Here is a 72,089-nt window from a genome sequence, read left to right on the forward strand (position 1 = left end):
AACAAGAGACTCTGGTCAAGTTCATTCTTGTCCTAGATTTGCGAAGACTTTTCCCCTGGCCCAGTGGTGCCAAGGAAATAACCGAGCTCCTCGTCACGCAATAGAATGTGGGACATTCTCGGCAGCACTGGGCTTCACACTTCGTCCAGCGATAACCAGAGTTCAATTCAAGGCTTGTTTTGATCACACATACGACTGGTGCCTCATGACCCTCAGGCAGTCTTGTCACTACATGACACAATCGGCAAACGCCGGAGAACCAAGAAGGCACATATAGCTAGGAGGAGCCCTTACTGTAGCTAATGCTCAAGAGATTCTCGCTCATAATCATGTTGATAGGCAGCTGGCTCACGAAATGCAACAGAGTGGTGGTAAGTCAAGGACACTGTAGCAGACACGCGGGACCATGGCAATTGTGGGAAGACAGTACATAATGGAAGACCCTGTTAAGAAGATGTAGAACCACCTGGCAAATCTGACTGTCGTTGTTCTAAATATATTTCTTTTTATTATTTTATCGTAATGGAATATTGAATGCGGGGGGGGGGGGGGGTATTAGAAGTGGTTTTGCTTACTGATCCGTTCCACTCACTAGAGAATTACATTATTTTTTTACATAATAAGCTTGGAAGCTTGGATCCTCTAGTTTGTAGCATAATGTAACTGTTCAGCCCCCATGTCCTTTTATCTCCGACAGCTAGTATAGCGTGACTGGTGAGCCACGAAATCTGAACATTCTAAAAATCAACACTGACAGTCTAAGCAAAAGAAAGCCATCCCACTACCTTGACAGAAATTTCATGATATAGATGTAACTACTCAGCTCTAAGATCCACATGTAACATAATTGTTGACAATCCGTCAGACTTGGAGCCTTGCTTCCATTTAGCTGTCTGGAGATAGCGTATAGTTTTGATAGCTTAGCTTGAAGAATCAAAGTTTCTGGGCACTGAAGATGGTGTTCACCACACATTTAAAAAACATCAACCATCAGAAGGACAGGTCTCATTCAAGACACACATGATTACTTTGAGGAGAAAGCCCTTGAAAAGCTTAGGGCATTCTACAGTAAGCCTTGGGATTAATTTAAAGCCTCTCAATTCAAACTATTATGTATAGGCCAACGTTCACATTTCATCCAGTGTCATAAACGCAATACAATAAGGCCATCAAAATTGAATTCAAGCTGGCAAGTCCAAAAGGCAGTGATTAGATTTCGGATTTACATTATCGAGTTTCAACACATGATCCAAGAGGGTTGTTGTGAACTGATGTTTTTATTGATTTTATTGGGTTGTAAAAGACTAGGTTTTCAATTCCTGACCGAGTAAGCTCACAAAGTATTATATGTTGTGGGCTTACCCGATATCTTACCGAATAGGGGTAGGTTCTCCACAACAGGTGTCATCCACAATGACATTTAGCCTGTAACCTGAACCGGGGCTACCAGGATTGTTGCCCCTGACCAAGTTCGACTGAACGTTCTGGTAAGTATCTGTTGCGTGGCGCGGTATATGATCTATTCTACAGTATCGGACATAATGTGTTGTTGCGTGGCGCGGTATATATGTTAAGTGGCGTCCCATACGTGCCCCACTTATCCGAACCTATTGTGGCTGATCACGTGACATGATTGACACCACAATACAAAAGGAATCGTGCCAGGACGTAGCATAGACTTGAACCCTTTAATAAACGAACTGATTCAACATTTAAGATCTATTCTACATGTGTTGCGTGGCGCACTATCCAGGTTAAGTGGCGTCCCATACATGCCCCACTTCTTCATAACCAAGACCCACACCTCTTGTGGCTGGACACCCATGAGAGGGTTGACACCTTATCATGAATCCTCATGAGCACAATACAAAAGGGATCAAGTCCAAGGACGTAGTGTAGAGGTAACACCTTGGACAAAAAGGAACTGATTCAAACAAAGAGATCTATCCTATACATAACGTCATTCACCAGTAAACGGAACACTGCGCTCAGTATTCGAGAGGCCGCTACAGTCAGCCTTGGCACCTTGTACACCAGAACGAAGAGAAGCTACAGTCGACAAGATATACGCGCCAACTCCGTGTGATTCACTCCACGCGAAGAAGAGACTCTTGTTGAGCTCATTTTTGACCTAGACTCGTGAAGATTTCCCCACTGGCATAGTGGTGCCGAAGAAATAGTCGACCTGCTCCTGTCAGAATGCGATCTGGGACAAAATGGGCAGCACTGGGCTTCACACTTCATCCAGCGATAACTAGAGCTCTAGACTTGTTTTAATCACACATATGACTAGTGTCTCATGACTGTTAGGCAGTCCTGTTGAAGCTGGATGTCAAGTTACAGGCTCCAACACCAACTGGCCCCCTTCCTGAGGGGACTGACACTTGGGTCTCTTTGGCATCACACAATCCGACAAAAGTCCTCTCACAGTCTGCCTACGCCAATAATCGAATTGCCCATCATCGAGGAAGCCTTTCGACTCCGATTTATCATGCTATCTACCAGTTTGCGATGGGGACAGAGTCAATAATGCATGAGGTGGTACTTTCACGCGAGCAGAACAAGTCGCTGCAGTAGCAAATGAGACACTCGGCAAACTCCAGAGAACCAAGAAGGCACATATGGCTAGGAGGAGCTCTTGCTGTAGCTAACGCTCGAGGGATTCTCGCTCAAAAGGATGTTGATACGCAGCTGGCTCAAGAAATGCAACAGAATGGTGGTCAGTTGAAGTGGACTGCGGCAGGCATTCAGCACTGTGGCAATTGTGCGAAGACAGGTAAGCACATGGGCCTTGGAACACCCTTTAAGTCTGATGCTAACCCTAGCGGTTAGGCGAGCTGGGGTCAGAAATCCTGGTAACCCTGACTTACATTATTGATAGAGTGAAACATTACAGCGAGTGAAACAAAAATCCCTTCACCTCCACCTTCTTCATTTGACCAACTGATTCTCAACCACCCAGCATGGCACAGTCGGATTATAAAGCTAGAATGCTTCTCACCTTTCAGATCCTCAAAACTAACCCGGAGTTAACGCTCCAATGTATCACAGTGATCTATAAAACCAACCTAACAACCCTATGGTATCGACAGAAGGGCATCCAAGCCCAAGCCGATATTATCCCTGAATCACAGAAGGGATTCGATTTACGGGAAGGGGTCGTTCCTCGCTTTATTGTTGACATAGATTCGTGAGGATTCCCCTCGTCTCTATGGTAAAAGAGGAATGGCTGATCAATTGCTTGCAGACCACGACGTTGCGCTTCAAACACCGCCAGGCGACACGCAGAGCTCAAGACGTGTTTTTTATTCAGAAGTATAACTGTCAGAGAGCCAAGTGTAAAGACCTAGCTATTATCCATACCTGGTTCACACTTGTGACGGACACAATTGCAAAGTATAGCTTCTGATGGGATGATGTTTGTAATGCTGAAGGGACTGGCTTTGCAATGGGCATTATTCGTAGTGTAATGGTCATCAGGCATATGAAAGGAAACACATGGTCCACATGGTATAGGACTGGGTGAAGATCAATATGGCTACTTACGGCTAGGCTTGGGCTTTTTGAAACACTCAAAAAGGGGATTCGTATATCCACCGTTGGCATTCCTCATCTTCATGAAAATTTCTATCCTTGATTACCATGGCTTACTTTATACACCCCACAACGTAGTTGCACTCGCGATAACGGGGGTATTTGCTGAAAGTAAATCAAATCGCTATTAAGAAGACTATCTTCTCATGGGTATAGTTGAAAGATACATCTCTTAGCCCACGCTCTCATCCGTGGTAAGTCTACGCGGGATAATATTCTTATTTTAGGCGCTTAAGTAAATCCATGCGCTGTTAATTACTTTTCGTCATGTATAGCACTTAACGTCCACCTACAGAGATTTGATATTGAGAGAGTGCTGCACTCGGCCAAACCTAAGCTGAATGTAAGCCCATCCTGCCCCAACCGTCCTCAACCATACTAACATACGTACAACTAATTAGAGGAATCAAAAGCAACTGCCCGTGCTACTAGAAAAAAGGCTTGCTTCAAAGATAGACACGATAATTCCATTACGAGTACATGATTGTCAGAAATCATAACATTATAGAGTGTGAGATAAACCCTGAGCAATAGCCCCGTGCCTCAAAAGTAAGCATATCTTTACTTTGGCCTACTGCCTACATCATGTTAAAAGATTTAGATACGACTATTACGGTGGACCTCGAACTTGCATTAACCTTTCCTTTCACTCGACAGTAAATGTGTTTCTTTCGACGCCCTTTTCCACATTCTTGGCAAAATTGGCTAGTCATACCTAGTCGCTCATCTAGCTGTATAAGCACCTCCCTTTCTTTTATTAGCTGATTCTTCTCAAGAAAAAAGGTAAAAACGGGACTCGCCAGAAAGATGCTTTCTATACCATATCCTAAGCCGCTCCTTGGAGTCTTATGACATTTTATTAGCCGTAGTGAATGGGATCTTAATGAAGGAGGTCAGCCCCCCCCTATCCGTTGAGTCTATGCCAGAAGACGAAAGATTTTCTGTCTAACAAGTTGATACACTCTAGGGTGTTTATGGCATGACCCCATGCAGCGGCGTGAACAGACGGCCTAATCGGTGCAATTCTTACGGCAGTTGAATGAAGCTTACTCTCTCCGAAGAAAAAGCTCCGGTTAGGCTCATCTTTGACCTACACTTGCAAGGTTTGCCTCTCCACCAGAGTGACGAGTGTGACTAAGTGGTTGGTCGTATATTATTAAACTGTGACACACGGCAAGTCAGCGGGCTCTCGATTTGGAACTAGGTCCGCCAACTTGGGGGGTACGAGGTGATTTGTTGATTTTCTGTGTGCAGAATGACTTTTGAAAAGTCGGATAACATGATGATATAAGTAAGAACAGATCTACCGCCCGATGACACGGCACAATACAATAGCCAGAAACGGAGTTTCTTTGTAAGACACGGCCCGCCAGTCGCCAATTATCCCGACAGATTATCAAGTCTGAATTTGGACTACTACGAATCTGTCAGTGTTCTTGTCTTTCCTGTTTTTAAAAACAAGCTTTATGGAGACCAAATCCCGGCCTAGGAGCCAGGGCGCGCCTATTCTTGCGTGCTACGATATCGCAGTGAACATAGCTGCTATACAGCGTTTTACATCCATTATATCTTGGGCCTAGTCATAACTTTCCCAATTGTTGATATCCACATCGCTCTGGCAATGTAGAGAAAGCTACTTCCATGACTAAAGATGGCTTAGTAGACCTCAGAGCTTTCTAGACATGTATATATAGAGATGGTACATCCCGCACTCGTCAACCTTTGTTCTCCATTCTTCAGAACCTCGGGTTTATACTTCTCATATCTTCCTGAACTCTACCTACGGCCTTGTGCTACAATTCAAGCCCATTATCTTGCCGTTTGACCTTCATTTCATTTTAATCTTTTCGTCCCAACAAGCCTATCAGCGCTCCAGACAAACGATCCCCCATGAATCATTACTCAGCAAAAATGCAACACTGGGCCGTTACCCTATTTCTCGCTTTCGCTGCCAGTGCTTTGGCAACTCCCATTGAAAACATTGGAAAGGGGCCCGAGGTTGATGGAAGTCCCGTTGATGGACTAGAAGGGTGGGACAATTGTGGAATCGTCGACAACTTATGCTGGTGCGCACTCCCAGACGGCCGGGTCGTTCTTGCCCAAATGGCAGCTTGCTCGTAAGGGCGCTGGTATATAGCAGCGCTGCTAGCCCTTGATGAAGCTTTGCTCCAATAGAGCTTACCTTGGCATGGAGGTATTCGGTATCCTGAGACCTAGCTAGCTACAACTCAGCAGCTTTATAGAAAGACCTCAAGTCAAAGTTGAACAACTTGGTCAACCTGAAATAGTCAATAATGCCGCACTAGTTGTTTACCAGGCTCCATTGATGCTGCCTTGATTTCCAATATTAGCTGTAGAGTAAATTACCATCGCCTTGGGCAAAAATACAGACCGGACATGCGAATATATGTATTTTTTAGGCATAACGTGCGTGATAAGCAGGCGGCGTACTTTTACCAACGTTCCGAAATAAATTAGCAATAGAAACACCATAATCTATCTGATCACTTAACATCAATGGCTATACTATTCACTGCTGATCTCGATCGGCTCCTGACTAGTCCTTGCTTTATGTTTGGTCTTTCCCCAAATACTAGACTAGCGAATCTTTGCTCCTGGTGACCTTCCGCGACCACCTCTCAAGGATTCAGCTGTTTCCTGCGCATCAATGTCTATCTGGTCAATTGATTTTAATGCTTCCCTACATCTAAAGGCCCTTCTTTCTGTATCCTAGTCCTTCTCCGACTCTGGCGCCGTCCTACTGTCTTATTCTCTTGTTCAAGTTGTCGAAACCTTACCTGGAGTAAGGCCATCTCATCCATAATTGCAGTTGTTGCCTTCTCAAAATGCTTCACGGCTTCAATTATTGACTCAGGGGAGTTGCTCTTATGATTTCTAATCCTTCCTTGCAGATACTCAGAATGCGATTGGGCCTCTAGCACTGTCTTTGGACTCCTTGCAGCCCAAGGGGTCAATGGTATCATGACCTCTACGGGAGGCGTCGGAGTCCATAGCTGCACGTCAAGCTTAGATATCACACTTTCTGGATCTAAAGGAATGATTCCAGCGCCTCTAAAACCCCCCTTGATATTGCTTTTCGTCATAGGTGCTTGGTGGGCAGCATACAAAGCCAGAAATAAATTAGTCTTGGAAACGTAGGTTATCGAGCACCTGATTAGATGCTCAATTTCTCGACCATAAGCCTTCTTCAGTGGCCCAAAGCACCCAAAATCAAGAGGCTGAAGTAGGTGAGAGGAATGAGCTGGCATACAAAGTGTGATGATGTGGTTCTCTTCACAATATTTCTCAAAATCGACTGAGTGGTGGCTTTGATGCCCATCAACGATAAGAAGCCGATCGCGACTGTTTGATCAGGCTCTTGTATGGTGATTGAAGTGCTTGAGCCACATAAGACCTGTATCATTGCCAGTCCACCCATTTTGAGTCGTGGCAATAGCCCAATCCCCTGGCAGGTTACTTTCTTGGTACCAGCTGGAGAGGTGATATTGGCCCGAAACCACAATGAATGGTGCGACTGCCCAGCCTTCAGCATTAATCGCCTGAATAACTGTGACCCATTCCTGGTTTCCAGGCTGCAATGATTTAGCCTTTCCACGCCTTTCTGCACCTGTGATGACAATTCCACTTGCAATGACACCCATCATAAAGCTAGTCTCATCAAAGTTGTAGACATCAGTGAGGCTGATACTGTATTTTGCAATTGTGTTCTCCACAAGCGTGAACCAACTGCGAATAATAGCTGGATCTTCGCATTTGGCCCTCTTGTAGTCATATCTACGATTAAAACGCGCCTTGAGGTCTGGCTGTCGCTTGACAAAGTTGGAAGCCCAGTGCTTGCTGACGCGTGACGCGTTGCGGTCGGCGAGCAGTCAGTTGGCCATTTCTTCAACACCACGTAGTTGCAGGGGGTACCCTCACGAATCCAAGTCAAGAATGAACTTGACAATGACCTGCTCTTCTAGATCGGATAGTCTGCATGAGTTGGGGATGGTATTGCGTCGACATTGAATCCCATTCTGTTGGCGACGAAGGGTATGATAATCCACCTAGTATAATCTAGCAGCAGGTCGGAGACCTAATTCCGGGTTAGTTTGAAGGGCCCGAAGAGCGAGAACAATATTAGCCTCATTTTTTGGTGGACGAATAGTCGATTAGATGCGAAGATGAGAGATTGGGAGATTTTTGGTGCGTTCGCATAGTTGGTGCATTCGCTTATCATTGACGTTAGCAGCTTGGTGGGCGGCATGAGAGGTAAGAAAGAGCTCGGTATTGGAAATGTAGGTTATAGAGCATCTGATCAAACGCTCTATTTGTTAACTGTATGCCTTTTTCAGCGGCCTAAAACACCCTACGTGAAGAGGCTGAAGTAGATGAGAGGCAGGAGTAGGCATACAGAGCTTGATAATCTTGTTCTCCTTGCAATATTGCTCGAATTCGACGGAGTGGTGACTTTCGTGACCATCAAGGATCGAGAGACGATAGCGACTGTTCGTTCGCTTAGCTGTAGCCCGATCAAAGTGCTTTAGCCACTAAAGACCTAGCTTGTTATTAGTCCATTCATTTTCGCTCAATGCAGTAACATAATCGCCAAGGAGGTCGCATTCTTGGTACCAACTGGCAAAGTGATTTTTGCCTGCACCAATGATAAACGCCGGGATCAACTGACTATCCGCATATATCCCCTTAATCAGTAATCCAATCGCGGGTTCCAGGCTGTACTTGCTTTGGTCTTCTTTACCTGTGGCAGCTTGTAACGACTGTTCCAGGCTCAACCAAGCCTATCATAAAGCTGGTCTCATCAAAGTTCCAGATATTATCTAATCGGATACCGTATCTCGCACAGGCACAACAAATAAGTGTGGAAAGCCAGAATTAGTGCAGCCTGGAAACTGGAAATGGGTTACAGTCATTCAAGTCATTCACGTAGATGGCTGAGCGATCCCGCCGTTTATCATCAGTGTAGGCTAATATCACCTTGCTACCTGGTCAAAGGGCTTGAACAGACGAATGAGATGCAAAGTGAACTACAGGGAAGAGAGACAATGAGAGTAGAAGAGGGAAATCAAGAAATTGATCAAATGGATATGGATGCATAGGTAGCGGCCGAATCATCAAGAAGTGGTGGTCGGGAAGGGCTGATGTGACCGGAGGTTAAGCATTGTAGTGTCTGCGGCAGGCCTGGCCATGATGCCAGAACATGTCAGGTAGTTAATGCAGGCATCTGGGAAAGAGTATAGTGGACAATTTGGGTTGATTAAATTGTTTGTTGCGTTTTTATGATGATTTCTAGAAAGAAGGTTGAGATTTTTGCTTCACTCGCAATACTCTTTCACTCGCTATACAAGTATGTTATTCACTATGAATGATGTAAGTTGTGGGCGAGCGCCATATCAGTAACCTAAGTCAGGGTTACCAAGACTGCTGATCCTGATCCAGTTCGCCCAAACGTTAGGGTTAGTGTCAGACATAGACGGTCATCTTCCAAGGCTCATGTGCTCAATCCAGAAATGGTACTGATGGATATATAAACCGGCTGAGATCCACTCTTCCGGCAAGAAATAGATAAACAAGAGAAAAGACTTCAAGAATCAACTTGTTCCGTGTTTTCCTCTTTAAAGGACATTCAGTACGTCCTGCTGATGTCCACTGTTACGCTGACTATACATGTACGTTGGTTGAATTGGAAATTAGTGATAGGCTGCGAAGCTTGACACGACTGAACGACCAACGTGACGAAATAGAGAGGCATTGCAGAATAGGCAGTCGGTTCATTCAGGCTGCCGGATCTGGTCAAAAAACTCCTGTAGTGATTAGGGAAGAACAGTGTGGCTAGACAAAAGGATACGCACGAAAAGAATCCGTATCGTGTTATTTTATAACTAAAGCTGAGATTAGAAGAAAACTAAAGAGCAAGTGGCACAATTTGCACAACATGTCCTTTGATGCAGTGATATTGCTAAACTAAATAACTATTCTAAAGATTCAACTATTGCAGCGCTTGGTGTGATGGGTTTTACTAAGATCAAGAGAATCTCAGATATGACCAAATACTGTTTACTTGATCGAAATCGTAAAGAAAATGAAAACAAATTGCGAACCTAGAAAGCATAATGCAGAGCCTTCTTTATGGATTTCGAACACTAAAAGTCTGTGGGCATGTGTAGGACAACACGAATGTTGTAATCAGAGAAGTGTTCCTCATGACTAAGACGAAGATCCTCTGAATGCCGGGGGCACTTGTGATGCATCACAAGGGCTTGCATTGTTGCAATGTTTCATGTCCACACCACGTTGGCCGTAAGCATTGGTGTCGTAACAAATGCAGCTGCCTGCGTAAGTGCAACAGCCCTGATACTCCCTGGCAACTATGCTACCATGGGTATTGGCCACATCGACAGCAGGCTCAGCCGCCGGCATTGCAATAGCAGTGCCAGCAAGAGCGAGAAGGAAGGTAACAGTCCAGGATTGCATTTTGTTGGTTTGGTTATTGGTAAAAATGAAGTTAAGACTTGTGAAGACAGGAAGATCGGAAAGAAGAATATGGTTGAAATGAAGTTTCAAAGGACTAAAGGTAATGATAAGTGTGTAGATGTGGAGAACTGATGTAGTTGTGAAGAACAAGTAAAACGACTGATTATCATGGCGAAAGGAAAGGTCTTATATACATATCTGAATAGATTCTTGAGCAAAGCTTAGTCGAGTATGTCAAGCCATCAGTACTTCTGCATCACGATACGTCTTCTGAGCATTGGACCACGGAGCACATAGAGGTTTGTTTGAGGGCTTCCAGAAACCTACGTCTTATTTGACTTCGGCTATAATATAGTACTTGCGCATGTAATAGATTACATGCTAGTATATCTATCTGTTCTTTCTCACACTTCACTTATAATTTGAAGCTAGGTATCTGTTTTCGGTATAAACGGCTACATCTTACACAGTGGTCTACTCACACTTCATACTGCACTTTTATCATATCCCTGTCGCTGGATGGATCAGTGGTAGTATGTTTCTCATGTCTCCATGTTTTCAGATATGTAAAGCCACTTGCGTAGCTAGGATCACCTGTATACTTTAGCCAATCTAATCCAATCTTATACTACTTGCACATTGACGTTCCAACAGTACATGGTAGCAGGACGTACTGAATGGTCTTAGAATGAGACGAAGAAGCAACGGGTGATTATTGATGTTGCCCAATGTGCTTCAAATTCTTGATTGAAGAATAGATCTCAACTGATTTATCTATTCATCACTCCAGTATCTAGACCAAAACATGGCCTTGGAAAAGGCCCTTTGAATCTGACACTAACGCCGACGTTTTGCTCAACTTGGTCGGAGTCAGCAATCCTGGTAAACCCGACTTGGCTTCCAAGCTCACACAGACCTATATCAATCAGAAGGGATGGACTTGGTGTAAATCTCGGCTTTAGAGAGAGGCAGGTTAGTGATGTATGCTGATTATCAAAGTTCCTTTTCGTTACCACTATAATTATGATGGACAAGGCTGAACATATTGAACTGTGCTACCATATAGCAGGCAGAGGTATATATATATCTATATATGTAAGGTCATGTGCCTTATAGGACTCATTCATAGACTCGGGGAATCCAATCAGCCGTCATTACTCCAGATATATATGCTCATCTCCTAACACTCAACATGTTGATCTACAGGTAACACTCTAGCCCATATCAATTACAGCACCGACCCGTGTTGGAGTAGTACCCTCGGTTAAATTTAGAAGCCTCTTATCTACGAATGCTCTATACCTACTTATAAGTCCATCAATACTAATCTCAAGACCAGCAATTACCATCTAGATGCCTCGGCATTGTCCCCTAGACCTATATGGGTCCCACTAAGCGCACACTACGGCGGTGGCTACATGTGCTCCACCCATGAGATGTATGCTCTCTTCCCCCTTGGTAATCTGCGATTATGTAGCCACAGATGCCTGTGGCCCTATTGCGCCCGCTAGTGTGCGCCTGGTGGGGGGCTGACCCAGACTGTAGGATAATGTAATTTACCAATGAGCGAAACAGACCATTGAGCGCAACACTGCACTCAGACTTTGACAATTCCATCTTGCAAACTACTCTACTGAAACCACCAATAATATCTTCAAATTCTAAAGAAGCCAATCCTGTTCTTGCTGTTGCTGGTATCAAATATAATCCAAAACTCAGTGTTTGAGAGACTGCCAAGATCTACACGGTCAGTCTTTGCACCTTATACACCAGAATCAAGGTAAGCCGCCCTCGACGGGATATACGCGCCAAATCCATGTGATTCACTCGACTCAAAAGAGAGACTCTAGTCAAGTTCATTCTTGGCCTAGATTTGTGAGGACCTTCCCCCCTGGCCCAGGGGTGCCAAGGAAATAACCGACCTCCTCGTCGAGCAATAGAATGTGGGATATGCTCGGTAGTAGTGGGCTTCACACTTCGTCCAGCGATAACCAAAGTTCAAGACTTGTTTTAATCATACATACGACTAGTGCCTCATGGCCTTCAGGCAGTCTTGTGAAAGCCTGATTTACAGGCTCTAATACCAACTGGCTGTCTTCCCAGGGGGACTGACACTTGGGTCTCGTTGACATCACACAACCCGACACAAGTCCTCTCACAGTCTGCCTATGTCACTACCCAAAAGATCCATCATCAAGGACGCTCTCCGAGCCAATTTATAGTTTTATCTACTAGTTTGCAATGGGGACACAGGCAATAATGGACAGGTTAGTGCTTTTACATGAGCAGGATAAGTCACTACAGTAGCAATTGAGACACTCAGCAAACCCCTGAGAGCCAAAAAGACATACATTTGGCAAGGAGGAGCACTTACTATAGATAATGCTTAACATATTCTAGCTCAAAGTGATGTTTATTAGCAGGTAGCTCAAGAAATGCATTAGAATGGTGGTCAGTCGAAGTGCACTGTAGCAGGCATGTAGCCCCGCGGCAATTGTAGGAAGACAGGCCATAATGGAAGACCCTGTTTGAAAGATGTAGAACCACCTGGCAAATCTGACTGGCATTATTCTAAATATATTTCTTTTTGTTATTTTATCACAATGTAACAATGGAGTGTGGGGGGGGGGGGGGCGGGTATTAGGAAGTTTTCTGCTTACTGGTCTGTTCCACTCACTAGCGAATAAGCTCGGAAGCTCGGTTCCTCTAGTTTGAATCATAATGGAACTGTCCTTCTATCTCCGACAGCTAGTAAAGCATCAATGGTGAACCATGAAACCTCAACATTGTACAAATCAACACTGACAGTGTAAGTAAAAGAAAGCCATCCCATTACCTTGACAAGAATATGAGGATATAGATGTAACTACTCAGATCCAAGATCTACATATAACATAATTGTTGACAAACCTTCAGACTTGGAGCCTCGCTTCCAACCAGCTGTATAGACAAGTTTATAGTTTTGACAGCTTTGCTTACCTTGAAGTATCTAAGTTTCTAGGCACTGCAAATGGTGTTCACCACACACTTGAAAGATATCAACCATCAGAACGGCAAGTCTCATTCAAGACACATATAATTACTCTTGGGAGAAAGGCCTCGAAAAGCTTAGGGCACGCACTTCACAGTAAGCCCCCCATTCTTCTAATGCCTCTGTATTTAAGCTATTATATATCAGCCAAGTGCCATAAACGCAATACAATAAAGCCGTTAGAAATCGATTCAAGCTGGCAAGTCCGAAAAGCAGTGATGAGATTTCGGATTTACGTTATCGAGTTTCAACACATGATGCTAGAGGGGAGTGTCATCCACAATGGCATTTGGCCCGTAACCTGAATCGGGGTTACCAGGATTGTTGCCGCTGACCAAGTTCGACTGAACGTTCTGGTAAGTTTCGGACATAATGTTGCAGGGTGCACTTGCACTATACATGTCAAGTGGTATCCCATACATGCCCCACTCTTTCAAAACCAAGACCCACGGCCCCTGTGCCTGAATAGCTAGAAAGGGTTGAAACCCTATCACGATTCCTCGTGAATCCACATGAGCACAATATGGAATGAGGTCTAAGGACGTAGAGCTGGACAAAATGGAACTGACTCGAGCAAAAAGATATATTCTACACATAACGTAATTTACCAGTAAGCGGAACACTGCGCTCAGATTTTCACAATGACATCGTTCAAAACATTGTGCTCATACCACCAATAATAATATATCTAAACTCTAAAGAAGCTAATCTCATTCTTGCTGTGGTCACTATCAAACAAAACCCAAAACTCAGTATTCGAGAGGCAGGCATTCAGCACTGTGGCAATTGTCGGAAGACAGGCTACAATGGACGAACTCGTTTAGAAGATCTAGAACCATATGGCAAAAGTAACTGTAGTTATTTTAAATGGATTTCTTCTGCTATTATATCACATTGGAATAGTGGATGCTAAGGGTATTGGGAAATGTCCCGATCACTGGTAAATTACAGTACTAGTTCTCCTAAATGAAGATCCATGACTTTCAGAGTCAAAGATATCACCCAAACACAGCATGCTCTTATCTAAGATTCTACTAAATAGGGAGTGGATTGCCCTCGGCATCTTCGATTTGAAAAGTCCTTCTCATGGAAAATCACCGTAACTAAGTAGAAGTAGTCATAGATCGCACAGGTGTAAGGCCACACGAATGCAGATGTCAATCTTCTCAGTTTACCGGAGAAAGCAGGAGATAAAAGTCAAGCCAAAGAATTCGCAACCAAGAACCCCTAGAAAATAGCTAGCTGAAGACCTGCCAAAATAGTGCGATAAGGCTGAAAGAAGGAAGGAATCGTCAATCCATGACACTATACTTGGCTCATGGAACAAGACTATTATAGATGTTGCGGAGATACTCGCCCTAGTGTTTATTGCCAACATAGCTCATCCAATCAGGGAATATCTCGAAGAACTCACATTTGCATCAAAATGATTTCCTATTACCGATAATAGGCTCTCGCAGGTGACACCATAGTACCAAACATTAATATATTTGTTTGGTTTTTCACCTGCCTATACATTGTCTACAATCTTCACAGCGGCTATACTTCTGCTATACTTCAATGTGCTATCATCCAAGTTCATTGGCTACATGGTTTAGCTGATAGTTTGGGGCATATTCAACTTTTCTAGGCACCTAATTCCTAGTCTTTTTAGGTCCATTTCTTTTTACACAAGTAGCGAGTCTAATGTACTCGGCTTTAGTCAATAAAGTAGCAAGCAACACCTGGTTGATCCTTGTCTTCCCAGTGCATTAGACTATCTGCCAACGTCCAGAGGTCTGAACAGAGTAAAACAACATGATATCTTGCTAGACCATCCTTATGATGCCCATTCAAGATCATAGATATCCCTATTGAGTTTGCCATTATTATATTCTCGTCGTGTGACAGTCGCAGGGCTAGGTTTACAACATGCCCTAGTTTGGTTGTGTGAATAGATATATGACGGCAGCCATGTGTGATTCGCGGATTATGCTCTCAACCTTGAGACAGCAAACTAGCTTGGAAATATCCCTTCTAGAATATCATATTCCTGTGTTGATGTTCTTGCTAGGCATTACTGCTTTATTGCAGCTGTACAGAATTCTTGTGGCACTTAAGTCGTTTACGAACGGAACAGAGTCAATAATGCATCAGAGTGCGTCATTGAATCCTGAGAACCCGACGCTTCGACAGGCACATGAGACTCTAAAAGCCGGCGTTGAGCCAAATGGACACGGCTAGGATATGGAGGCAAGGTAACTGTAGGTGAGTGGAGGGATGAAATTGACCAGAAGGACGTTAATGTGCAGGTGATAGCCGAACTATCGAGAAGTGGTGGTTAGGCGGGGGCCGTGGCTGGCGAGGGAAATGCTGTTAAGAAAATGTGGTGAGGCTGTTGATAACTTAGGAACACGTCAGATTGTCGTTGAAATATGTAGAAATGAGAATAGCACTTGGTTTTAGTTGAGAAGGTACTTCATTGCTTACTTATAAAAAAGTTTATTGTAGATCGTAAAACGTTGGGCGCTCGCTAGTAACTTACTTTATTCGAAGTTAATAGTTAGATTGTGAGGGATGACAGACTGAGAAGCTTCACATGACTGACCGGCCTACATGACGAACAATCTAGGCATTGCAAAATATGCAGTGAGATGATTCAAGATACCAGAGCTTATCAAACGACGGAAGATCAGTTTGGCTAGACTAAAGGAATTTCTTGCAGAGAACCCTTGTCTTATTAATCTATCACTGAAGCTGAGACTAAAGCAAAACTCAAGAGAGAGTTACAAAAGTTACACAACATGTCCTTTGATGCAGTGATATTGGTAAATTGGATGATTATTGTCAAGATCCAACTATTTAAGCACTTGGTGTGATGTGTTTTACTAAGTACAAGACAATCTCAATGATGATCAAATACTGTTTATTTTATCAAAATTATCAAGTAGACCAATAGAAACTGCGAACCTAGAAAGTATAATGCAGAGCCTGCTTTATGGTTGTCAAACACTAGAGAACCTGGATGCACATGTAGGGCAACCTCAATAATGTAATCTGAGAAGTCGGCCTCATGGTTAAGACGAAGAAGATCCTCCTCCCAACTGCGGGGGCAATGATGACTGCCCACACTTGGGCGCGTTCTCACAATGTTTCGTATCCACAGCCATTTGAGTATCCGTACCAGTATCTATACAAAAGCAGGATACGTAAAAACGGCAACAGTCTTTATAATCCCTGGCTACAATGCTACCATGGGGATTGGTTACATCAACAGCAGGGTCAACAGCAGGCAGTGCAATAGCAGTGCCAGCAAGGGCGAGGAGCAAGGTAGCAGCCCAAGATTGCATTTTGTTGGTTTGGTTATTGGTAAATCCGAGGTTGAGGCTTATGAAGACAAGAAGATCGGAAAATAGTATAAAGAAGAAATGAAGTTTCAAAGGCCGTTAGGTAAAGGTATGTGTGTAGAGTTGGAGAACTGGTGTAGATGTAAAGAAGTGGTCAAATGTCTGGTGATCTTGGAGGAGGGAAAGGTTTTATATACATGCCTGAATAGACTCTTGAGCAAAGATTAGTCGAGTATGTCAAGCCATCAATACTTTTACATCACAATAGGTCTACTGAGCATTAGACCACAGGGCACATAGAGGTCTATTTGAAGGCTTCCGGAAACTGACTTGCTATTGGCTATCGGCTATAAGAGAGTACTTGCGGATGTAATGGATTACATGCTAGTATATCTATCTGTCCTTTGCTTACACTTGACTTATAATCTGAAGCTAGCTATCCATTTTCGGGATTAACGGCTACATTTTAGACTGTGGTCTTCCCACACTTCGTACTACACTGTAGTCATGATTCTGGTCTTCCCGCGATGAATCAATGGTAGTAGCTTTGTCATGTCTTTATGTTTGCAGATATGTAGAGCCACTTGCATAGCTAGGATGACCTGTATACTTTAGCCAAGCTAACCGCATCTTATATTACTCGCCCAATGGAGTTCTAACAGTACATATTCGCAGGACGTACTGGATATTCTTAGAATGGGCAAAAGAAGTAACAAATGATTGTTGATGTTGTTCAATGTCTTTCAAATTGTTGATTGAAGAACAGATCCCAACTGATTTATCTATCCATCACTCCAGCATCCAGACCAAACACATGGCCTTGGAGAAGGCCCTTTGGGTCTCATACTAACGCCGACGTTTTGCTGAACTTGATCAGAGTCGGCAATCCTGGTAAACCCGACTTAGGTTATTGAAAGGTTCACAAATACGTTTATCAATCAGCAGGTATAAGCTGGGTGTAATCCCTGCTTTAGAGCGTAGGGGGCTAGTGGTGTATGCTGATTCTCAAAGTCCCGTTTTTTTACATCCATATTGAACTGTGCTACAATATAACAGCGAGAGGTATTTATATCTATGTATATAAGTTTATATGCCTGAAAAGACTCATATTTATACTCAGGGAATCCAATCCGCCCTCATTACTTCAGATATATATGCTTATCGTCTAATACTCTACTTTTCATGTTGCCCTAGAGGTAACACTCTAGGTCGCATCAATCACAGCACTGACCTGTGTTGGGCTTGCACCTTTGGTTAAATTCAGAGTCTTCCGACCTGAAAAAGCTCTATTATCATTACTTAAAAGTCCATCAATCCATCAATTCTTATCTCAAGACCAGCAATTACCATCTAGGTGCCTCAGCATTGTCGCCTAGACCTACCTGACCCCTACAACGCGCACACTACGGCAATGGCTTCATGTGCTCCCCCCATTCGCTGTATGGCCCCCTCTCTTGGTGCTTTGTGGTTTGTAGACACAGGTACCTGTGGCCCTATTGAGCCCTGTGGTGTGCGCCTAGTGGGGCCGGCCTAGCTATAGGATAACGTAATTTACCCCAATGCGTGGAACAAACCAGTGAGTGGAACACGGCACCCAGACTTTCACAATTCCCTCTTTCAAACCACTCTACTCAAGCCACCAATAATATCTTGAAATTCTAAAGAAGCTAATCCCGTTCTTGCTGTTACTGGTATCAAATAAAACCCAAAACTTAGTGTTTGAGCGTCCACCAAGATCTACACGTTGTGGGCGTCACGCCTGCGTCCATGATAGGGCAGTTGTAACCCTGCAGCTATTGACCACAGTAAACAGAACGCTATAATCACTCACGTTGATGCATATCGATACGTGGGTCTCGTACGTATAGCTATCCTAGAAATGCATGGCGATTCTTATGATTCTCAAACCTTGATGAAGAAGGAAGCAAACTCTGTGGCAGACTTCCGAAGCTGGCGCTTCGTGAGTCTATCTCAGGGCGGGGTCAAGGTCAGATTGTCATGTGACCCTGGACCCTAAAACCTACAACGGTCAGCCGTTGCACCTTATACACCAAAATGAAGGCAAGCCACCCTCGACAGGATATTCGCGCCAACTCCATGTGATTCACTCCATTCAGAGAAGAGACTCCAGTCAAGTTTATTTTTGACCTAGATTTGCGAGGATTTTCCCCCTGGCCCAGTGGTGCCAAGGAAATAGCCGACCTCCTCGTCACGCAATAGAATGTGGGACATGCTAGGCAGCACTGGGCTTCACATTTCTCCAGCGATAACCAAAGTTCAAGACTTATTTCAATCACGCCTACGACTTGTGCCTCATGACCCTCAGGCAGTCTTGTGAAAGCTTGATATCAAGTTACAGGCTCCAACACCAAGTGGGTGTCTTCCCAGGGGGCCTGACACTTGGGTCTCTTTGAAATCACAACACGACGCAAGTCCTCTCACAGTCCGCCTATTTCAATACTCGAATTCCCCATCGTCAAGGACGCTCTCTGACCCCAATTTATCACGCTATAGACCGTTTCGCATTGGGGACACATGCAATAATCCATGAGGTAGTCCTTTTATGTGAACAAGACAAGTCACTACAGTAGCAAATGAGACACTTGGCAAACGCCGGAGAGCCAAATAGTCATACGTATGGCAAGGAGGAGCACTCACTATAGGTAATTCCCAAGAGACTCTCGCTCAAAACGATGTTGATTGGCAGCTGGCTCAAGAAATGCAACAGAATGGCGGTCAGTCGAAGTGGACTGCGGCAGGCATTCAGCACTGTAGCAATTGTGGGAAGACAGGCTATAATGGAAGAACCCGTTTAGAAGATGTACAGCCACTTGGCAAATCTGGCTGTCATTAATCCAAGTATATTTCTTATTATTATTTTATCGTAATGGAATACTGAATGTGAGTGGTATTAGGAAGTGTTCTGCTTACTGGTCTGTTCTAAAAGTAAATAATAGGAGGACGTACTGAGTGTCCTGCGCAGAAAAGGAGGAAGCAATAAGTGATTATTGATGTTTTCCTGTATCTATCCAAGTCTAGTCTGACGAGCGGATCTCAGCCGGTTTATATACCCATCACTACCATGTTCTAGATCAGGCACATGAGCCTTGGAAGATGACCGCCTATGTCTGATACTAACCCTAACGTTTGGGCGAACTGGGTCAGCAATCTTGGTAACCCTGACTTAGGTTACTGACGCGCCCTTTTTAACCTCAGAGTCAGTCAGGCTGAGAAGTCGAGTGAAATCTGCACGCTTTATTTTCACTAGGGCTTTAGTCAAACCATCAGCAGCCATGTCTTGTGTACCGACGTGTACTCGTTTGATCCATCCTTGTTGAACTGCGTCGTGAACAAAATGATAGGCGGCGTCGATGCGTAACGATCGCTTCGTGATTTCTGGACGGTTCATGTTCGCTATGGCGTTCGTGCGGTCACAGTGTAGAAACAAAGGCTGTTGTAGATTCGCGATTTTTCGAGTGGCTAACTCGCCTAAAAGATTGCGGAGAAATCGAGCCTGTTTGGTGGCTAAAGTAGCTGCGATGTATTCAGCATCGGCCGTGGCTCCTGCTTGGATAGTCTGTTCGACAGTTCTCCAAGAAACCGGGGAGCCCGCAAGTTTGAACGGGTAGCCAGAAGTGCTTCTACGATCGAGATGGTCACCAAAAGCAGCCTCAGTGTAGGCCTTTAAGCCTTGGTTGGCACTCTCAGAATACCATATCCTGCCATGGGCATGTGGAATAAGTAGACAGGGACGAGGCTACAAAGTAACAGAACATATTCAGAAAGCTAGTCTTTAACAGACAAAGGCATAGAACAGGCAGAAGACAAGAAAATTGCTTAAGAAGCAACATTCAGGAGACACGAACGAGTGAGGCATGCTACAAGATATATCTACAGTAGTGTTGGCAGGCAGAAGTAGTTTGTGGGAAACAAGGAGCTGGGAACTACGTGTGGGGAAACAAGGTAACACAAGGCTACAGCAGTGAATATTATTTGTCTTGTAACTCGAGAATCTCTTAAACTGAATCTTCCGCTAGCTAGCGGTCAGTGCTAATTCGATAAATATCTTCAGGGACTCGTTCAAAGTGGTCCCGCAGTTCTACTGGTGGTTTAACATACACATCTTCCTGTACGATGCCATGCAGGTATGCAGCTGTTATGTCTGCTTGTCTCACCACTCTGCCAGTTACCACGGCACATGCCATGAGGATCCTCCAGCTGTCAGTGTGGGCTGTCGATGCAAACGTCTTGTTGTAGTCGATGCCCTCCTTCTGCTTGTCTCCACGTGCCACAAGCCTTGCTTTGTATTTTCCATCCAGCTTGACCTTGAACACCCACTTCATTGGAATCAGGGATCGGCCCTCAGGAGTGTTGCCGGTGCTTAATTCTGAGTGCTCAGAGAAAATACCGTAAGACGTTTTATTTGAAGAAATCTAAAGAAGAAAGAAATAAGAAATCTAAAACCAAGTGCCTTGTGTGCTATTTGTATTCCCTGCTTTCATTCAACTGAATTTTCCATCATCCCTTGCTGGCTGTCATCCATGGATCGTCAATTGTCAATGCACCCCCTGCGACGTCGGCATGTGGGCGCACAGCCCGCAACAAGGAGCTTTGACGAACTCGAAGACGTCATATTCTGTTGTAGAATTGCTTGTATTGATTCCTCACTCTCTCCTTCGTCAACCCCTGAGTACTTCGACTATGCGATATTTATACTTGGGTTTATGATTACGTGTTCTTTCCTCCATGTCTGCAGTCATGTTCTGACATATTCTAGCATATTTTCAATCTCCTTGTCAATCGCCACCCTCCACTTCTCACTGGCTGCCAGTGCTTGCCTTGGTGTAGCCGACTTAGTGAAGACCGATAGAGCTGTTGGCCGGAGTGTTCTTTGAGGGCGTGAAACCAGTGTCACCTTATTCGGGTTGACAACGTCTTCTAGGATGCGCACATTTTGTGTCTTGACAACCTTGTTCAGTGATGGTGTGAATACGACGTACATGTGTGTGCCTTCTGTTGCTGGTGCTAGATGTTGATGTCTCAAGAAATATACCTTAAAGCGTTTTATTATCAAAGAAACTAAGGAGAGAAGGAAAAGAAGAAAAGAACTAAAAGCTCGAGTATTCCTCCCTTTAAGTGTTGTGAGGATTTGCCAAGGACACGTCTCCCTTTCACGTGATCCTTTCCTGTACCCTTGCTCGACCTTCTCATAGGCGCCCAGCCTATAACACCTTCGTAGCTTAATAGAATCCCCTCAACGCCTCTTGGTGTGATCTTGGGAATCTTCATCTTGACTACGTCCTGATCTGACAGTGTCACCACTGCTCTAGAGCCAATAACTCGGAAGTGTGCGATGCTTGGTGCTTCAGGATCAGATTCGCCCTGCCGGGGCGTTGTCTGTTCTTATGGCTCCCAGTCTTTGTCCGCTTCTGTTCTCGGCTTCTGCCCGCCAATCACGCAACACCTGTGGTGCCTCATTACGAGTTCGCAGTCCATACACCCAGCACGTGCTTGAGTATGCGTCAACGATAACCAGAGAATAGAGTGACTTGTCAAGGGCTGGCGAGCCAAACTTTCCTGCGATGTCTACATGGACAAGTTCTAGGGAACGGGAGGGCGTATGTTGACTTGTATTCGGCATTCGTTTCGTCATTTTAGTTTGCGAGCATGCGCGACATTTTGCCATTGTCATGGGAGGGTGAGCGCCGGCCCGTTTGCAGATATCTTTCTTTGATGGATCCCTCCGCCAGATGTGCGAACTTTCCATGAGAGAAACCGTGGTCGTGTGGAACTAATATCTCTTCGTCTGCGTCTATTTCGGGCGCTTCGTCACTGTCTTCTTGATGTTGTTCTGTCGTAGTCTCCACCAAGTATGCCCTCGTTTTCCCAATTAGTCTTTCCTGAGTCGTGTTCAGGGACTGTCTTTCCTGAGCTATCTTGGAAAGTGAATTTCTCCGCGTCGACATTCCCAGTGAGTCCTTGGTCACATAGTTTTGACACTGAGAGTAGGTCATCATTGAGTTCTGGGACGTGTAAAACATTGGGGACAACCAGCTTCCTGTTGGTACCATCTGCTACGTCTACTTCGCCCTGGCCTACCCATTCAGTTCTTTTAGTCGCGGTTTGAATTGCCCCTCTTGTCACGGGCAGGCAGGAAGGTTCTATGAGACTAACCCAATAGCTCAAAGACAGGACAGGCAGGACAGGTAGACAGGGACGAGGACAGGCAGGACAGGATGTTCAGGATGGTAACAGATACCAGGACAGAAGACAGGGACAGGAAGTTCAGTATATTCAGGGTAGGAGACGAGGACGTTGCTTGGGGAGCAACATTCAGGTAACAGAGGGAGGTTCTATCTAGTCTATATATCTACACAGGTTGTAGTCGACAAGATCTACAGTGGGGTGTGAGGCTGGTAGCGGTGAGCGAGGCTCCAGCATCGAGCAGGACAGCAGTCATGCAGGGAACGCTAAAGTAGCGTGGGAACAGTGGTCATGCGGACGACAGTATCATGCTATGACGGACGGTGGTTATGCAAAGGACGCTAGCGTGCTGTTACATCATGCAGGAACACTAGCGTACTGTAACAGTCATGCAGAAGACGCTAGCGTACCGTGACACCTCTCCCTACTTTGTAGGTCTGTTTTCGAAAGCGTGTCAGTGACTTGCTCATGTGATGGGTCGCACCACTGTCAACAACCATGGAGGCTTGGGGCAACTCACTCTGCTGGAACTGCATGAACTGGGCAAAGAGCGGGCAGTCCGCTCGCTTATGGCCTGGTTGAAGGCAGGCGAAGCAGTTTCGTGTCTTCTTCTTCTTCCTTGGTGCCGCCTGAGATGTGGTCGCGGCTGCACGGTGTTCCTGAGGTGGTGCCTGTGCCACCTGATGGTCCACCTCGGCATCAATCATGTCCCCCAGTATCTTAGAGGTGGTGTCTTGCCGCAAAAGTCCGAACTCAACGCGGTCTTTGAGGTACTGGGGAAGGGCCTGTGCCATGCGTTGGAGCAAGTCCTGGTCTTTGGTGATGGACTGTGCTTCTACCTTCTCAAATTCCAGGAGGAGGTCGCGATGTCCGCGTAGTTGATCTCACAAATCGCACACGTTGCCATTGTAAGTCGGATTGAGGATGGCATTGACTGCCTCCTTCTTCTTGGCGCCCAAGAACCGACTCGATTCTTCTCGCAGCGTTTCGAATGCTACAGCCGGCTCCTGACACCAATTGGTCTGTTGGGCCCAGTTTCCGTTCAGCCCTGTGACCATGATGCGGGCTGTTTTCAATGTATCGTCAGAGGACGGTAGTTCCTCTGCATCCGAGTTTAGGACTACATGGATAAGTCCTTCCGTGTTGAGGAGCTTCAGCAGCTCTACCTTCCATTCGAGCCAGTTGGCTCCGTCGAGTGTAACTCTCATCTGTACCGCACCACTCATCGTGATAGTAGCCGTGGTACTAGAGGCGTAGTTGGGTAAGTGAAATAGCAATGTGCACTTGGGTTTAGTGCACCGGGCCCATAACCTGTTGAATAAAGGATTGACCTATTAAGAAAAGTTGTTTGTTATTATCTCCTCTCAAGTACTCTGCAGTTGAGAGATTCCAGCCCCTTTTATATCTGTACCTCAGGGTAGGTGCCTAGATCTGGCCCCTCTTGACGCCACAGTCTCCACTCTTCTGGGACTTGCTGGAACTTTCCAGTACTTTCTGGTGAGCTCTACTTTCAACATGGAGAAGCATTGTTGTAGTCGTACCTGGTACATATAACGCGACATTCCCCCTTTTTCTAGCTATCAGTCTCCCGTTCCCCGTTTTCACCCCTATCCTCACATCCACCACCGAGCCCGGAACAAACTCATCCAGATCCTTGACAGCGTGTGTGTTCGCACCACTGTCTGCCAACCAGCGACTCATTGATTTGTCGTACGTTGTGGTCAGTTTGTGCTTGTTCGGGTCATCGGTGTTTGTGCAGATGGAAACAGTGAATGTGCATGGGATCTCGGGTTCTTGGTTATTGTCTTGCATACCTTCATCTTCCTCAGACTCTGCAGCTGAAACGGCGACGCTTCTGCTGCTCTGTCGGGTGTTGGCTGATGAGCCATTTCTTTTCTGAGCCTTGTGCTCGTCTGCCTTGCTCTTTATCTTGTCGTTGTCACGTTTCTCGGGACACTTACTGGAGTGGTGTCCCACGACATCGCAGTTCCAACACCCCGATCGTTGCTTTCCCGTGTTTGACTTGGGGGTCCTGGGTGTTGACCGGGGGTTTGATCGGGGAATGGGTGGTCGTCTATATTCAGGTGACTCCGCCTCGGATTGGAGCAGGCTGAAAATGGCGGAGAACTTGTGCATGGGTTCGACATGTGGTCTCAGGGACACAAAGTGTTCGCCTACTACCGCCATCAGGTAGTTTGTCTTCGTTGTGTCTCGTAGGTTGAGACCAGTTGCAGACGCTCTGGCAAGTAGCAGCTGGAACCTTTCGAGGAACTCGAGGAGGTTTTCGCCTGGTTTGAGTCGTAGGGTACACAACTCCCGTTCCACCTGGACACTTGGGTCCTTCAGCTCTCCGATAGTCAGGGTTTGGAGTTGTTCGATCATTAGCGTGAAGGATTCACACGCTAACACATGCTGCTGCAGACGTAGTGATATGTTGTCCTTCACTACCCGGATGATGCGAAGTTTCGTCTCTTCTGGGAGGCCATCAACGTCTTCCGGCATGAGTCCGATTTCCTTTAGTGAAGACTGGACGGTGGAGTGCCAGGTAGGCCATGTGTGCTTTGATTCCAGCACCTTCTCTGGTCTCAACGCAAGAGACCATCCTTTCTGCAGGAGCTGTGCCACTGTGAGCTCCTTCGGGTTGGGTGCGTCCTGGGTTTGTGTCGTTGTGGTGAACTTGTGGAACATCTCCAGCAAGTCCTTCGGGCTTATCATCAGCATGGCACTTGGGGAAAGGCCATCGTGTTGTTCTTGTTTGGATTTGGGTTCCTGCTCGTGGACAGGATGTGCCTGCGCGTGGGCAGATGGGTATGCCTGCGTGGAGGTGATGGGGTCCTGCTCGAGGGCAGGGGTTTCCTGGGAAGGATACATTGTTCCTTGATCAGAGTTCAGTCTTGCTGATCGGCGCGGAGCTGACATAACTGTGTTGTTTTCAGAAAAGAATGTATGTTGCTGCGTAGCGCGGGCTCATAACCTTGTGTTTGGTATTAAACTCGATGATCCATTAAACTGAATCTTCTGCTAGCTAGCAGTCAGTGCTAATTCGATATCCGTCGGGAAGACGGACATATACGTTCTCACTAGAATCGAGTTTGCCGTGTAAAAAAGCTGTTGTGACATCAGCCTGCCGAATATTCCATTTGTTAATGGTTTCAATAGCCAGGATCGTTCTAAGTGTATCAGTACTTGTGACTGCAGAGAAGGTCTCAAATTCGGTCGCTAGTTGGAAGTTACCACAAACCACCCATCGTGCTTTGAAGCGGAGCGGTTGGCCGGGAGTTTCTTTCGTTTGGAGTACCCATCGCGACGGCAGGACCGTCGCCCTCGGAGGGAGAATCCTGTAACTGAATGTAGGAATCTGAAGGTGAACGTTCATCTCTTGATCGCAAGCTTCCTGTCAGAGGGTCGAGTTATCGGTTTTCATGACCTGGCGATAGGTGTTTAGACCAGAGGAAATGGTAGATAGTGCGAAGGCGAAGTTTGACGTGTTCATCGGATCTGGGAGAGGACTTTGCGGTGTGTCGGAGATTAGTAGCTGCTCGGAGCGCCATTGATCCTGGTCGGCGAGCCTTTGACTTTATTCTTTGGTATTAAACTTGATCCTCTCTTAAGTTTTCTATCTACTTGTGAATCGTCGGTGGCACAATGGAATATGTTGTGGAGATTCCAGCTCCACTCGGAATAACGTCGGGTAAACATGTTATGTAGATACGTGGCGCACGATGTTGTGAAGAGATTTAGAACTTAGTCCTCAATCAATTCGAATGAAATAGACATATGTCACAACAGGTTATGAGCCCGGTGCTTTCAACAGTTTAGAGAACCTCCAAGAAAGCAACAATACATCAAATACGAAAAGACCTCTATCAAGATTCACATATTGAAAACATCGATATAAATCTATACGACCAGAGAACATTTGATACCACAACCGAAAACACATATCAATTCAATCCAATTCAAAAAAAAAAAAAAAAAACTCCATCTATAATCAAACATCTGCATTTAAAGCGCGAACATTTCTTATTCTTATTTTCTTTTAATTTCAATTCTATCTTTGATTAATACCACTCATCAGATTCACTCAACCAAATAAACACCATGAGCACTAACGAGAAACCCGCTCCCCAGCCATCTGAAATGGACAACATTGCCAAAATCCTCGAGACGCTGGTCGCAAAACTCGCAAATGATGAACAAAAATCCATTTCGGAGAAGGCGATCAACCTATCCGGTAACCTTATCTTCCAGGATCTCCAGAAACTAGACAACATAAACTGGGAGAAGTGGTCACGGCAGACAATCAGAAACCTCCGAGGATACGATCTTCTTCACCTATTTGAGGGACTAGAAGAAACCGACTTCAAGGAGGCGATGCAGATTGAGAAGTCATCGCGACAACACTCCATGGACGAAGCAAATGCGATGGCAATAATACGAGCCGGCCTTACCGAGGATGACAAGAAACTCGTCTGCGACGCGGAAAACGCCAAAGAATGTTGGACCTTGCTCAAAGGAATATACAATCAAGGCAGCAACCACCGCAGCAACTGTATCTTCGCCGACCTTGATGATGACCTGGGCAGGGAGTGGAAGACTGGTGACAAAGCAACATTCAGATGGTACTATTTGAGAAAGAAAATCTCAAACTACCAAGGAATGGAGAGCCTCTCGACTGAACCGAAGTCGGACAATTTTTTGGCAAGACTAGTCATCAGGCAATGGGTGCTGCTGATGCCAAAGCACATCGCAAACGTGTTTAACAAACACGTCAACCAACCCTCGGGGTACTGGAAAGATGTGATGGAAAAGATCGACTGTGACTTGGAAAGCGTGTTAAAAGGCAATCCAAGTAACACGCCAAACGAATCAGCATCCAAGGCCCGACGGGACAGAAGACGAGAAGGACCAAAATGCGACTGGTGCAAAAAGTTTGGCCACACCGAAGATGAATGCCACACCAAGAAGAAGCAATCGGACAAGATTATTCGATCTAATGCATCCATTGTAGAAAAGACAGCAACAGGTACGAGAACCCCAAGCTACTGGATCGTAGACAGTGGCAGCACAGACAACCTCACAGGTGATCTAACAAAAATCCACAGACCCAAAAACATAGATCCGATTCCGGTCTATTGGGGTGGACTCCAACTGGAGACCAGAACGTTGGGTTATGCCAAGATCAATGTGGGAGGGTTCTCGGTAGTTACTGAAGTATACTTTGTCGATGGATTAAATCAAAATCTACTTTCCGTCAAAAGAATTTGCAAACAAGGAATCAAAGTCGTAGCAGAAGAAGAAGGTGCATACATCAGCAAAGGTTCACGACGGACCTACTTTGATGAAACTGGCAATCTTTATACATTGCCATACACCGGAATTGACAAACAGATGGAAGCCCACATGACGTACCAGGAGGCACATGAGAAATTCGGTCATGCAGGCGAACATAGAATGAGACAAATGAGAAACCAATCGGCGGACAAGAACTACATACAGATCGACCCGAAGCCACTGGGATATCAATGTCAATCATGCACCGAAGGGAAGATCACCAAAACAAATGGACACTCCCACACTCTCGCAGCCCAGGAACCTCTCGACTTAATCCACATGGACGTATCAGGCAACCATCCCATTGGACTAAACATGGCCAAATACTACATCATATTGGTAGACGATGCATCAAAATACAAGTGGGTCATCGCCATTCAGAACAGGAGAGAAATCGCAAACATCCTGAACGAGTGGAAGAGACAAATAGAACTCAAGATGGGTAAAACCATCAAAGCCTTCAGAACAGACAACGCCCCTGAACTCAAGAAATTGACTCTAGAGTGGAAGAGCAAGTTCGGATCTGAGGCACAGTTCACGATCCCAGGAACATCGAGCCAAAATGGAGTAGCTGAACGAGCAATCAGGACGATAAATGATTCAATCCGCACATTACTCGTAGACTCATCTATGCCCACAAGATTCTGGCCATATGCAGCTGTCCATGCAGCATATCTAGCAAATAGAGCAGACATCAAAGGCAAAAAGTCACCGTTCGAGATGTTCTACAGCATAGCCCCAAGCATAATGCACATCCACAGATGGGGCTGCAAAGTCATCTTTCACAAAGACCACAGCAAGAAAACCGAAGCTGGACAAGGGAACAAATTCAGATCCCGAGGCAAGGACGGAATATTGCTGTCAATTGATGAAAACGTTCTTGGAAGATACACAATCTGGGACATTGAAAAAGGGAAACCTGTCATTACTGAGTCACTAAAGTTTTTCCATGATACACCAGGGGGAACCCTACTTGAACCGACTGAAACGAGTAACCAACCACAGTTCCTGATAGAAGCTGATACTCAAATGGGGGAAAGAAACACACTCATTCCTGAACAACACATGGAAATCATGGACCAGGAAGAGGTTGTGAAGGAACAATGTCAAGTCGACACACCAGAGATACAGCAAGAAATTGTGGAAATTCGTGACGAAATCGAAACACCACATGAGAAAGACAACACTAGCGATGAACCTGATATGGAGACGGACATGAACACCGAAAGCCACGAGAGAATCGCACCAGCATCAGAACAGGGACAAGAACTTCAAACGACAATCAAGGAAACTCCTGAAACGGTTCAGAATAGGATAAACCAGACAATCCAGGATTTATACACCAGGGGAATGTTAAAAAGGCCCTACTTCCACATCCAAGAAGAAGACGACAACGAGTCAAACCCCATGACAAAGCGAATCCGAGCCATGATCGCAAGGATGGCCCAACGCGATCCAGAAAGCTACGAAGAGGCAATCAACCACCCAACAAATGCATCAGGATGGCGAAAAGCCATTAACATCGAAATAGAGACCCTGCAAGGGTTCAACACATGGACAGAAGTGCCAATCAAGAAAGGCATGAAACTAGTCAACACGAAGTTCATCTTCAAGACCAAGCCAAGCACTGATGGACAACCTGAGAAACTCAAAGCCAGGTTGGTAGCACAAGGGTTCAGACAGATACAAGGCATCGATTTCCATGAGACATATGCACCGACTCCTAAACCAGCGACAACTAGGATTTTCTTCGCCATTGTATGTGCGTTAGATCTGAAATGTCGAAAAGTGGATGCTACCAATGCATTCGCGCAAGCCAAAATAGAAGAAGTCGTGTATTTGATCCCACCCCCACCGCTGCAGAAGAAAGGGGTGGCATGGAAACTGAACAAAGCTCTGTATGGACTCAGACAAGCATCATATGCATGGCGCAACAAGATAGTAGCATGCCTATCTAGACTTGGACTAATCCCATGTGCAGAAGATGAATGCATAATGGTGGACCCAAATGGGGGAACCATGATCTTGATATACGTTGACGACATCGCGGTCGCAGGATCGAGTGAATCAAAGATAAATGACCTTATAGCAGGAATCGCTCGCACAATCGGAATCAAGGACATGGGGGAACTAAGGTCATTTCTAGGGATGGAGATCACCCGGAACAGGGAGAAAAGGAAGATGTGGCTAACTCAAACGAAATACATTGAGAAGATGGCCATAGAACTTGACATGGCAGCCAACCGATCAAGACCGATCGGTGCTCCGATCAGCTCGTGGGAAACATTAGAGCCTAAACGCCCTGAAGAAAAAGCGGCGGACAAGGGAGCTTACCAGTCCCTTATTGGCACACTCATGTACCCGAGTGTCATGACCAGGCCAGACATTTCGTTTGCTACATCTTACCTATCACAACACATTTCGGACCCTGCGGAAAGGCACCTGGACGCAGCAAAACGTGTGGCAAGATACCTCAGAGACACTGCCTCCCTAGGCATTGAATTTGACCCGTCACGTCTTGGGGGAATGGACGATTTTCTAGTCGGATACTCAGACGCCGACTATGCCAACTCCAAAGACAGGAAGTCAATATCTGGCATGATATTTTTGCTAGCAGGTGGACCGATCCAATGGAAATCACAGAAACAACGAAGTGTAGCAACATCTACCACGGAATCGGAATACGTTGGCTTCACCCCTTGCGCAAAGGAAGGAATCTGGATACGCAGACTGGTGAAATGGTGTCTGGAAACACTAAAATTCGAAAACAACTTAGAACAAGCCGCCCAAACCATTAAAATCAGAGAAGACACTCTAATATATGGCGACAACCAAGCGGCCCTAAAGATTGCGAAGAACTTAGGTGCGAGTTCCAGAACCAAGCACATCGACGTACAGTTTCACGCCATCAAGGACTGGATACGTGAAGGCAAAATAAAACTGGAATATGTTACAACCGACAAGATGCTAGCAGATGGACTCACGAAGCCTCTAAGCGTCCAAAAGTTCAACAATTTTCGGTCAGACATAAACATCCGTCCAATTTCCGACCAAGCTGAATATTCCGAATGACGCCGTATCTGGGGGAATGTTGTGGAGATTCCAGCTCCACTCGGAATAACGTCGGGTAAACATGTTATGTAGATACGTGGCGCACGATGTTGTGAAGAGATTTAGAACTTAGTCCTCAATCAATTCGAATGAAATAGACATATGTCACAACAGAATATATAGTAAACGTGGGTCACGTGACCTAGGGTTGGGACTTGGATGGCCCGGACCCAGTGGTCACGTGTTTGGCATTGACATGCCCTTGGCTGCAGCCACGCGACGCCACTCTTATCCCTTGCTACCGCCACGCGACAGACTTCGGCGAAGGACTACACCATGTGTCTTCCATCGTTCAGCTAAACTGTTGGAGCTTGGGGAGTAGGGCGGTGTTATCCGCACTTCTGTCCCTTACTGTTCCAAGGTTTTTAAAAGAGACTTGAATTCCGTGCCCCCGTCGACGTGAAAGGCTCTGATACGACCATCGAAGCGTGTTTTTATCAGATTCAGTAGGTGTTCGGGACATTGTCTGCTTGCTTGGTGACAAGAAGTTTTGTCCATACGTGTCGCGTTGCATCGTCGATGATCAGAAGAACGTAGCGGTATCCTTCTGACGACGCTGGGGTGATGGGTCCGATGAGGTCTGCGTGGATCCGGTCGCCTATCTTCTGTGTGCGAGTTTCAGAAGCTGTGGCGTAAGTCTGTTTGGCCGGATTTGCCGTCCAGCACGGGGTGCACTTGTCACCTGATTTCACGTCGGCATCCGATATGTCCAGTCCCTTGGCTCGAGACACTGCCTTCTGAATGTAGGACGGAGAAATGTGTCCCAGACGGCGGTGCCAGAGACTCAGTTTTGTTGGAGCGGTGCTTGATCTCTCTATCGGCTGAGGTCTGTTTTGGGCAGTGGTGGCGAGTGCTGATGGTTCTGGCTGAACTTCAGCAAAGCCCAGAATGTGGTAAACGCCTCCAAGTGGACGCACAATGGCGAGTTCCCCTTCAGAGTGTGGGCCCTTCAGTGCAAGAACCCGTTGGTCAAGGTGTACTCCTCCATTCTGCCACAGTTGTGATGTGGAGATCAAATTCTTGCTGAGCCCTTGAACGAGTCGGACGTCTTCCAGTGTAAGCAGGACTTTTGTTCCTGTGGACGTTCTGGTGTTGATCGTGATACTGCCTACACCTAGTGTATACAGCATGCCTCCTGATCCTTCCATGGGTATACGTTCGATTGGTTTGAAATTGGCGAGGAGGCTCCTGTTTCCTGCCATGTGGAAGGAAGCACAGGAGTCGACGAACCAAAGGTCGGGATGAACGGGATCCCCTTCGATTGAGGATAGGACATAGGACGGAGGTGAAGAGAGCAGTTCCAGATGATCGTCCGATTGTCACAGCTTTAGAGGGTTCGGTTGCTTTCTTTTTATCGGGGTGCTCTCGGCATTCTTCGTCGTCATGAACACCCTTGGAGTGACGAGGGCAGTTTCCTTCCTTCTTCTTTTTCTTTTTGTCGTCTTGCTTGACGGTGGCCATTGCAACGGGAGTGGTATTACGGGTTTCGATAGCATAAGTTGGGCTTCCCAGGTTTCCGCTGATGTGTCGTACCATCTCAGGAGGGGTCATCCACTCTTCGGGTTTCTTCTCGTAGAAAAGACTTCGGGCCTTGCTGAGCCATTCCAGGTTTCTCTTTCCGATTTTGTTACCCAGTAGTGCAAGGGTGAACTTTGTGTCGGCGGGTGCTTTCAGGAAAGAGAAGAGCCCAAAAAGATTGGTGAGCCTTCTTGCGAACTCGATGGGTGGGATGGAGTCAGCAGATGACCAAAGTATGTCAAAGCTTTCTACAGCTTTGAGAAGTTCATCATAGCCAGATGTGTCACGGTACGCTAGCGTCTTCTGCATGACCGTTACAGTACGCTAGTGTTCCTGCATGATGTAACAGCACGCTAGCGTCCTTTGCATAACCACCGTCCGTCATAGCATGATACTGTCGTCCGCATGACCACCGTTTCTGCATGACCACTGTTCCCACGCTACTTTAGCGTTCCCTGCATGACTGCTGTCCTGCTCGATGCTGGAGCCTCGCTCACCGCTACCAGCCTCACACCCCACTGTAGATCTTGTCGACTACAACCTGTGTAGATATATAGACTAGATAGAACCTCCCTCTGTTACCTGAATGTTGCTCCCCAAGCAACGTCCTCGTCTCCTACCCTGAATATACTGAACTTCCTGTCCCTGTCTTCTGTCCTGGTATCTGTTACCATCCTGAACATCCTGTCCTGCCTGTCCTCGTCCCTGTCTACCTGTCCTGCCTGTCCCGTCTTTGAGCTATTGGGTTAGTCTCATAGAACCTTCCTGCCTGCCCGTGACAAGATGTCCCAAAATGTTTATCAAGGTTTTGCAAAATTTGACGGGCGTTGAGCTTGGGGTAGGCTTCGATGTACATGATCTCGAATTTCTCATGTAGATAGGCTTGGAAAAATCGCATGGCTCGAAGTGCTTTCGCAGGGCCGTCTGGGAGCAAAAGGTATTGCTACTCGGTGACAGTTCGAAGAGGAGTACGCAGATAGTCGGCGAATCCGTAGTCTTCGGCAAACCCCATAGCTGTCCCTTTCCAGCGTGGGTATGAACCCGTGCTTTCAGGCTCGAGAATGGGCAAAAGGCCCACAGTGGGCAGATGGATGCTTAACGGAGTAAAAATGATGATGAGAGGAAGAGACTGTTGCTGAACTCAGGGTTTCTTTCAGTTTATGATAGATCGAAAAGTGTGTTTGGATTGAATCGTGTGTTGTTGTGGCACCATGTGAGGGTATTCAAGACGATACGTATTGAGATATATATAGGAAACGCTCTTGTCATAGAATATTGACAATGGATAGTGTATCTGCATGAGACATTGACTAAAGGGAAGTTTGTATTCATGATACAGTTACCGGAATAGTCTGTGTTCGGGATACAGTGTTGCGTGGCGCGATACATTTTAAGTGGCGTCCCATGCATGCCCCTCTTGTGGCTGAAGAAGCGGGGTATGTATGGGACGCCACTTAACATGTGCAGTGCGCCACGCAACATGACTTGTTGCGTGGCGCGGTATACATGTTAAGTGGCGCCCCATATGTGCCCCACTTATCCGAACCTATTGTGGCTGAACACGTGACAGGATTGACCCCCTATCATGGATTCAGGATCACATTAACAAAAGGAACATGTTGTGGAGAATCTGACCCTATTCGGTAGAATGTCGGATAATCACACGATTTATATATGGTTACCTGTCCTGAATAGCATGTAAAAACTTAGTTCTCTTAATAGATAACCTAATTTCATAACAGAACAAGTTCCAGGACGTAGCATAGACTTAAACCCTTTAATCCTCAACTGATTCAACATTTAAGATCTATTCTACATAACTTGATGTCTGTGCACTGCAGATATCCATTGATTGACATCTGTTCACGTTCGCTCCGAGTACTTCGACCATGAGATAAATATACTTAGGTTTACAGTTGCGTGTCCTCTCCTGCATGTCTGTTTACTTATGTTGAACTTGAACTTGAACTTGAATATATTTAACGTCTACGGGAATCACAGAAATCCAACGACGCCGGACTGGTTACCGGACAGAATTAACCTCTGCAAGGTTCACTATAGAGTTTTGCTGAGTGAAGCGCAATTGCTCCCATGTTACCTTGTTGCTCGTCCCGCTCTACCGTGGTTGAAGTACAAAAGGCAAAAAAAAAAAAAGAAAGAGAAGGAAGGAATGAACGAATGAACGAATGAACGAAAACAACCAAACACCAAACACCAAACATCAAACAAGGAATAAAGAACAAAACAGTGAACAAAACGTAGAACGAATTCAAAGGAAAAGTAGCAACGAAAAACAAATTTGTATCTTCACACTCCCTCTCCCGAGAAATCACCTTCTCGCCGCGTCGTCCCCTCTCACATCCCAATGCGGAATACCCTCCACCTAGGGTCTAGTTTTCCTGCCAGATATCTGCAGCTCTTGTCTCCTGTAAGGAGCTTTCGTACAAATCTCATGGACAGTTTCTTCTCATTGCCTAGACACTCCCACGGATGGCTAAAGGTCTTGGCTTGGTCGCACCCTGCGACTGGGCAACGTTTTTCCGCATTCGTGTGGTTGAGCTGCACATGATACTCTTCAAAGCGGAGCGCGCTGCCAGGATCCGGGCGACTGTACCTCTGTGTAACCCCTTCATCCAGCCGATGTCATATGGTCTCGGCCAGTTCAGCGCTCCACCGAGATGTCTGATCTTCGGGCAGTTTTCTTTCATCCAGTGTTGGAAGTGTGCTTTAAAGGCTTCGTTCCTCCACCTTCTTGCTGCCGTCAGTGACATTGTCGCCTTTGCGACCAGGAGGTCTTGTACGGTTTTTGTTTCGGGATCACCACCATTGTTGCCGATTTAAAGGTCTTGGGGTGGTATCCTAGCTCCATACATAAGCCGAATAGTTTTGTTATGTGTCCAGCAAAGGAAGGCCATGCTGTCTTCCAGGCTATGTTTAGGATGCCGTCTTCTCCCAGCACAGTGTTCCCAGCGTGTAAATTTGCTTTCCTGACTCTTTCCCGGGTAGGGCGCTCCTAGTGCTGCGTCCTTGGGTTGGCTTCCTCCATACCTTGCACTCCATTCTCGGCTGGCTGGGTATGTGTGTCCAAGACCGCCTCTGCCTTTCCCTGTGGAGAGTATATTGGACGGCCTTGGTACACAGTTGGCGGGAGTCCATTGTCTGACTTCGGTGCCTTCAAGCAGTTGACAAGCCTGAACACGTCTTTCGCTTCTGTCAGGTCCTCTATCATCTTTCTCCACTGATCCCTCTTTGCCTTGCAGATGGTTGCTTGAAAGAGTCGTCCCTTTGCTTTGTCCACTTCAAAGCTTGTATCTCTGCAGCCGTCCTCTCTCGTTCTTCCCCAGGCTACCCTCATTTCCTTAACGGCTTTTGTGCATTGTTGTGTCCACCATCCTTTCCCCGTGCCATTACCCAGGGCTCTGGGTGCTGCTCGGTCGAGTGCTTTCGTCATCATTTTGGTCAGGTCGACTGCAAAGCTCTCAATTTCTGCTTCTCTAGTGGGTTCCCTTCCCTCCAGCATGATAGCTTCCCTTGGGCATGCCTTCTTGAACGCTTCCGCGTCCATTCTCCTGACTATGTCGTCCACTTTTACATTTCCGATTGTCGTTGCTAGTGGGAGGTGGTCACTCCCGCAGTTGAGGTTTTTCGAGACTCTGGTAGTGCAATTGCTCTGGTCAAGGAGCGAGTCTGAGGCAAAGGCCAGATCAATTACCGACGACTTATTAGAAAAGCAGGTGTTGTCATCTGGCTCGTTGAGCAAAGTCACTCCTTCCTGTTCCACCCAGTCATGAATCTGATCGCAGTCACTTGAATCTTCCTTCTTGCTGTCCCACAGCTGTGAATGTAGACTCAGATCTCCAACGAGTATCATTTTCCTGTCCTTGACTTTTTGTTGTGCCTTCTTCAACGTTATCCCACTTTCTGGGTCTCCTAGGTTTGCATTGTATACGTTCGCGAAGTGTAGTCCCTGCCCCGCAAGTTCCACAACCATCACATCCTGGTGTCCGCCTCTATTGATAGGGACTATCGTGGCCGCCAGTGTTTTCTTGGTGTATGTAAGAGCCCTTGGAGGGTCTTCACTCTCTCCCAGAGGGATCATGAGTTTGTACCTTGGATCTCTGACCGATGCTTGTGCTCCTGGGAGACCTGCAATGTGTGGTTCTTGTATACATACTAGGTCTACCCCTTTCCTACCTGCCTCTTCTATCAGGGCCTGTTGGTTTCGCTGTTCTTTGTGTGTATTGAACTGCCAAACCTCCAGCTTCCTCCTAGGGGTTTTTTTGTCTCTATTTATAAACTAGATTTTGGCCTGTTTGTCCTTCTGCGCCTTCTTTCGCGTGGATTTTCTTAGGCCCTAGAGGGCAGTAGGTGCTCTGAAGGTGAAATCGCCCCTGATTATCTCCGAGGCCTTTCTCTTGTCGCCTGCATTTACGACCGGGGCATTCCCCTCACCCTCTGGCTGTTCTTCCATTTCCGGGCTTTCAGCTGTTTCCTCTGGCCTTTCCTCCTGGGCCTCGGTGCATTCCATCAAGTCCACAACCTGCTTCTGCATTGGTTTGCCGGCCTTTTGGCAGGTCTTCTTCTTTTCCGCAATGAGCTTCTACTGCGCCTTCTTGATTGTCCGTCTCTCTTCTGGAGACGTTCCCTTTTGGCGAAGGGGGCACTTCTTGGAGTGTGCTGGGTGTGGGCCTCGACAGATGAAGCAGACGGAGGCGCACAGCACTTGGGCCTTGATGTCTAACACTAACCCTAACGTTTGGGCGAACCGGATCAAGGTCAGCAATCCTGGTAACCCTGACTTAGCTTACTGATAGACTGTGAAGGAGCGATAGTCTGGGAAGCTTCACACGACTGACCGACCTACATGACGAACAATGTAGGCATTGCAAAATATGCAGTGAGATGATTTAAGATACCAGAGCTTATCAAACGACCCATAAAACTATTGGGAAGATCAGTGTGGCTAGACTAAAGGAATTTTCATGCAGAGAACCCTTGTCTTGTTAATCTATCACTGAAGCTGAGACAAAAGCAAAACTTAAGAGAGAGTTACAAAAGTTACACAACCTGTCCTTTGATGTAGTGATATTGGTAAATTGGATGAATATTGTCGAGATCCAACTATTGAAGCACTTGGTGTGATGTGTTTTACTAAGTACAAGACAATCTCAATTATGATCAAATACTATTTATTTTATCAAAATCGTAAAGAAGACGAAGAAAAACTGCGAACCTAGAAAGTATAATGCAGAGCCTGCTTTATGGCTGTCGAACACTAGAAAACCCGGGTCCATGTGTAGGGCAACCCAAATAATGTCATCAGAGAAGTCGGCCTCATGGTTAAGACGAAGATCCTCTGAACTGCGGGGGCAATGATGACCGCTCACAGGTGGGTGCGTTGTTACAATGTTTCATTTCCACAGCAATTTGAGCCCCATCAGCAGTTTCTGTGCAAAAGCAGGCTTTGAAAAAACGGCAACAGTCTTTATAATCCCTGGCTACAATGCTGCCATGAGTATTGGCTATATCAACAGCAGGCTCAACAGCAGGCAGTGCCAAAGCAGTGCCAGCAAGAGTGAGTAGGAAGGTAACAGTCCAGTATTGCATTTTGTTGGTTTGCTTATTGTAAATTCAAATATGCGTTGTCATTCAAACTGTCAAACTATCTAGATTCTAAGCAGAAGAGGGGTAGAGAAGTACATACCCCTGACAACAACCAGAAGGATCATCGTGCAGGGTCTGTCAGCTGACCAGTCATGTGACACACCCTGGTCTCGAGGACTCACAGAATGTCTGCCTCTTACACTCCCCCCATTCGGGAGTATCGAGCCAACAGAACCCACTGCATTAACTACCTAATTTGCTGCCAAGTCAGCCTAACAACCGACTCCCCCCATTCTACACGCAGACTCAAACGGCAGCTGGCTCAGCTGTCTCGTTCTTCTTCTTGTCGGCAGGGCCATGAAGCATGCGCCCACCCAGCCTTTGAAATGCTGGTGCTGGCAGCGCCTTGGTAAATATGTCGGCCAACTGGTTGGCTGTGTGAACATAATCGTACCGTAGAAAGCCTTCACGCACCTGCTCCCTGAAGGTGTGCACTTTAATCATAAAGTGTCGAGCGGCTGTCGTTGTGTTCTTGCTGTGAGCAATTTTCAACGCGCCCTCATTGTCACCGTACAGCTGAATCTGACTGTCGAATCCAGCTTCGTGAACAAAATTGGCAATCCACCGTAGGTGTTGCCCGGTGGCGTACGCAGCCACGTACTCAGACTCAGCCGTCGAAGGTATTGCGGTCTTGTGACGTCGAGACGCCCAACTGACTGGCGCACCTGCCATCAGCACCACAAATCCCCACGAGCTGTGGCCATTTACCTCTTCATCCTGCAATGATGCATCAGCATATGCGATGATAGGTACAGGTTGGCCCTTGGTCCAACCCTCTGGCCTACGGTACCTCAGTCCGCAGTCACCCTTGTCAACCAGGTACCGCAGCATACGCTTTGAGGTCTGCATATGCTTTTCACACGGCGCCTGCAAGTACTTGCTGTGTTGTGAGATGGCAAAGCTCAAATCAGGCCGCGTCATGGTCGCAAGGTAATTCAGCTTGCCCATTCGTTTGCCATACTGCAGCTTTCCATCCTCATCAAGCACCTTGTCTGTGCCCTCCACGCCCAAAGTCAGCTTCTTCTCAATGGGTGTCAGCACAGCGTTGGCATTTAGCATGCCCTCCTTCTCAAGGATGCTCTGCAGGTATGTTTTCTGTGACACAATGACCTCGAGGTCTCGGTTGCCAGCCTCGCCAGCCTCCCCCCTTGTGCACAAAACATCCATGCCCAACAGCCATTCAGGCTGACCAAGCAACTTGGTTTTGAATTTGCCGGTGACTGCCTTCTCAAAGGCATCAACCGCTGACTCAGCGCCGGCATACAACATGTCATCCACGTGTGACACGGCCACAACACCGTTGCCCACCAACGATGCCTGATCACATTGCATGGCCTTGTAGCCATGGCTTCGCAACTCCTCAAACAGAGTCAGTTGCCACTGACGGCCAGCCTGCTTGAGGCCGTACAGTGCTCGGCGCAACCAAATGAAGGCCGTCGGCGTCCAACCCAAGGCCTTTGCCTTCTCTGGATGCCGTCTGAAATACCAACTCATCATCGGTGGTTGGCGTGCGTAAATGTCCTCCTTCAAGATGCCATACAAGAAGGCAGCGACAATGTCAAGTTGACGTAGTACCCAATCCATGAGAACTGCCAACGCTAACAGCATACGCCAACTGTCAGCGCCAGAGGTAAAGGCTTTGGTTTCGGCATAATCAAGCCCGAGGCGCTGCATGAAGCCACGCGCCACCAATCTAGCCTTCTTCTTTACCTCTTCAAGCTGAGCACCCAACTTGCGTTGAAGTACCCACTTCAAGTCGATAGCACGTTTGCCCTTTGGCAACTGCTCGACAAACGCCAGCACATCCATCTGAATCAGCTGGTCGATTTCAACAGCGATGGCGTCTTGCCAGGCGCCAGCCTCGCCACCATCCATGGCGGCCTTCAGTGTCGGAAAGACATGAGGGTCTTGCTGTAGAATCTTCTTGGTACTACGCTTCACTGCGTATACCTCACACACGTGGTCAGCATAGTCAGTCATCCAAGATGCCAACTCAGCCTGCTCACTTTCGTGATCGATTATCGCCAGGACCTCATCGTGGGTCATAGGCAGCAACGGTCGTGCCTTTGGCGGGCGCCCTCGGCGCTCTGAACTCTCCACAGGAGAAAAGTCTTGCATTCCACTGACATCACCGAGTGTCGTCAATTCAGCACTTGCACCTCCCTTGTTGGTGCTCTCAGCTGGCATCTCCAGCTGGATGTCCTCAATGGATGCCTGCGTGTCAACCAGGTGACCACGCTCGTCAGTCTCAACTGACAACTTCTTGGACTTACGCCAAACACCCTTCGGCCAAGATCTCATGACGTCAACGTCGTCATTCGACAGGTCTTCAAAGATGTGTAAGCTATTTGACGTGACAACCTGCTTACGCTCCTTCACCCATACGCGGTAAAGGTGATGGCCACTGTAGCCCACCAAAATGCCTTCTTCACCCTTGGCCTGCAACTTACTCGTGCGCAATTGCAGCAGCTTCGCGTCTGGTATACGCACCACGCACCGCGAGCCCAACGTGCGTATATGACCAATGTCATGCACATACGGGGTTGCGTGCAAGGCAACGTGCCAACGTGCCAAAGGGGACATGCCAGTCTCAACACTGACCACCACATTGTGTAGGTAGGCCACTGACTTGGCAATTTCGGGCCACAGCGCCAACGGAATGTTCCGGTGAATCATTAGCGTACGCATACGCACCAACATAGCCTTGACAGTCCTCTCACTGCGGCCATTCTGGGCCGGTGAGTACGTCGGGGAAGTCCGAATGTCAGCCCCGACCGAACGCACAAAAGCAGTCAACTCCTGAATGTTGACATCTGTGCCGTTATCGACAGTGATTCTCTTCAACTGTCTACCAGTTTGGTTGCGGTACCATTTCAACTGGTCGGTGATGCACCGATTGCAATCACCCTTGTAACTGAACGAGCCGGCGTGAATACGCCCTGAGTACTCGTCCAACATGACAACCAGCCAACGCTGCTGTCCGATCCCCTCCTCTTTGACCTTTGTCACATCCGCATGGACAAATTGGCCGGGGAACTGGGCCAAATCCGTCCGCCGATCCTTCGGCTTAAAGGTTTTGGCCTTCGACAACTCACATGAAATACATGGGTCGTCAGGGTCAACGAGCTTCTTCACCGGGATAAGACTCCCCTCACTGGCCTCAATCGTCTTCTTCAAGGCTTCAAAATGAGGGTGTCCAAGCCGCTGGTGCAGGAGGCGCGACAGCTGTAGCTCGTTCAGTAGCCGCGCAGCACTTTTCCCGCCGACTCAGCATGCTCACCCGTCACGAAAGTCGTGTCTCCCCCCTTCTGTATGACATTCATCTTAACAAGCACTTCGCGGGCCTCGGTGTTGATTTTGCCAGTCGGCTCCACAGGCCAAGGCACACCATTGAGGTATAGGTAAAACCCCCGCTCGTTGACATCTAGTTTAGCCATGTGCTTGCCCTGCCTGTCCACCAGGCCTTACTTATCAATGGGTCCCCCCTTCCGATAGAGGTCCAATCCACTGATGATGTTTATGTCAAATTGGGGCACCAAGGCAACAGTTGTAAGTCGAATGTCCGCAAACGTGCCATCCCTGCGCAGCAACTGTACAGCAACAGTGCCCCTCAACAGAAAACGCACCACGCCACTTCCAGTGGTGATGCTACCACCCTTGACACCCACAGGCGCCAGAGAGGGTACCACGTGCGATATCGTGGTCTGCATGACAGGGTAACCGTGTAACTGAAGGACGCATCTTCTTCAGCTCACATCGCGTGCGGTAAACATTCTGTAGGTCCTTCTTCATGGCCTTCAGTGCTTCCGCGGCCTGGGCGTCATTGCCCTGGCCCAACTGGTCTCGTAGACCCGCCGCATCGTCTCCATCTTCGCCCTCAGCATCCTCGTACTGCCCGTCCTCTGACAGGCGGTCGTCAACATCGGAGGCACCTGCCTCATTATCGGTGTTGAATTGGTCGCGTGATTCATCACGGACAGATGCTCTAGCATCGCGTGCTTAGGACATGGTCTCGATTGTCGGTTGTGCAGCGCCTCGGCGTCAGCACGGTCAATTGAAAATAGGATTTTCGCCGTACTAGTCACCGCGGTGATCTAGTAATTCCATTTAGTTTTTGTAGAATAGCTCTACCGGGCTCATAACCTGTAAATTCAAATATGCGTTGTCATTCAAACTGTCAAACTATCTAGATTCTAAGCAGAAGAGGGGTAGAGAAGTACATACCCCTGACAACAACCAGAAGGATCATCGTGCAGGGTCTGTCAGCTGACCAGTCATGTGACACACCCTGGTCTCGAGGACTCACAGAATGTCTGCCTCTTACACTTATTGGTAGAAATGAAATTGAGACGAGTGAAGAGAAGAAGATTGGAAAAAGTATAAAGTAGAAATGAAGTTTCAAAGGCTTTTAGGTAAAGGTATGTGTGTAGAGTTGGTGAACTGATGTAGATGTAAAGAAGTGGTCAAATGTCTGGTGATCTTGGAGGAGGGAAAGGTTTTATATACATGCCAGAATAGATTCTTCGGCAAAGATTAGTCGAGTATGTCAAGCCATCAATGCTTCTACATCACAATTGGTCTACTGAGCATTAGACCACAGAGCAGATAGAGGTCTGTTTGTAGGCTTCCGGAAACTTACTTGTTCTCTGCTTTCGGCTATACTATAGTACCTGCGGATGTACTTGATTACGTGCTGGTATACCTATCTGTCCTTTGCTCACACTTGACTTTCATTCTGAAGCTAGCCATCTACTTTCCGGATCAACGGGTACATGCTAGACAGTGGCCTTCCCACACTTCATACTAAAATGTTATCATATTTCTGGTCTTCCCTCGATGAATCAATGGTAGAATGTTTGTCATGTCTTTATGTTTTCAGATATATAGAGCCACCTGAATAGCTAGGATCACCTGTGTGCTGTAGCCAAGCTAGTCTCATCTAATACTCCTTGCACATTGGAGTTCTAACAGTACATTCTGGCAGGACGTACCGAATGTTCTTCAAATGGGAAGAAGAAGGGGCAAGTGATTATTGATGTTGTTCAATGTCTATCAAATTATTGATTGAACGGTAGATCTCAACTGATTTATCTATCCATTACTCTAGTATCTAGACCAAACACATGGCCTCGGAAAAGGCCCTTCGGGTCTGATACCAACGCCGACGTTTTGCTGAACTTTCAGAGTCAGCAATCCTGGTAAACCTGACTTAGGTTGCTGGCAAGTTCACACATACCTTTATCAATTAGCAGGTAATAAGTGGGTGTAAATCTCGGCTTTCGAAAGTAGGGGGCTAGTCGTGTATGTTGATTATCAAAATTCCTTTTCTTTACCCCTACATTTATGATAGAGGAGGTTGTACGTATTGAACTGTGCTATAATATCACAGGGAGAGGTATTTATACCTGCATAAGTTCATATGCTTTACAAGACTCATTGCTGGACTCAGGGAATCCAATCCGCCGTCACTACTTCAGATATATATGCTTATCTTCCAATACTCTACTTTACATGTTGACCTAGAGGTAACACTCCAGGCCACATCAATTACAGCACTGACCTTGTCTTGGACTTGTACCTTTGGTTAAATTCAGAAGCCTCCCATCTGAAAAAGCTCTATAATTACTTAAAAGTCCAGCAATCCATCAATACCTATCTCAAGACCAGCAATTACCATCTAGGTGCCTCGGCATTGTCCCCTAGACCCAGATGGCCCCCACTGAGCGCACACTACGGCGATGGCTACACGTGCTCCCTCCATTAGCTGCATGCTCCCCCCTTTGGCGCTCTGTGGTTCTGTAGCCACAGGTACTTGTGTCCTTATTGCGCCTTGTTGTGTGCGCCTAGTGGGGCTGACCTAGACTATAGGATAACGTAATGTACCAATGAGTGGAATAGACCAGTGAGCGCAACACTGCACTCAGACTTTCACAATTCCCTCTTTCAAACCACTCTACTCAAACCACCAATATCTTCAAATTCTGAAGAGGCCAATCCCGCTCTTGCTGTTGCTGGTATCAAAAAAACCCAAAACTCAGTATTTGAGACCGCCAAGATCTACATGGTCAGCCTTTGCACCTTGTACACCAGAATAAAGACAAGCCACCCTCGACAGGGCAGCACCGGGCCCCACACTTCGTCCAGCGATACCAGAGTTCAAGACTTGTTTTAATCACACATACGACTAGTGCCTCATGACCCTCAGGCAGTCTTGTTGAAGCCGTATATCAAGCTACAGGCTCCAACACCAACTGGCTGTCTTCCTAGGGGGACTAACACTTGGGTCTCGTTGAAAACACACAACACGACATAAGTCCTGTGACAGTCTGCCTATGTCGATACTCGAATTCCCGATCGCCAAGGACGCTCTGCGACCCCAATTTATGATGCTATAGACCACTTTGCAATGGAGACACATGCAATAACGCATGAGGTAATGCTTTTACGTGAGCCGGACAAGTCACTACAGTAGTAAATGGGACACTTGGCAAACGCCAGAGAGCCAACAAGACATACGTATGGCAAGGACGAGCACTTACTATCGGTAATGCTCAGGACATTCTAGCTCACAATGATGTTGATTGGCAGGTAGCTCACGACATGCAACAGAATGGTAGTCAGTCAAGGTCACTGTAGCAGGCACGCAGGACTGTGGCAACTGTGTGAAGACAGGCCAAATGGAAGACCCTGTTTAGAAGATGCGGAACCACCAGGTAAATATCACTGTCGTTATTCGAAATGGATTTTCTTTTATTATATTATCGTAATGGAATATTGAATGTGAGGGGTATCAGGAACTGTTACGGTTACTGGTCTGTTCCACTCACTAGCGAATTACATTACTTGACATAATAAGTTTGGAAGCGTGGATCCTTTAGTTTGAAGCATAATGGAACCTTGCAGCCGTTATATCCTTTTATCTCCGTTCATTAGTGAAAAGTGAATGGTGAACCATGGAATTTCCACCTTGTACAAAACAACACTGACAATGTAAGTGAAAGGAAGCCATTCCATTATCTCGACAAATATATTACGATAGATGTAATTCCTCAGCTTTGAGATCTACCTAAAACATAATTGTTGACAAACCTTCAGACTTGCATCCTTGCTTGCATCTAGCTGTATAGAGATAGTTTATAGTTTTGATAGCTTAGCTTGAAGTATCTAAGTTTCTGGGCACTGGAAATGGTGTTGACCACACATTTGAAAGGTATCAGCCATGGGAAGGTCAAGTCTCATTCAAGACACACATAATTACTCTCAGGAGAACGGCCTCGAAAGGCTTTTAAGTCCCCGGATTCTCGTAAAGCCCCTAGATTCAGACTATTATGTAAAGGCCAACGTTCACAGTTCATCCACTGCCATAAACGCAATACAATAAAGCCATTAGAAATCGATTCAAGCTGGCAAGTCCGAAAAGCAGTGATGAGATTTCGTATTTACGTTATCGAGCTTCAACACATGATGCTAGAGGGGAGTGTCATCCACAAAGACATTTGGCCAGTAACCGGAACCGGGATTACCAGGATTGTTGCCCCTGACCAAGTTCGACCAAACGTTGCAGTTAGTATCAGACATAGTTGAACTTGAACTTGAACATAATTAACGTCTACGGCAATCACAGAGATCAAACCACGCCGGACTGGTTACCGGACAGAATTAACCCTCTGCAAGGCTCACCATAGACTTTTGCCGAGCGAAGCGCAATTTCTCCCAAGTTACCTTCTTGCTCGTTTCCGCTCTACCGTGGTTAAAGTACGAAAGGCAAAAGGAAGCAAAAAAAAACAAGGAATGAACGAAAACAACCCAACATCAACCATCAAGCAATAAACAAAAAAGTAAACAGAGCGTAGAACGAATACACAAGAAAAGTAGAAAAGAAATCCAACTTTGTACCTCCACATTCCCTTTTCCGAGAAATCATCTTCTCGCTGCGCCGTCCCCTCTCGTTGTCTAGACATTCCCACGGATGGCTAATGGTCTTGGCTTGGTCACACCCTGCAACTGGGCATCGTCTTTCTGCATTCGTGTAGTTGAGCCGCAAGTGATACTCTTCGAAATCGCCTTGTTTAGAGCGCGCTGCCAAGATTTGGGCAACCAAACCTCTGTGTAGCCCCTTCATCCAGCTGATGTCGTATAGTCTCGGCCAGTTCAGCGCTCCACCGAGATGTCTGATCTTCGGGCAGTTTTCTTTCATCCAGTGTCGGAATTCTGCTTTAAAGGCTTCGTCCCACCGTCTTCTTGCTGCCGCCAGTGACATTGTCGCCTTTGGGACCAGGAGGTTCTTGCTCTTGCAACTCGCTTTGGCCAGCTGATCGGCTGCTTCATTGTCCGGGACTTCACAGTGTTCTAGTACCCAGTGCACCTTACCAAACGACCTTTCCAGGATCAGGTTGTCGGATCCGCCTTGCCATCTTGCGAGCATACAACGGATCTCGCCTATTGCAAGCTGCGAAGTCCCCGGTTTCTGCATCCTCCGTCCGATCCATTTTACCACTCCCAGATTCCCGACACACAGGTTCAGGACCTTTGCTTGTGAGGGGACGACTTCAGTGGCAGCTCTCACTGCCTTGCGGGCGGCAATCGCTTCTGCATCCGCCACTTCCCTGTGTCTGCCGCATGATCATATCAATCTTGCCCTTCAAGTCCTTAGGAGAGACCCTAAACCAAGTCTCTATTGCGCTCCAGAGATCTACACGGTCACATCGTACCCTCCGTCGCCGACACAATGACATCCCTTCATGACGCGCTACCATTCCTAACTCACGAAGACTATCCAACCTACAGTAGCTGATTATTCTTCAGTTCATTCTAGACCTAGATTCGCAAAGATCCCCCCCACAGCTGCGTAGTGTCGAATAAATGGCCAACCGACTGCTCGTCGACCGCGACGCGCTACCCGTTGCCAAGGGCTAGGCTTGAACTTTGTTAAGCGACAGTCAGGCCTCAAGATGCGTTTTAATCCTATATAGGACTACAAGAAGACCAAGTACGAAGATCCAGCCATTATTCGCGGTTAGTTCACACTTGTCGAGAACACAATCGCAAAACGTGGTATCAGACCAATCTTGAGTTTTTTAACGCCTTCAAGCCTGCCTTCCACACTACTTTTACAGAAGAACATGTTAAAGTTGGATCCAGAGGAGCAGGATTAGTTCCCTTTTATCCCGAGGTAGTCTTGTTGAAGCTAGATACAAAGTTGCAGACTCCACCGCCGTCTAGCCCTCCTCAACCCAACGACGACCCTTAGGTCTCCCAAACACCACATAACCCAAGGGAATCCAGTTCACACTCTAGTTTGATTAAAAGTCAGATTGTCTGTCATCAAAGCAGCTCTCCAACACCCATTCACAGTCCTGCGGAAAGTTACCAAAGGGATGAAGGCCATAATGCATGAGATAACCCTTCTCAGGTCTGAGAACAAGATGCTTTGGGAGGTCAATTATGCTTTAACCAAACGGCGAAGGTCCAAAAAAGCATTTCTTCAGAAAGGAGGAAGCCTTAGCATAAAGGATGGACATAATTTGCTAGACCGAAAGGATGTGGATGAGCAGCTAAAGCAAGAGAGGCGTGAGAATGGCAACTGCGAGCACAGGACTGCAATGGCTGTTCGGCACTGTAGTCTTTGTAGCAAGACCGGACGCAATGCATGGACTTGCGAGGATGATTCAATGATGGTGACAGAATTTAGTTCTAAGTAGTTTGAATTTATTCCTTTCGTTGTGGTGGTGTAATAGACCCTTTCTAGGTGCAGGTGTGGTGAAAGTGGTCCACTCGCTTATGGACCACGTTAATCTAGGTGGTAAAAAACTAGGCGCTCGCTTGTTTTGGGCGCTCGCTCAGCATGGACGTTAGTTTTCGTCGTGGCAGAGACTGAAATGCCACGGGCTGTAGAGGGTTACGCCCTCTTTCTGGAGTTGAAAGGGAGTTTTTTTGAACTGCAGAAGGGCATTCAATCGCGACACGATTATATCCCCTAATCGTGTCGGCTATCTGATTTTGAGTAACAAATCATTGTTCAGTTCATTCTGGTCCTAGATTCGTGAAGATTTCCGCCCTGGCTGTGTGGTGTGAACGCAACGGCTGATCAATTGCCGGCTGGCTATGATGTGCCGCCAGGTTAGCACACATCCGGCTTCAAACTTTGTCAGGTAACAACTAGGCCTCAAGAAACGTTTTTCCCGGAAATATGACTACTAGAGAGCTAGGTGCGGAGGCCCAGCCATTATTCGCAACTGGCCTATGCTTGTGGAGAATACAATTGCAAAGTATGGCAAACAGTTGGATGATTTCTGCAACATCGATGGGACTGGTTTTATGATAGGTGTAATTTAGAACGAAATGGTCATCATAGTCGTAGATAGGAGTTGAAATCCAAAGTCAGTGCAGCCTGGAAACTGGGAATGGATTGCAATCATTCAGGCGATTATTGTATATGGCTGAGCGATCCCACCATTTATCATCAGTGTGAGCAATATCACCTCACTACCCAGTCAAGGACTTGAATAGGCGAATTAGATGCAAAGTCAGCGCCAGAGGGCAAAACAAACCCGACTACAAAGAAGAGTGGTAACGACAGTGGTTAGATGAAGTAAATCAAGCAATTTGCGGAATGGATGTGGATGTGGAGGTAGCGGCCGAATCATCGAGAAGTGGTGGTCGGGGAAGGCCGGTGCTACTGGGGACTCAGAAATGTGCTGCCTATGGCAAGTCCGGTCATAATGCAAGAACATGACAGGTAGTAATGCAGACATCTGGGAAAGAGAATATCGAGTATCATGGGTTTATTAAATAATTTCTTGTGTTGTTATTGCAATTTCTATCTTGAAAGTATAAAAAGAGTGCGATGCATACTTGGCTGCGACGCATGCTTGTGATGCGCGTTATTCTCCGTCTTTCTGTGCCCATGGCAATGATAACAAAAGGCTACCAGGGGCAAGGATGCTTATTTCAATCATGCCTTAGCGTTTACAGAATGCTGTAGGAACATGAACATATTTTCCTCTGACAGTTACAAGTCTTCCATTTATGACCAATAAGCAATCTCTAGCATTAAGACTGAAAGCGCCGATGCCTCGTGAATTGAGATGATGGTCATTGGTGCTGGGCACCTCTTCAACATCTGTAGTACTGTCAACAGTAGCAATTCTACCAGCATTCTCACCACTATGAGCACTTCCAATAGAAGCTGCCATTGCATTGATAGCAAAGACAAAGAGTAGGGTTATAGGCCAGTGTTGCATAGTTGTCGATTGATAGTATTTGTGTTATTGTTTGAATAGAGAGAATAAACTTTGAAATTGAAGAATAGCAGTACGAAGGCGAGAATATGATAAAGAGCCGGAGTGAAAACAAAGTTTCAGGAAAAGGATATTGGCAAAGACAATAAAGGTGAAGGGAAAAACTGAGGTAGGTCTGGTGAAGGAATACAAAGGAAAGGCATGCGTCGTGAAGGAATGAAGTGCCTTTATACATGTATAGAGTAGTACTCTTTAACAAACCGAACAAATTCTAATTATACAACTATCTCTACCCTAAGTAAGCACTAGCCATCTAGACTGCAGAAATAGGACAACAATGTATTGAGTTTTAACTACAACACAAACCAAATTCAAATATATAGCAGCTATGTCAGTCATAGTGCCAGAACTGACAATGGAGCTAATATTGGTGTATATAGACCTGGTCCACCTGAATTGGAGTTAGACCTTTGGAATCCAATGGGCTATTACTCAGTCATTCGGATGCTTCTTTTTCTGTAATTACAGCTTACATGCTAACTTGGAGTTAATGCTCTAGGTGCATGACAATTATGAATCTATGAAATCCAACGGGCTATTGCTCAGTCATTCCAACCTTTTTTTCTATAATTAAACTTTATACGACAACTTAGAGTTGATGCTCGACATCTATCACAATTATATCCATCACAGTGCTAGCACAAAGGTAGTTGTTGTACAGTACTCCATACACATTGAGCAGTGTTCCATGCATGCCCCCATGGCCTTGTGTGGTCAGGAACTCACATAAGCGTTGAGACCCTACCATATAACCTTGTAATTGTTGGCATATAAAGGAATCAAGGCATGGGATGTGGAACAGACAAAGCCTGGATAGATTAAATAAATTGAGGAAGAGATCTATTCTAGAAAGTGTTGTTACAGGCTGTATTGTTAGTGGGCTATACAAGCGGTTGCAGAGACAATCAAAGATTACACGTTAATGAAGATTGGAAAGATGCTATCTAGAATACTTGAGTGAGTAGGAGTATTAAAGTTGCGTAATGGGCTATTTTGTAGGACATTGCGCTTATAGAACTTGTTTGGCCCCCAATTTTAGGCCTGGGCATGTGCTAACCCTATGTCTCCCACTGACATACAATACACATACATCCTTGTCTCTTCAACAGACACTGAGCAGAATTAATTACATGAAGCAGGCGCTATAGTGCTATAGGTTAATATATTCCCATTGAGGTAACTAAGGCACTGGGGAGCACTCACTAGTAAAGTATTGGAAAATCCCCTTGTAGTAGAGGCTTCTTCAGGCAGTTCCAGCTGGACACTATGTAGTAGGTTTTGCTACTCAATCTGAGCAAGATAGTCCTAGAGATGACTAGACGTGTTGACACTTATCATGAAGAAAGGAAAGAAAACGTACATAAAACTCACAAGGCGCCCTTCATTGATCTGTGCTCACCTACAGCCATTTGCATGCATTGAAAAGGCGTAGTATTATAGGCAGAGACAACGGAATTTAGGCGGCTAACTGCGTGTAAATCCGAAAGTACACTACAGGGATCAGAGAAAATAGTGATAGATGCGCATAAGCTGCCGTCAGATTCGTTGAACGCTAATCAGGTGACGGAGGCTTTTTGAAAGCTATGACTACACTTTTCGTCTTGAGCAATTTCGAATTGGGTTACATGTTGCAAGTTTTCTCTGGCTGGAGGAGACTTTCCGCTTTTGAATATAAGTCAATGGCAAATCTTACATGCAATAATCCCCGAAAATAAAGCCCGTGCTCAAGACAAGATTCTCAGTGATAGAGGATATAGGAGTTAGGAAAATAGGAATACAGAAGAATTGACAAGACAGGGCCCTAAAGACGGCATTTAGATCGGTCCCGTGTTGCATGCGCATAGTCAGATCAACAGCTAGTGCTTTACTGCCCAGTTTCTCCTTTCCATGAACATTCAATGGTGTGAAGATTCTGTTGTTCAGGATTATATGGTACGATTCCGATGATTCCATTGGCTCTCCTTTCCGCTAACTAGCGGTGAGTGCTATCACAGAATATAGTACATACATGTCACGTGATATAGGGTTAGGATATGGATAATGTAAAAATTAAACCTGGAAATATTTTGTTGAAGCGAACTTCCAAACGAGCTGATGAAGTTTGACTGATGAGACGATTTACTTATTTGAAAAGGGGGTAGTATATATGAAAAGAAGAGTAACCAAACTTTTCATAACTTTGTATAATAAGTTAAGGACCAATTTTGACATATACTATGTTAAGTTAAATGAAAAGTTTGTTTTACCCCCTTTCCATCTATAATGGCCCCTTTTCTCAGATAAGAGCCTTGTCTTAGTTATTTATTTACCCAAATCTTTTCCGGGAACTGACAGAAGTGGGTCAGGTGTCAACCTCTGCGCCACTCATATCCCCACTGCCACGCGACAGATTCTACCCCCTCTTGTCTACAGCACTTCAATTGGTCAAATACTCGGCACATAACGTGCGTGGTAAGTGAGTGGGTCAGTCAAGTGAGTAGGTCAAAAATCTTCACTACGAAATTTTGAATCGCAATAAAACCATAACCAACTATCTAGAGAGCATCTGATCAGATACTTTATTTGTCGACCATATGCCTTTTTAAGGACTGACAAGCACCCAACATTGAGAGGATGAAGTAGATGAGATGCATGAGCCGGCATACAAAGAGTGATAATCTTGTTCTTGTCAAAATATCTCTCAAAACCAGCGAAGTGGTGGCTTTCGTGACCATGGAGGATCAGAAGACGACAGGGGCCAGTTTATCAGGTGGTTGTAGACCAGCCGGTTAAAGTGCTTTAGCCACTCTAGACCCAACTGGCTATCTGTCCATCCATTTTTGTTGGTTGCGATGACCCAATCGCTCGGGAGGTCGCAATCTCGATATCAACTCGCATGGTGATCTTGGCCTGCACCAATGATGAACGGCGCGATCGATTGACCTTCTGCATCAATTGCCTGGATCGCAGTATACCAGCCACGAGTAGTTGTTGGATCTTCATATTTAGCTCTCTAGTAGTCGTACTTGAGAAATCAACACGTCTTCAGGTCTGGTTGTCGCTTCACGAAATCATGAGCCCAGCGCTTGCCGGGTGACGCATCGCGGTCAGCTAGCAAATAAATTGGCCATTTCTTCAACAAAACACATTCGTGAGGGAAATTCTCGTGAATTTAAGCCTGCAATGAATTGTATGATTATCTGTTCCTCTAGGTCAGATAGTCTTCATGACTTTGGGATAGTACTACATAACATTGTGATGCCGTGGTAGTGGTGACGGAAGGTCTAGAAGGGGACTTAGTATACAACTGCTGTCCGTCGGAGACTTAATATCAGGTTACCTTGAAGGGATAGAAATGCAAGAAGGATTCTAGCCTCATTTGAAGTCTGTGACATATTGGGTGTTTATAAAGCATCTAATCAAATAGAAATTCTGTAGGTTCAGGGTTGTTTAACTCACTTACCTGACTCACCAACTGACTTATCAAGCACGTTATCTGATTAGATGATGTCTGGAACTTTGATGAGACCGGCTTTATGATAGGTTTGATTGACTCTAGAACAGTCGTTACAAGCTCCCATGAGCAAGAAAGACCCAAGCAAGTACAGCCTGGGATCAATACAGATGTCAGTTGATCCCACTATTTATCATTGGTTCAGGGAGATCACCTTCCTGGTTGGTACCAAGAATACGATCTTCCTGGTTATTGGGTTATTGCATTGAGTGAAAATGGATGAAGTAATAACAGGCTGGGTCGTGAGTGGCTAAAGCACTTCGATCGGGTGATAACCAAGTAAATGAACTGATCCTTGATGGTCACGAAAGTCACCACTCCATTGAATTCGAGGAATATTGTGAGGGGAACAAGACTATCACTCTCTATATGCCTGATCATGCCTCTTATCTACTTCAGCATGTTGATCTAGGGTGGCTTAGGCCACTGAAAAAGGTATACAGTCAATACATAGAGTGTTTGATCAGATGCTCGATAACCCCCATTTCTAAGACTGAGTTCATTCCTATCTTCACACTGCCCACAAAGTTGCTAATACAAAACGGAATATCAAGGGAGGAGGTGGCTGAGAAGCTGGGTTTGCTCCATTTGATCTAGAAAACGTCATTTAAGAGCTTGACGGGCAGCTATGAACTCCGACGCTTCGTGTGGAGGTCGTGATACAATCGACTGCTTGGACAGCAAGGACACTAGAGGCCTATTATCAACCTGAATACCTCGAAAAGCGAATCAAAATGCATAAAAGCAGCTTCCTACAGTCGATTATTCAAGCTGTGAAGTATTATGAGAAGACAAAAACTGTTGTTATGCATGAGATGGTCTGACGACAGGAAAGGGTCAGACAACTTGAAAAATGGAATCAAAAAGAGTGTTCCTATTCGCACCATAACAATTTCCTACTCGCACATGAAAATTTAATGCCCCACATACCACCAAGCAATTGAACCAATCACATAACCAATTTGACAATAATCTACCCAATAAAATAGTCAGATATCTTTTTAAAGTGGAACCAAACTTGACACTGCAACCTGGAGTGAAGATGAATCAAGTGTCTTTCCATCATCTCAGTCTGTCTACGAAAGTCAAACAATCATCCCATAATCATCCCCTGTTATACAGTCGATTCCCGACCAAAGCTACCGCCATACAACTGCCTGAATTTGGCGCCAACGCAGTCAATGGGAGGAAAGTGATAGACTTGCAGCGATGGATCAGCAGAATATGGAGACAATTCAAGGAAAAGGAAAGACGGAAAGACGGAAACACAGCAAATGACACTGGTGATATCACCAAAGAAAGCACAACAAGAGCTATCACAGCGGATCGGCCGAAGAATGCAGAAACCGGGCACTTCGCAGCTTGCGAACGACGAGATCCGTCGTACCCTCGCAAGATGGGAAGGCGGATCAGACAACCTGGCCCTGGAAGAGCCGGTTGGCAAGGTGCACTGGGTCCCAGGACACTGCGAAGTCCCGGGCAATGAGGCAGTCGACCAGCTGGCCAAAGCGGGCTGCAAGAGCGAAGACCTTCTGGTCCCAAAGGCGGCAATGTCACTGACGGCAGCAAGAAGGTGGAGGAATGAAGCCTTCAAAGCAGACTTCCGAAACTGGATGAAAGAAAACTGCCCGAAGATCAAGCATCTCGGTGGAGCGCTGAACTGGCCGAGACTATACGACATCAGCTGGATGAAGGGGCTACACAGAGGTATGGTTGCCCGAATCTTGGCAGCGCGCTCTGAGCAAGGCGATTTCGAAGAGTATCACGTGCGGCTCAACTACACAAATGCAGAAAGACGATGCCCAGTTGCAGGGCCAAGCCAAGACCTTTAGCCATCCATGGGAGTGTCTATGCAATAAGAAGAAACTGTCCATGAGATTGTTACGAAAGCTCCTCACAGGAGACAAGGGCTGCAGATATCTGGCAGGAAAACCAGACCCTAAGTGGAGGTATTCCGCATTGGGATGTAAGACGGGATGACGCGACCAGAGGTGATTTCTCGGGAGAGGGGGTGCGGAGGTACAGATTCGTTTTCTTTGCTACTTTTCCTTTGTATTCGTTCTACGTTCTGTTCACTGCTTTGTTCTTTGTTTGATGTTTGGTGTTTGGTTTGTTTTCTTACTTTCCTTCCTTTCCTTGTTTCTTTTTTTCTTTTTTTTTTGCCTATTGTACTTTAACCACGGTAGAGCGGAAACGAGCAATAAGGTAACTTGGGAGCAATTGTGCTTCACTCAGCAAAACTCTATAGTGAACCTTGCAGAGGTTAATTCTGTCCGGTAACCAGTCCGGCGTCGTTGGATTTCTGTGATTCCCGTAGACGTTAAACATATTCAAGTTCAAGTTCAAGAGCTATCACAGGAGGCACTGCACGAGGGACCACATGAGGCAGAGGGAGGGAAGGAGGCTACATACAACTCTCGGCGCAAGACTTTCTTGAATTGAGGAGCGAAGAGATGTTGTAAAATGGGGCCAGTACGACTATTTGACTGGCTGGAGCTTTGTTAATTTAGGCATGTGATTGGTTTAATACTTGGTGTTATGTGGGGCATTACATTTCTATGTTGGAAATAGTTATGGTACGAATAGGAACACTGATAAAAAATCAGAGGAGCACTAGAGGCGAAAAAGGACTAGAATATAGAAAGAAGGTTCTTTAACTATGGGGGAAGCATTAATATCAATTGATTAGATGGATGTTGATGCGCAGGTAACAGCTGAATCCTTGAGAGGTAGTCGCAGAAGGCCACAAGGAGCAAAGGCTCAGCAGTGTTGTATTTCCAGAAAGACCAGACGTAATGCAAGGACCTGTCAGAAGACAATCGAGGTCAATAAAGAATTGATTAGTGATTGTCGGAACAATCTACTGAATTCAGTTATACCACTTCTGAAGTCGCTCGTGATCCTGTACAACCGCACGTGGAACCGTGCTGGTATACAGATTGATCGAGTTGGTGAAGCTTGTTTCTCTATTCCTTTTTCTAAAGTGTCAAGTTCTTCCATCATGCACACCTAAGCTGGAGTATTCAGGCTCGAGTCTACCTGGGGTTAATCCCACATGAGGCAGATTCCCCACAATACCCATTCTGCATGTAGTTCATCCAACATTTCATCCAACAGTGATTCAATTAATTGATCAGACATGCCAGTAACCCATAAAAGGGTTTCCAGGATTGCTGACCCTGATCCAGTTCGCCCAAACGCTAGGGTTAGAATAAGACATGAAGGGCCTTCTTCCATGGTCAATGGTGATGCATATATAAATGGGTTGAGATCTCCTCTTGAGGCAAAACACAGATAGACATAGAATATTTTCAATGATCAATGATTCCCTTTTCTCATCTTTTAAGGATATTCAGTACATCCTCCTAATATCTACTGTTAGGATACATAATGGTGTTTGTGTTGCGGATTTCATTCAGAGGGTTAATAAAAGTGTGTCGCCCAGTTATGGGCATCTTGAACTTGAACTTGAATATATTTAACGTCTATGGAAATAACAGAGATCAAACGACGCTGGACTAGTTACTGGACAGAATTAATCCTCTGCGAGGTTCACTATAGAGTTTTGCTGAGCGAAGCACAATCGCTCCCAAGTTACCTTGTTGCTCGTTTCCGCTCTACCGTGGTTAAAGTACAATAGGCAAAAAAAAAGAGAAAAAAAGAAACAAGGAAAGGAAGGAAAGTAAGAAAACAAACCAAACACCAAACATCAAACAAAGAACAAAGCAGTGAACAGAACGTAGAACGCATACAAAGGAAAAGTAGCAAAGAAAACAAATCTGTAGCTCTACACTACCTCTCCCGAGAAATCACCTTCTCGCCACGCCGTCCTCTCTCACATCCTAATGCGGAACACCCTCTACTTAGGGTCTAGTTTTCCTGCTAGATATCTGCAGCTCTTGTCTCCCGTGAGGAGCTTTCGTACAAATCTCATGGACAGTTTCTTCTCATTGCCTAGACACTCCCATGGATGGCTAAAGGTCTTGGCTTGGTCAGACCCTGCTACTGGGACTGGGAAACTTATTTCTGCATTTCTGTGGTTGAGCTACACACGATACTCTTCAAAGTCACCATGCCTAGAGCGCGCCGCTAAGATTCAGGTGACCATCAGTTATCTGCATCAAGTACATTAACCAAGACTGAGACTAAAACAAAACTAAAAAGAAAGTTGGACAAGTTACACAACATATCCTTCAATGCAGTGGACAGAACAGACTAGTGAGTGGAACACCTTCCAAGACCCATTGCATTCATTATTAAATTGCGATATAGTAACAACAAAATTGTATTTAAAAATAACAATGGTTGGGTTTGTCAGATGATTCTACATCTTCTCAACAAGTTCATCCATTGTGGCCTGCTTGATGCCTACTAAAACCTGCTCTGGCCGACTGGCATTTTATTGAACTTCTTGAGCCACATCTTTTCAGCCAAAACCCTCCGAAGCCCGATATATGGAATTGCATGTGCCAAGTAAGAGTTACATCCTTATTGTAGGATGAGCCTAGGGTAATTATGCACTGTTTTAATCGTTTTCTTCTTCGTTGCTAATTACTCCGATTTATAAGTAAGCAAATTGCCAAGATAATAATGGCTAGGATACCTGTAGCAGAAGGCACATTGCCAAGGCTATAAGCTTCTTTGACCCTCCTTAATACCATTGAGTTTTGTAGTATTGAAGAGCTATATGAACAAAAGTGGCTATTTTCTCAAGATATAGGCATATGATTTTAGAGGCCCTTGTATACTTGAGTCCGAACTCGGGCAGATTTCGTGCGTGCCGGACAATGTCTGCCCTTAACTTAAGAGTGCAAAAGCCTTAGCAGCATTCCAAGGATGAAATAGATAATATCTTCTAGTAGGGTTATAGTGATCTTGAACAAGGAGGGTTGATGTATAGGGCGAATTACTACTTCAAAGTGTTGATGTTCTACCATCCTGTGCTAGAAATTACATGATAAGCACTGTCAACTTTGAAGTCAATCATTTCTAAACAGTGTTTCCTTTCAGCCTGCTAGATAGGCTGTACCTATATGGCAAGGATGAGGCTAGTGTCAACAGGCAAGGGTAGTGATTGGCTTGGTGAGATGGAAGTAGTTCATTAGAGCTGTGTCTTAAATCTCACATATAGAAAACATTGTGGGCAAGTCATACCAGGGGGTCTCACTGGACTGATGAATACTATATATCATTCATGGCGAGTTATATCTTGATTCCACTTTTCTTCGTACTCAATCAGTACAGATCCAAACTTGGAGATAGCCATGCTGTACTGAACGGAATTGCCACATTTAGTATCAAAAGATGATAACACAAGACTAATGCACATGTCTTCTAGCCATAGCTAGCAATACTGGAGTGTGGTCAGTGATGGATGCGTTGACTTGCATCGAATGCTGATGTTGTAAAGGGCACTATTGGGGAGTGTGGAGTTGTGGATTGAGGTAAAGGAGAATGTGAAGCATTAAAAATAAAAGTGAAAGCCAATAGTTACTATGTGAGTGAATACTTTCAAGCCTAATTTGAACACACTAACAAGTTGGCGATTAGCTGTGAGGCAAGTCTGCTATCTATGCCCTGTGGACTTGGCATTGTCTATCTCTTTTTATCTCCGTGATACAGAGCTTTTGATGTGGTGAGAGGCTATATTAGAAGTAGCCACATAATCACACATCCAAATTGTCGCACACTCGGAGCAATCCTTACAGCCCGCTGGAAGTTAGCTCATGATATTTTGGCGAAGTAATGCAAGTGCTTACATTGCCTTATAATTATTAGCTATCTGTTGAATGGAGAGATTAAGAGTTAATCACTCAAACCCACTGTATTGACTGAGATTGTATTTTCTCTTCAGTACTACATATATACCAAGTCAGATTAGAACACAGACAGCATGTTCCTTGAGGTTATCATGTAGTTCAGGGGTTAATGGCAATTGCGTCCAAATTTTAGGTTGGTGATGATGGTTGTACAGTGGATAGCAGCGGCACTGCGTGATCTATCGCAGTAACCTATGTGGGCTTAGGCGAATGGAACATCATTGGAGTAGGATATCTATGTGTACAATATTGAAAAAGCTACTCCTGCTGCTTAGATTTGAAGTCTGACTAATTATATAGCACAAATCGAGCCAAGAAAAACTTTAGACACCAGGAGACACGGAGTTAAAAGGATTTAGGACAAAAAGTATAACGAATAAATTGGGGAAACCTGCTAATGCTGGATTGGAGGGAGGTTGATATGCTGTGGAGATCCAAACTCTACTGAGAACAACACTGGGTAAGCAAGAGGCAAGCGTACGACATAGGTAGAAGGTATATGGTGCATAGCTGATGGTATATTGTGAGGTTTAGCGCTTGATCTTTGATTCATCAATCTATATGTTTATCTTGTCTAGCATATTAAAACAGACCTAGATTCCAGCTGCCCATTCATTCTACTTGGATCAAACTGTTGTTCAAAATGGGACAATAGCTATGCACTGCTTGGGCTGTGGTAGATATATGGATGTTTGTTGTTGATATTCAAGGCCTGGGTTCTGTTGACATTGTATGTATTAGTCTACCAAGTTGTTCCCTCGCAATGCTGGTGAATAGTTCGCCTTTTTTCCATGATGTGCATTTAGTCTATATTTCATTACAAACTAGGCATTCTAATTAGCCTAAGGACTTTGATTGAAACTATGAATTCACTAATCCTTTGATGCTGTGATGCTTCTCATGATCTCAGCTTGACTTGTAAGGAAGAACTAGATGGTTCTACCCTCTGCACAGTAGTCTCAATATTAGTTTATCCATTCAAAGGTGTTGCGTCTTGAATGTTGATACTACTGAAATCGGCCTAGCTGAACAGGTCCTTCTACTCTACCCTCCTCCTAGGGTGTGCTCACAAATAGCTTGTCTATATGAGTGCCTATTTGAAGTGATAAGGTGTATCTAATCTTTACTTCATATGTTAATAGGATAAACCGATATCTTGAGGTCTAGCTATCCCTCGACAATATTGTAAGCTAAGCGCCTTCCCATCGCGGCCGGCGGGTGGTCAGTTGGACATTTCTTCAGCACTGTGTAGTTGCAGGGGAAGTGCTGACAAACCCAGGTGAAGAATGAACTTGACAATGGGCTGCTCTCCTGAATCGGATAGTGTCTGTGAGTCGGGGATGGTATTGTACCGCCTTTGAATGCCATTCTGTCAGCAGCGAAGGGCATGGCAATCTACCTCGTACAATTCTTCAGAATGTCGGAGAGTTAATTGCAGCTCAGTTAGGTTTAGTTCACAAGGGATGTTTGACCAACGGATGGATACCTATCCCAGCACATCATTCATTACTTCCACAGGTACTGCATTATAGCCAAAAAGTGATAACAAGCAGGTCTCTGGAAGCCTATGCACACGCCTCCATGTGCTCTGTGGTCCATTGCCAAGTAGATACTTGGTGATGTAGAAGTATTAATGCCTCGAGTTACTCAATCAAGTGTTGCTCAAGAATCTACTCGGGCACGTATATAAGACCTTTCCTTTCTCCATGATAATCAGTCGTTTTACTTCATCTTCACTACTACATCAGTCCTCCAACTCCACACACTAACCTTGACCCTCAGTCCTTTGCAACGTCCATTCTACTACATTCTTCTTTCCGATCCTCTTGTCTTCACAAGTCTAAACTTCATTTCTACCAATACCCAACTCAACAAAATGCAACCCTGGACTGTTACCCTCCTGCTCGCTCTTGCTAGCACTGCTATTGCAATGCCGGCGGCTGAGCCTGCTCTCGATGTGGCCAATACCCATGGTAGCATTGTTGCCAGGGAGTATCAGGGCTGTTGCTCTTACGCAGGCAACTGCCTTTGTTGGGACACCAAAACTTCCAGCCAACGTGGTGTGAACAAGAAACATTGCAAGAACGCAAGCCCTTGTGATGCATCACAAGTGCCCCCAGCATTCAGAGGATCTTCGTCTTAGTCATGAGGCACACTTCCCTGATTACAACATTCGTGTTGGCCTACACATGCCCACAGATTTCTAGTGTTCGGAATCCATAAAGCCAGACCTGCATTGTGCTGTCCAGGCTCCTACTTTCTCTTCGTTTGCTTTGCGACTTTCATAAAATAAACAGTCTTTGAAATAAACAGTATTTATTGACAAGTGAGATTCTCTTATTCTGAGTAAAACCCACCACGCCAAGCGATTCAAGGGATGTATCTTCACAATTGTTATCCAGTTTAGCAATATCACTGCATCAAAGGATGTCTGGTCCGACTTGTGCACGTCTTCCAACCTACTCTTCAGTTTTGTTTTAATCCCAGCTTACGTGATAAAATAACGAGATAAGGATTCTCTTTGTGCAAGTCCCTTTAGTCTAGCCACACGATTCTTCCCTCGTCTTTATAGGACTTGCTTGACAAGCTCTGGTGTCCTGAATGATCTCACTGCATATTCTGCATTGCCTTCCTGTTTCATCGTGTTGGTTGCTCAGTCATGTCAAGCTTCCTAGACCATCACTCTTTCAAAGTCTGAAGACCATGCGTAACAAGTGACTGCCCAAAACAAGTGAGTGCCTAATTGTTTACCACCTACATTACAGGTTCACATTTAAAAAAGCAATAAAGCATCCTATGAACTAAAACTGATTCATATTCCCTTCTCCAAATCTCTCCACAACGATCCAGCATGTTTGTGAGTTATGACCAGCCCTGCCACGAGCTCCACACTGCCTTGCGATTGCCAGCCCCAACCTTCCCTACTCACCACTTCTAGATGATTCTGCAAGCACCTGTGCACCAATGCCTTTCTGATCAATTTCATTCCTTCCCTCATCTATAGGCATATCCCTATAAAGCTTGCCAGGGGTCTCACTTGCCTGTCATAGGATCTCGACCTACGACTTTGACAAGTCATTCCAACGAATTCTTGCCTTCCTTCTTCTGAACATCTTTAGATACAGAATAAGAATCTAGCTGTCACTCATACAAGATACAAGATCTTAAACCTATACAATATTCTTTGATTGATGGAAACTAAAAGGTTGTGATTGAGTATAGTGTGTTGTCCGTAACCAAAGTCAGGGTTACCAAGATTGCTGACCCTCATCCAGTTCATCCAAACGCTAGGGTTAGTTTCTAACATCAATGGTCTTCTTCCAAGGCCCCAGTGCTTGATCTGGAAGATGGTAGTAATGGAGATATAGACTGGCTGAGATCCATCCCTCAGAGATATAGACCAAATTCAACAGTCACTTATTCCTTCTTCCTCTTCTTTACAGGACATTCAGTAAGTCCTCCTAATATATAATGCTACCTGCCATCCTACAATTCCCAGACTGCTGGACGCCTATGAAACCTGCTCCACCTGACTGCCATTTTATTGAAGTTTTTGAGTGAGTTCTTTTGAGCTAACACCCTCAGAAGCCCTATATATGTGCCAAGCAAGAACTACATCCTTCTTGTAGGATGAGCTTAGGGTAATTATGCACTGTCTTAATTGTTGTCTTCTTCATTTCTAAATACCCCAATCTATGAGCAAGCAAATTGCCAAGCTAAAAATGGCTAGCATACTTATAGCAGAAGCGACATTGCCAAGGCTATAAGGTTCCTTCATCCTCCTGAGTAGCAGTTACTTTTGTGGTATTCATGAGCTTTGTGAAGAAAAGTGGCAATTTTGTCAAGATATCGGCATATGATTTTAGAGGCCCTTCTATACTTGAGTCTGAACTCAGATTTCGTGTGTGCCACAAGACACTCAGTGATACATAATGTCCTTGAGTAATGGTGAGTAGTTGAAGCAGTGAATTGATTATAGAATATGATCATTTAATTTGACAGGCGTCTCTTTGTCATGGTTCCCTTATCTTATTCAGGGACATATTTCTCAATGTCTGCCCTTAACTTTGAGAGTCAAAAAGCCTTTGCAGCAATCCAAGCATGAAATAGATAAAATCTTCCAGTAGGGTTGTGGTGATCTTAGAGAAAGATGTTGATGTATAGGGCAAATTACTCCTTCAAAGTGTTGATGTTCTGCCATCCTGTGCTAGTGATTACACTATAAGGACTTCCAACTTTGAAGGCAATCATTTCTCAACAGGCCGAGTTTTTCCTTTCAGCCTGCGAGACAGGCTGTACCTATATCGCAAGGATGAGGCTAGTGTATGGCTTGCTGAGATTGAAGCAGTTCATTAGAGCTACGTATTAAATCTCGCATGTTGAAAAGATTGTGTGCAAGTCATATCAGGGGGTCTCACTGGAGTTATGAATACTATGTATTCTTAATGGTGAGTTATATCTTGATTCCATTTTTCTTCTTACTCAATGGGTACAGCTCTAAACTTAGAGATAGCCATCCCCTACTCAACTGAATTGTCACATATAGTAACCTTAGATGATAACACAAGACTAAAACACATGTCTTCTAGCTATAGCTAGCAATACTGCAGTCAGCTCAGTGATAGATGCGTTGACTTGCATCGAATGCTGATGTTGTCAAGGGCACTATTGGGAGTGTGGAGTTGTGGATTGAGGTAAAGGAGAATGTGAAGCATCAATAAGAAAAATGAAAGCCAATAGTTACTATATGAGGGAATACTTTCAAGCCTAATTTGAACACACTAACAAGCTGGCGATTAGCTGTTAGGCAAGTCTACTATCTATGCTCTGTAGACTTGGCATTGTCTATCTCTTTTTATCTCCGTGATACAGAGCTTTTGATGTGGTGAGAGGCTATATTAGGAGTAGCCACATAATGACACATCCAAATCGTTGCACACTCGGAGCAATCCTTACAGCCGGCGGGAAGTTAGCTCATGGTATTCTGGTGAAGCAATGCAAGTGTTTACGTTGCCTTATAATAATTAGCCATTTGTTAAATGGATAGCTCAAGAGTTAATCATTCAAACCCACTGTATTGACTGAGATTGTATTTTCTGTTCAGTACTACATATACAGCAAGTTACGTTAGACTACTGACGGGGTTCCTTAAGGCTATCGTGTAGTTGAAGCGTTAACAGCAATCATGTGCAACCGTTAGGTTGGTGATGATGGTTATACAGTGGATATCAGCGGCACCACACGTTGTATCGCAGTGACTTATATAGTCTTAGGTGAATGGAACATCGTTCGCGAGGGATCTCTATCTATACTATATTGCAAAACCTAGTCCTGGTGCTAAGATATTTTCATAGCAGTCGCTCGAAATCTAAGCAAACCTGCAACTGCTGACCGCCCAGGACTTACCAGAAGAAGACATCAGCCAGCAGCTCCAGTCCGGAATACGCCGGCGTATTACTTTAAAATAATGGTAGGTAGACGTAAAATAATACAATAACATTAAAGCTGCCTATACATGAGGTCCGACCAACCACATAGTGCAAACCTGGCCAAGAAAGACTTTATAGTCCTGGAGAAACGGAGTTAAAAGGAGTTAGGAGAATGCAAGACAATGAATAAATTGGGCACAACTGCTAATGCTTGACTATAGAGAGGTTAATATGATGTTTAGATCCTAACTCTACTAAGAATTCACTGGTCAAGCAAGACACGAGTGTCCAACATATGTTGAAGGTATATGGTGTGTAGAAGATAGTTTATTCTGAGGTTTATAGCTTGATCTTTGATTAATCAATCTATATATTTATCTTGCCTAACTTATTGAAACATACCTAGATTCCAGCTGGCCACTCATTCTACTTAGACCAAACTGAAAGTGGGACAATAGCTATGCACTGCTGGGCCTGTGGTAGATAGTTGGATATTTGTCGTCGATTTTCGAGGCCTGGGTTGGATCGACATTGTGTGTATTAGACTACCAGGCTGTTCCCTCGCAATGATTGTGAATAGTTTTCCTTTTTTCAATAGTCTGCATTTAGTCTCTTTTTGAATACAAACTAAGCATCATTTTTAGCAAGAAGACTTTGTTTGAAAATATAAAATCACCAATCCTTTGATGCTGTGATGCTTCTCATGATTTCAGCTTGATTTGTGAGGAAGATCTAGGTGGTTTTGCCCTCTGGACAGTAGTCTCAATGTGAGTTTATGCATTCGAAGGTGTTGCGTCTTGAAAGTTGATACTGCCGAGATCTCTCTAGCTGAACAGATCCCTTTATACTACGCTCCTTCCAGGGTTTGCTCACGAATACCTTGTTTATATGAGGGCTGATTTGAGGTGATAAGGTGTATCTAATCTTTACTCCATATGTTGACAGGATTAAACCATGTCTTGAGGTCTAGCTATCCCTCGACAAAGTTGGAAGCTAAGCGCTTGCCCATCGCGGCCAGCAGGTGGTCAGTTGGACATTTCTTCAGCACTGTCTAGTTGCAGGGGAAGTGCTTGCCAACCCAGTTCAAAAATGAACTTGACAATTAGCTGCTCTCCTAAATCGGATAGAGTATGTGAGTCGGGGATGGTATTGTACCGCCTTTGAATGCCATTCTGTCAGCAGCGAAGGGCATGGCAATCTACCGGGTACAATTCTTCAGAATGTCGGAAAGTTAATTGCAGCTCAGTTAAGTTTAGTTCAGAAGGGAAGTTTCACCGACGGACAGATACCCATCCCAGTACACGATTCATTACTCCCACAGGTACTGCATTATAGCCAAAAAGTGATAACAAGCAGGTCTCTGGAAGCCTATGCACACGCCTCCATGTGCTCTGTGGTCCATTGCCAAGTAGAGACTCGGTGATGTAGAAGTATTAATGCCTCGATTTACTCAATCAAGTGTTGCTCAAGAATCTACTCGGGCACGTATATAAGACCTTTCCTTTCTCCATGATAACCAATCTTTTTACTTCATCTTCACTACTACATCAGTCCTCCAACTCCACGCACTTACCTTGACCCTCAGTCCTTTGAAACGTTCATTCTACTACATTCTTCTTTCCGATCCTCTTGTCTTCACAAGTCTAAACTTCATTTCTACCAATACCCAAACCAACAAAATGCAACCTTGGACTGTTACCCTCATCCTCGCTCTTGCTGGCTCTGCTATTGCAATGCCGGCGGCTGAGCCTGCTCTCGATGTGGCCAATACCCATGGTAGCATTGTTGCCAGGGAGTATCAGGGCTGTTGCTCTTACGCAGGCAACTGCCTTTGTTGGGACACCAAAACTTCCAGCCAACATGGTGTGAACAAGAAACATTGCAAGAATGCAGGCCCTTGTGATGCATCCCAAGTGCCCCCAGCATTCAGAGGATCTTCGTCTTAGTCATGAGGCACACTTCCCTGATTACAACATCCGTGTTTGCCTTAACATGCCCAGAGATTTCTAGTGTTTGAAATCCATAAAGCTGGATCTGCATTATGCTTTCCAGGCTCCTACTTTCTCTTCGTTTGCTTTGTGACTTTCATAAAATAAACAGTCTTTGAAATAAATAGTATTTATTCACAACTGATATTCTCTTATTCACAGTAGATATTAGGAGGACGTACTGAATGTCCTGTGAAGAAGAGAAAGAAGGGAGGATGAGTGATTATTGATGTTGTGTTGTTCTATCTAAGTCTAGTCCCAGGAGCGGATCTCGGCCGGTTTATATATCCATCACTACCATGTTCTGGGTTGAGCGCTTGGGCCTTGGATGAAGACCCTTAATGTCTAATGCTAACCCTAACGTAAGGGCGAACTGGATCAGGATCAGGAATCTTGGTAACCGTGACTTAGGTTACTGACACTTATACTTAGTAAAAGCCACCATACCAAGTGATTCAAGGGATGTATCTTTACAATAGTTATCCAGCTTAGCGATATCACTCCATCAAAGGATGTGTTGTGCAACTTGTCCACCTTGCTCTTCAGTTTTGTTTTAATATCAGCTCTATTTATATAATAATCAGATGAGGATTCTCTTCGTGCAAGTCCCTTTCGTCTACCTACTATTCTTCCCTCATCATTATAGGACTTGCTTGACAAGCTCTGATATCCTGAATGATCTCACTGCATATTCTGCATTGCCTTACTGTTTTGTCATTTTGGTTGTTTAGTCATGTTAAGGTTCCTAGACCATCACTCCTTCAAAATCTTAATAACGTCCATAACAAGTGAGTGCCCAATTGTTGACCACCTACATTATAAGTTCACATTCAAAAACGCAATAAAGCATGCTAACAACTAAAACTGATTCCCATTCTTTTCTCCAAATCTCTGCAAAACGATCTGGCATGTTTACGAGTTATGGCCAGCCTTGCTACGAGTTCAACACTGCCTTACTGTTGCCAGCCCTAACCTTCCCTACCCACCACTTCTAGATGATTCTGAAAGCACCTGTGCACCAATGCCCTTCTGATCAATTTCATTCCTTCCCTCATCTATAGGCATCTCCGCTTGATTCTGCAAGTTTATTTCACTCTATAATGCTTGCCAGGGGTCTCACTTGCCTGTTGTGGGATCTGGACCTAGGATTTTGACAGGGCATTCCAACACATTGTTGCCTTCCTTCTTCTGACAATATTTGGATTGAGAATAAGTATCTAGCTGTTACACATACAAGATACAAGCTCTTGAATGTATATAATCTTTTTTGACTGATGGGAACTAGAAGGTTGTGATTCAGTGAAATGTATTATCAGTAACCCATGTCAGGGTTACCAAGATTGCTGACCCATATCAAGTTCATCTGAACCTTAGGGTTAGTTTCAAACATCAATGGTCTTCTTCCAAGGCCCAAGTGCTTGATCTAAAAGATAGTACTGATGGTTAAATAAACTGGCTGAGATCCATCCCTCAGACTATGGTTGGATAGATGTAGACCAACTTCAACAATCACTTATTCCTTCTTCCTCTTCTTCACAGGACATTTAGTAAGTCCTCCTAATATGTGATGCTACCTGCCCTCCTACAATTCCTAGACTGCTGGACGCCTACGAAACCCGCTTCGCCTGACTGCCATTTTATTGAAGTTGTTAAACGAGCTCTTTTGAGCTAAAACCTTAGGAAGCCCTATATCTGGAATTGCATGTGCCAAACAAGAACTACATCCTTATTGTAGGATGAGCTTAGGGTAATTATGCACTGTCTTAATTGTTGTCTTCTTCATTGCTAAATACTGCAATCCAAGAGCAAGCAAATTGCCAAGCTAAAAATGGCTAGCATACTTATAGCAGAAGCCACATTGGCAAGGCCATAAGGGTCTTTCATCCTCCTGAATTGCAGTTACCTTTGTGGTATTCATGAGCTATATGAACAAAAGTGGCAATTTTCTGAAGATATAGGCATATGATTTTAGAGGCCCGTCTCTACTTGAGTCTAAACTCAGATTTCGTCTGTGCCAGGAGACACTCAGCAATGCATAATGTCCTTGACTAATGGTGAGTGTAGTTAAAGCAGTGAATTGATTCTAGAATAGGATCATTTAATTTGACATGGCTCTCTATGTGATGGTTCCCTTATCTTATTGAGCGACATATTTCTCAACGTCTGCCCTAACTATGAGAACCCAAAGGCCATAGCAGCAATCCAAGGATGAAATAGATAAAATCTGCGAGTAGGGTTGTGGTGGTCTTAGGGAAAGAAGTTGATGTATAGGGCGAATTACTACTTCAAAGTGTTGATGCTCTGCCATCCTGTGCTAGTGATTACACTATAAGCACTGTTAACTTTGAAGGCAATCATTTCTCGACAGGCCGAGTGTTTCCTTTCAGGCTGCGAGACAGGCTGTACCTATATCGCAAGGATGTGGCTAGTGTCAATAGGCTAGTGTTTGGCTTGCTGAGCTGAAAGTAGTTCCTTAGAGCTACGTCTTAAATCTCGCATGTTGAAAAGATTGTGCACAAGTCATACCAGGCGGTCTCACTGCACTTATACATAATATATATAATTAGAGGTGAGTTATATATTAATTCCATTTTTCTTCTTACTCAATAAGTACAGTTCTAAACACAGAGATATCCATCCCCTACTCAATGGAATTGCCACATTTAGTATCAATAGATGACAACACGAGACTAATGCACATGGCTTCTAGCTATAGCTAGCAATGCTGCAGTATGGTCAGTAATGGATGTGTTGACTTGCATTGAATGCTGATGTTGTAAAGGGCACTGTTGGGGAGTGTGGAGTTGTGGATTGAGGTAAAGGAGAATGTGAAGCATTAAAAATAAAAGTGAAAGCCAATAGCTACTATGTGAGTGAATACTTTCAAGCCTAATTCAAACAAACCAACAAACTGGCGATTAACTGTGAGGCAGGTCTACTATCTATGCCCTGTAGACTTGGCATTGTCTATCTCTTTTTATCTCCGTGATACAGAGCTTTTGATGGGGCGAGAGGCTATAATATGGATAGCCACATAATCACACATCCAGATTGTTGCACACTCAGAGCAATCCTTACAGCCCGCGGGAAGTTAGCTCATGATATTTTGGCGAAGTAATGCAAGTGTGTACATTGCCTTATAATTATCATCTATCTGTTGAAGGGATAGCTCAAAATTTACTCATTCAAACCCCATGTATTGACTGAGATTGTATTTTCTGTTCAGTACTACATATATACCAAGTTACATTAGACCACTGACAGTGTTCCTTAAGCCTATCGTGTAGTTGAAGCGTCAACAGCCATGAGGTGCAACTTTTCGGTTGGTGATGATGGTTATACAATGGATATCAGTGGCACCACACATTGTATTGCAGTGACTTATATAGTCTCAGGTCAATGGAACATCCTTCAAGTGGGATCTCTATGTATACTATATTGCAATACCTACTCCTGCTGCTTAGACATTTCCACAGGAGTCTCTCGAAATCTAAGCAATCCTGGAACTGCTGACCGCCCTGGAGTTACTAGAAGATGACATCAACCAGCAGCTCCTGCCCGGAATACGCCGTCCTATTACTGTGAGAAAATGGCAGGTAGACGTAAAATAATACAATAACATTAATGCTGCCTATATATGAGGTCCGACTAACCATATAGCACAAATTAAGCCAAGAAGAAGTTGAAACTCCCAGAGAAACGGAGTTAAAAGGAGTTAGGAGATTACAAGACAACGAATAAATGGGTCAAAACTCCTAATGCTTGACTATAGAGAGAGTAATATGCTGTGCAGATCCTAACTCTACTGAGAATAACACTGGTCAAGCAAGAAGCGAGTGTCCAACATATGTAGAAGGTATATGGTGTGTAGCAGATAGTTTATCCTGATGTTTATAGCTTGATCTTTGATTAATCAATTTATATGTTTATCTTGTCTAGCATATTAAAAGAGACCTAGATTCCAGCTGGCCACTCATTCTACTTGGATCAAACTGTTGTTCAAAATGGGACAATAGGTATGCACTTCTGGGGCTGTCATAGATAGTTGGATATTTGTTGTCCATAATCAAGGCCTGGGTTCCTTTGATATTGTATGTGTTAGTCTCCTAGGCTGATCCCTCGCAATGATTGTGAATAGTTTTCCTTTTTACAATAGTCTGCATTTAGTCTCTATTTCAATACAAACTCATCATTCTAGTGAGCAAAAAGACTTTGTTTGAAACTATAAATTCACCAATACGTTGATGCCGTGATGCTTCTCATGATTTCAGCTTGACTTGTCAGGAAGAACTAGATGGTTCTACCCTCTGCAGAGTAGTCTCAATGTTAGTTTATGCATTCGAAGGTGTTGCGTCTTGAAAGTTGATACTCCCGAGATCTCTCTAGCTGAACAGATCCCTTTATACTACGCTCCTTCCAGGGTTTGCTCACGAATACCTTGTTTATATGAGGGCGGCTTTGAGGTGATAAGGTGTATCTAATCTTTACTCCATATGTTGACAGGATTAAACCATGTCTTGAGGTCTAGCTATCCCTCGACAAAGTTGGAAGCTGAGCGCTTGCCAACCGTGGCCGGCGGGTGGTCAGTTGGACATTTCTTCAGCACTGTGTAGTTGCAGGGGAATTGCTTGAAAACCCAGGTCAAGAATGAACTTGACAGTGAGCTGCTCTCCTAAATCGGATAGAGTATGTGAGTCGGGGATGGTATTGTACCGCCTTTGAATGCCATTCTGTCAGCAGCGAAGGGCATGGCAATCTACCGGGTACAATTCTTCAGAATGTCGGAAAGTTAATTGCAGCTCAGTTAAGTTTAGTTCAGAAGGGAAGTTTCACCGACGGACAGATACCCATCCCAGTACACGATTCATTACTCCCACAGGTACTGCATTATAGCCAAAAAGTGATAACAAGCAGGTCTCTGGAAGCCTATGCACACGCCTCCATGTGCTCTGTGGTCCATTGCCAAGTAGAGACTCGGTGATGTAGAAGTATTAATGCCTCGATTTACTCAATCAAGTGTTGCTCAAGAATCTACTCGGGCACGTATATAAGACCTTTCCTTTCGCCATGATAACCAATCTTTTTACTTCATCTTCACTACTACATCAGTCTTCCAACTCCACACACTTACCTTGACCCTCAGTCCTTTGAAACGTTCATTCTACTACATTCTTCTTTCCGATCCTCTTGTCTTCACAAGTCTAAACTTCATTTCTACCAATACCCAAACCAACAAAATGCAACCTTGGACTGTTACCCTCATCCTCGCTCTTGCTGGCTCTGCTATTGCAATGCCGGCGGCTGAGCCTGCTCTCGATGTGGCCAATACCCATGGTAGCATTGTTGCCAGGGAGTATCAGGGCTGTTGCTCTTACGCAGGCAACTGCCTTTGTTGGGACACCAAAACTTCCAGCCAACGTGGTGTGAACAAGAAACATTGCAAGAACGCAGGCCCTTGTGATGCATCACAAGTGCCCCCAGCATTCAGAGGATCTTCGTCTTAGTCATGAGGCACACTTCCCTGATTACAACATTCGTGTTGGCCTACACATGCCCACAGATTTCTAGTGTTCGGAATCCATAAAGCCAGACCTGCATTATGCTTTCCAGGCTCCTACTTTCTCTTCGTTTCCTTTGCCACTTTTATAAAATAAACAGTCTTTGAAATAAACAGTATTTATTGACAAGTGAGATTCTCTTATTCTGAGTAAAACCCACCACACCAAGCGATTCAATGGTTGTATCTTTAGAATAGTTATCCAGTTTGGCAATATCACTTCATCAAA

General features: G+C 45.1%; 8 protein-coding genes across 8 annotated transcripts; 2 read left to right on the forward strand and 6 right to left on the reverse strand.

Annotated features, from left to right (window-relative positions):
• Positions 1-19,627: 19,627 nt before the first annotated feature.
• On the reverse strand, positions 19,628-21,445 carry HOO65_050455 (uncharacterized protein; the record flags this gene model as incomplete). Its single annotated transcript, XM_071003290.1, has 3 exons — positions 19,628-20,200; positions 20,634-20,876; positions 21,212-21,445. 3 exons carry the CDS (start codon positions 21,443-21,445, stop codon positions 19,628-19,630), a joined length of 1,050 nt encoding a protein of 349 aa, XP_070858514.1.
• A 1,559-nt stretch (positions 21,446-23,004) lies between these two features.
• On the reverse strand, positions 23,005-25,566 carry HOO65_050456 (uncharacterized protein; the record flags this gene model as incomplete). Its single annotated transcript, XM_071003195.1, has 4 exons — positions 23,005-23,025; positions 23,076-23,486; positions 23,547-23,978; positions 24,265-25,566. The coding sequence occupies 4 exons, from the start codon at positions 25,564-25,566 to the stop codon at positions 23,005-23,007; spliced, it is 2,166 nt and encodes a 721-aa protein (XP_070858515.1).
• A 1,182-nt stretch (positions 25,567-26,748) lies between these two features.
• Positions 26,749-31,053, forward strand: HOO65_050457 (Retrovirus-related Pol polyprotein from transposon TNT 1-94; the record flags this gene model as incomplete). Its single annotated transcript, XM_071000898.1, has 1 exon — positions 26,749-31,053. One exon carries the CDS (start codon positions 26,749-26,751, stop codon positions 31,051-31,053), a length of 4,305 nt encoding a protein of 1,434 aa, XP_070858516.1.
• Positions 31,054-31,535: 482 nt separating this feature from the next.
• HOO65_050458 (uncharacterized protein) lies at positions 31,536-33,622 on the reverse strand (the record flags this gene model as incomplete). The annotated part of the gene is made up of 5 exons (XM_071003255.1): positions 31,536-32,196; positions 32,249-32,913; positions 33,108-33,144; positions 33,193-33,348; positions 33,558-33,622. The coding sequence occupies 5 exons, from the start codon at positions 33,620-33,622 to the stop codon at positions 31,536-31,538; spliced, it is 1,584 nt and encodes a 527-aa protein (XP_070858517.1).
• Positions 33,623-35,623: 2,001 nt separating this feature from the next.
• On the reverse strand, positions 35,624-37,162 carry HOO65_050459 (Endonuclease/Exonuclease/phosphatase family protein; the record flags this gene model as incomplete). Its single annotated transcript, XM_071003345.1, has 3 exons — positions 35,624-36,756; positions 36,805-36,835; positions 37,043-37,162. 3 exons carry the CDS (start codon positions 37,160-37,162, stop codon positions 35,624-35,626), a joined length of 1,284 nt encoding a protein of 427 aa, XP_070858518.1.
• Positions 37,163-38,520: 1,358 nt separating this feature from the next.
• HOO65_050460 (Copia protease) lies at positions 38,521-42,523 on the reverse strand (the record flags this gene model as incomplete). Its single annotated transcript, XM_071003101.1, has 4 exons — positions 38,521-41,499; positions 41,901-41,978; positions 42,046-42,272; positions 42,499-42,523. The coding sequence occupies 4 exons, from the start codon at positions 42,521-42,523 to the stop codon at positions 38,521-38,523; spliced, it is 3,309 nt and encodes a 1,102-aa protein (XP_070858519.1).
• A 3,967-nt stretch (positions 42,524-46,490) lies between these two features.
• Positions 46,491-46,763, reverse strand: HOO65_050461 (putative double-stranded RNA/RNA-DNA hybrid binding protein; the record flags this gene model as incomplete). Its single annotated transcript, XM_071003570.1, has 2 exons — positions 46,491-46,593; positions 46,645-46,763. 2 exons carry the CDS (start codon positions 46,761-46,763, stop codon positions 46,491-46,493), a joined length of 222 nt encoding a protein of 73 aa, XP_070858520.1.
• Positions 46,764-54,341: 7,578 nt separating this feature from the next.
• HOO65_050462 (putative double-stranded RNA/RNA-DNA hybrid binding protein) lies at positions 54,342-54,899 on the forward strand (the record flags this gene model as incomplete). Its single annotated transcript, XM_071000899.1, has 1 exon — positions 54,342-54,899. The coding sequence occupies one exon, from the start codon at positions 54,342-54,344 to the stop codon at positions 54,897-54,899; it is 558 nt and encodes a 185-aa protein (XP_070858521.1).
• Between the last annotated feature and the right edge of the window lie 17,190 nt (positions 54,900-72,089).

Source organism: Ceratocystis lukuohia (assembly GCF_044167205.1).
Source record: "Ceratocystis lukuohia strain C4212 chromosome Unknown Supercontig5_pilon, whole genome shotgun sequence".
Taxonomy (NCBI): Eukaryota; Fungi; Ascomycota; class Sordariomycetes; order Microascales; family Ceratocystidaceae; genus Ceratocystis; species Ceratocystis lukuohia.